The sequence below is a fragment of the Sinohyriopsis cumingii genome, chromosome 8 (assembly GCF_028554795.1).
Source record: "Sinohyriopsis cumingii isolate HCF-2022 chromosome 8, ASM2855479v2, whole genome shotgun sequence".
Taxonomy (NCBI): domain Eukaryota; kingdom Metazoa; phylum Mollusca; class Bivalvia; order Unionida; family Unionidae; genus Sinohyriopsis; species Sinohyriopsis cumingii.
The window spans coordinates 107,571,263-107,643,351 of NC_142968.1; the positions used below are offsets into that span (position 1 = coordinate 107,571,263).

At 36.0% G+C, this 72,089-nt stretch overlaps 3 protein-coding genes across 4 annotated transcripts in view; 1 reads left to right on the forward strand and 2 right to left on the reverse strand.

The window, feature by feature from the left end:
- Positions 1–2,453: 2,453 nt before the first annotated feature.
- On the reverse strand, positions 2,454–3,056 carry LOC149794333 (uncharacterized). The gene has a single exon (XM_089969102.1). It carries the CDS (start codon positions 3,054–3,056, stop codon positions 2,454–2,456), a length of 603 nt encoding a protein of 200 aa, XP_089825228.1.
- A 21,337-nt stretch (positions 3,057–24,393) lies between these two features.
- LOC149794334 (uncharacterized) lies at positions 24,394–36,157 on the forward strand. Of its 2 annotated transcripts, XM_089966560.1 has the most exons (5): positions 24,396–24,623; positions 26,024–26,110; positions 30,389–30,505; positions 32,123–32,184; positions 35,807–36,157. In XM_089966560.1, the coding sequence occupies exons 1-5, from the start codon at positions 24,431–24,433 to the stop codon at positions 35,888–35,890; spliced, it is 543 nt and encodes a 180-aa protein (XP_089822686.1). In that variant the 5' UTR covers positions 24,396–24,430; the 3' UTR covers positions 35,891–36,157. The 2 variants fall into 2 exon arrangements, with proteins under 2 accessions (XP_089822687.1, XP_089822686.1); XM_089966561.1 differs by lacking the exon at positions 30,389–30,505 and having other exon boundaries at positions 24,394–24,623.
- Positions 36,158–63,428: 27,271 nt separating this feature from the next.
- LOC149794335 (uncharacterized) overlaps positions 63,429–72,089 on the reverse strand; it is an 11,618-nt gene continuing 2,957 nt past the window's right edge. Inside the window, exons 3-7 of the mRNA XM_089968487.1 lie at positions 72,075–72,089; positions 69,427–69,465; positions 68,281–68,370; positions 66,268–66,770; positions 63,429–65,443 (exon numbers count right to left, since the gene is read on the reverse strand). The exon at positions 72,075–72,089 is cut by the window's right edge and continues 255 nt beyond it. Coding sequence (XP_089824613.1) covers positions 65,405–65,443; positions 66,268–66,770; positions 68,281–68,370; positions 69,427–69,465; positions 72,075–72,089 — 686 coding nt within the window. The 3' untranslated portion in view covers positions 63,429–65,404. The remainder of the gene's footprint in view (positions 65,444–66,267; positions 66,771–68,280; positions 68,371–69,426; positions 69,466–72,074) is intronic.

Here is a 72,089-nt window from a genome sequence, read left to right on the forward strand (position 1 = left end):
CTGACATGGCTGAGCGCCTCGACACAACCTCCACAGCATACAGTATGGAGATTAGCACCGAAAAAAGGAAACTGATGCCAAACAACACCATTGACATCAGTTCAAAAATAAAGGTCAGTGCAAAGGAGCTGGAAAGAGTCACAATCTTCAAGTATATGGGATCAATTATCACAGATGAGGGCTCCAAACCAGAACTACGTTGCAGTATGGTCCGGAAAACAGCAATAACAAGGTTGAGACCAATATGGAAAGATATCAACATTGCTTTTGTTTCCAAAATAAGGCTCAAGCGCTCGATTGTCATCTCCATCTTTCTGCATGCTTGTGAAACATGGACACGCAGATAAGATCTACAAAGGATTCAAACCATCCAAATGCAATGTTACGGCAAGACCATGGGCATCTCATACATCGACCATGTAACCAATGAAAAAGTCCACAACAGGATCCAATGAGCCATCGGATGCTATGAAGACCGCTTCATCACTGTAAAAAAAGTGAAAACTGAAGTGCTACAGTTAGGTCTCAAAATCATCTGGACTGGCGAAATCAATCTCGCAATGCACAGTGAGCGGGCAGAAAAAGAGGCAGACAGAAAAAGGCTGGAAGACAACATTAAGAAGCGCAGGGAAAGATGGAAATAATTGTTTGTAAAGTCAACTGTAGTGCTGCAAAGACCTCTTGAGTTAAGGGAATGATGACGATGATAATGTTTCTGCGGATGCTCCTTTTCACGTCCATCCTGACTAAACATTTGATCTGAAACTTCACATTCCAATGGTTTCTCTCCATTAGGTATCTTCAGACGCTCTTTTATATGTCAATTTTGACTAAACATTTCGCTATTCTGTACCTAGCAGAAATTGGGTAATTTCATATTCAAGGTGCTTGTCATTTCGTACCCAAGGTAATGGTAAATTTGTATCCATTATTGCACACGGTCAAATATACCATATGGTCACATTTACCACTCCCTCTCTAATTACCACCGTCTCATTTTTGTTATAATAAACTATCCCTACCTTTACAATTGTGTGATTAATGCATATCCTGGCCACAAAAATATCCTCAAACATTGAGAATCAATTATAGTGTGGTCACCGAGTAATAGCATCTATGTATAACAAATTAACGAAAATTCACATTGCCTGTAAAAAGAAAAGGAAAACGGCTAAGTTGAAATAACTGAATAAGGTCTTATGTTTTTCGCAGTCACTCAAATAAGCGAACATTGCCATTCTTCTTGGTTTCATTCAGTAATGACTAGCGTGGCTGAAACAATTTCAAATGTTGACTGCTTTTAATGGTATAGACCCTTGGTACTCAAACTGCTGACTGTGGCATACTAGCAGGACTGCCAAGCCATTGTTCTGTAGACTGTTAGCTGCATTATACCCTACATATGCAGAAGTATTCGACAATTTTACCAATCACAAGAAGATAACAACCTTGCGATATAATTGAAATTCTCTATATTTTTTACTAAATTTATTTATACATTTTCAGGAAAATTATGAAATTTGAACAGTTGGTATTATTTGAGATTGCAGTTGCAAGAATCTAACTCTCTGATGGCAAATTTTATAGTGGCTTAACTGGTGTGTATTGGAAAAACAAACGCTGAGGATGTATGATCTCTATCTTAATATTGTGTAATTGGGGCCTACGTTCTATGACAAGGTCATGAATAATTCATATAGCAGTATCCCTTAGCTATTTTCCTATTATTATCATAATTGTTTTTTCCATTTATATACTGCCTTTACTTCATTAACGTGTAGTTTCTGTATGACACTGATCGCTCGTGTAATCTTCTTGTTAATTTTGTTTGCCTTAATCTATACACGTATCTTTCCATCCATCCATCTACACAACATGCAAATTTACCATTACCTTGGGTACGAAATGACAAGCACCTTGAATATGAAATTACCCAATTTCTGCTAGGTACAGAATAGCGAAATGTTTAGTCAAAATTGACATATAAAAGAGCGTCTGAAGATACCTAATGGAGAGAAACCATTGGAATGTGAAGTTTCAGATCAAATGTTTAGTCAGGATGGACGTGAAAAGGAGCATCCGCAGAAACATTATCATCGTCATCATTCCCTTAACTCAAGAGGTCTTTGCAGCACTACAGTTGACTTTACAAACAATTATTTCCATCTTTCCCTGCGCTTCTTAATGTTGTCTTCCAGCCTTTTTCTGTCTGCCTCTTTTTCTGCCCGCTCACTGTGCATTGCGAGATTGATTTCGCCAGTCCAGATGATTTTGAGACCTAACTGTAGCACTTCAGTTTTCACTTTTTTTACAGTGATGAAGCGGTCTTCATAGCATCCGATGGCTCATTGGATCCTGTTGTGGACTTTTTCATTGGTTACATGGTCGATGTATGAGATGCCCATGGTCTTGCCGTAACATTGCATTTGGATGGTTTGAATCCTTTGTAGATCTTATCTGCGTGTCCATGTTTCACAAGCATGCAGAAAGATGGAGATGACAATCGAGCGCTTGAGCCTTATTTTGGAAACAAAAGCAATGTTGATATCTTTCCATATTGGTCTCAACCTTGTTATTGCTGTTTTCCGGACCATACTGCAACGTAGTTCTGGTTTGGAGCCCTCATCTGTGATAATTGATCCCATATACTTGAAGATTGTGACTCTTTCCAGCTCCTTTGCACTGACCTTTATTTTTGAACTGATGTCAATGGTGTTGTTTGGCATCAGTTTCCTTTTTTCGGTGCTAATCTCCATACTGTATGCTGTGGAGGTTGTGTCGAGGCGCTCAGCCATGTCAGCCAGTTCTTTTTCATTTCCTGCTAAACCATCGATACCATCTGCAGAGTTGGTGATTGTTCTTACTATGTTGACAGTGCCTTTGTGATCATCCAAGGCATCCGTCATGATTCTTTCCAGGAAAATATTGAATAGTGTAGGTGACAGTACACATCCCTGTTTGACTCCAACTGTTGTTCGAAACCAATCTCCTCTCCTGTCATTGACGAGGACAGTGCTGGTGGCGTTGTCATAGAGGTGCTCAGCAACTTGCACCATGTTTGAGCTGATGTTGTACTTCCTGATATGTGCCCATAAGGCTGCATGCCATACCCTATCAAAGGTCTTTTTTTAAAATCTATAAAGACGTGGTATATATTCTACTGATGCTGAAGGTATTTCTTGCAAAGGAGTCTGCGATTGAAGATTTGTTCTGTGGCGCTCCTTCCTGCTCAGAAGCATGCATGCTATTCAGCAATAATGTTCTCTGCTTGAGGCTTTAGTCTGTTCAGAGTTATCTTTAGCATGACTTTGCTCGGGTGACTGATCAAACTGATGATTCTGTAGTTTTGCCATAGCTGTAGGTTTCCTTTCTTGGGGATCACGATGACCACGCATTGAGTCCGTGTGGTGGTCCATTATCCTGTCTGCCATATCGTGTTGCAGATTGTTGTTGCTTTTTGAATGAGCTCTGCTGGTATGTTGTTAATGCTATCTATAGTGACCTAAATGCAGTTTTTACTTCTTCACGAAGAATGGGGTTGTCATCAATATCTTCTGCCTGAGGGCAATTTAGTACCGCTGGATCTCCTTGGGTCTTATGATTGTACAATTCTGAGTAGTATTCTGTCCTATCCTTCGGGATCTCTTAATCGTCTGTGAGGCGTTTTCCTGATTTGTCTTGGATGCTGATAGTTTTCCCTTGTTTATGGGCTGTGAGATCTTTCACCAGTTGATATGCCATTTTGCTCTTATTTCTACTCAGACTGTCTTCGATTTTGCAAAATTGTCTTTCTATCGAGGATTCGTTTGCCTTTTTCTGTTCATATTGTTTATCGCTCTGCATTTTCTAGCGCCTTTATGATATCTTTTTCTCTTTTTCAGTTCTCTTCTTTTGTCTCATAGTTCAAGGACATCTGTTGTGACCCAATGTTTCTTTGTTCAACGTTACTTGTCAATGATCTCGCTAGCTGTTCTAGTCAAGCTGTGTTGAATGTGGTTGTTAAGGACTCTAGGTCGGTGTCTTGGCTGTTCAGGGTTATCAAATGTGCAAATTTACCTATCACTGATTGGAAGGCTTCTGCGACCTTTGGATCTTTCAGTTTTTTCAATTTTTCAAAGTCAAATCTGATTCTTGATTGATTAGGTTTTTTATATGTCATTTTCAGGTGGTAGTAAAACGTTGTCATTAATAAATCATAGTCGCTTCCAATATCTGTCCCTGCAAAACTTCGTGTTATGGTTATATTCAGTCCTCTGCAGAATCGTTGTTTCTTCTTCACCAAGATTTAGTTAATCTGGTTGTGATGTTGTCCATCTGGACTGTGCCAGGTCCATCTTCTAGATGCTTTGTGAGAACCGAATGTGTTGGCTAGCAAAGGTTTGTTTTAGGCAGCAAACACCAAGAGCACGAGTCATCTGTCATTTGTTTCTGCATTGCAGAAGGGTCGACCTATGCTTTTCCAGTTTGTCTGTGAATCAACTCGAACCTTTGAATTCCAGTCTCTTTGTACAAACATAATATCCTTCTTGGGTGAGTTGTCAATGACATCTTGCAGTTGGTTATAAAATTTCTACAGTTCGTTGTCATCATATGTAGATGTGGGTGCATATGCCTGTATGGTTGTGATGTTGAAGGGATTGTCCCTCAGGCGGATGGTAATGATCCTGCTTGAGACTGGGTAGCAACCCATAATGCTGTTCACTGCCCCTGTGGACAAGAAATCCAACGCCATGGTTGTGTTTGTCCCCTCTTCCGCTGATGTAGAGCTTATGTCCTTAATCTGTTGTTATATCGGCAAAGTTTTTTTTCAGCGGACTTCGCAGAGACCAATAATGTTCCAGTTGTATCTCTCCAACTCGTGGGTAAGTTCTTTTAACCTTCCCACATCCCTCAGTGTCCTAACGTTCCATGTATCGATGATGATGTTGTCTGAGCCACGGATCTTGGTAGCGGATACATGCTGGAGATAAACTGTTCAAGTGATTCATTTGTGAGAGAGCATTTGTATTGGGCTCTGCTTTGAAGAGTTACATGGGGACACATACTGGAAAAAGCCATTTAATTGTGAAGTTTGTGATACAATGTTTCAAAATGAAAATAAAGGTGAATGTGAGCAATCATACTGGAGAGAAAATGTTCAAGTATGACGTTTGTGATAAAATGCTTAATCAGAATGGACATATATCCAAGAGTATTTTTTTGTTGGGACTAGCAGATAATTTAAATATATTGGACAATGATTGTTTAAAATTGTGAAAATTTCAAATGGCATGGACTTAACGCTTCCACTGTGGATATCTGTTACATTTTCCAAATGTAACTATTTTGTGAAAGTTCTTTAAAAATTTCTTTTAAGACAAAATCTCTGGGTTCTTTCATGGAATTTATTTTTGAAAAGTATATTAGTATAACCACTGATACGCTAGGTTAGGATTTTCCCATGATATTATAGGATACAGTATCAGTTGTCCAATCGATTGTGTTTTGAATTTATTGAACCCATTAAATTGTTATATGTATATTGTTATATCTTTCATGGCAAATCTCATAATTGTTATATATTTCATGGCAAATCTCATAATTGTTATATGCTTCTTGGCAAATGTTATTTATTTGCTTTTTAAAGTTCAGCATGAAGTCAAATGTAACTCCCATGAGTTTTACATAATCTTCACAAGACATATTAATCTCATATAAATCTCATATTAATCTCATATTAATCTCATATAAATCTCATAATAATCTCATAATAATCTCATATTAATCCTGACGGTGGAGAAAGTCTCATGATGCTCGTTAGTTTTATTTCCAAGTACAGTAGTTTGGAACTTACTAGCATGTATTTTCATTTCAATTTCCATACTCTTTGTGAAGTCAGTTTCCAATGTAGACTTAATAATATTAACTTTGTGGTCAGCATGGGAATGTGGGTTCATCACCATGTTATATGTGTTAGTGTAATTATAAAAAAGATGTCATTTATGCAAGTTTGCATGGATCAGAGAATTGAACCCTGAGTTATTCCGTTATACATCCTTCTCAATGAACTAGTTTTGTTTCCGATTTTTATACAGTGAGGACGTCAAATCAGAATGTTAATTTATTTGCATAGAAGGAATGCATGCGGTAACAAGTCACGTATGTTTGATAAAGACATTAAAATAAATAGCTCGGTTTAGAGCTAGATTTAAGTAATCTAGTAGATCATCTTGGGTAGTTTGACAGCTGAAACCCTTTCTGAAAGCAGAAAAATATCGATATACGGTATTTTTCTGTGGTTGTTCCAGTTTTTGGACGTTATTTTTCTCTGGTTTGATAAGCTTTGAGAATTCCTCTATACAGAGCTTACTAGTGTGACATTCTTTATTTCTTTCTTTAGAAGGAACATATTCCTCAGTACTATAGCAATAAATAATATCCCTAATGTCTGGTACGCAACATACCGATCATCAAATATCTAAAATACAAGAAACAGTGTATACAGTAGGTCAGGATTACAATTTATGAATAAAATCCCTAAAAGTAAAATGAAATATTATTTACCAGAATCCATATTTATTAATCTGTAATAATGCTTACCAAACAATACACATTGTCAATGCTCAGCACCATTTTCTGACTAGCGCATATATGTATTGAATCTCATCTACACTTACTGACCTGCATCACTTGCTTACCATTCAGTAGCCTTAATGACCATCATACGTACTAACAAGCATATACACCCGAAGAGCAACGCTCACATCTAATTACGCAGACCAATGTCCATTGCCTCAAAAACGAACGTTGTACCTACTTGAGTAAGACATAATGTTAAGCGTTAACTTTATGATGATTAACACTTAATTTGAGACCGACAATCATTCACTCTCACAATCCAAAAAACATTTGTGTACCCAAACAGAGGAAGAGAATTCTCTGGGATAGAATGCAGCCTGGTGCCTAGTGGCTGCATTGGTATATCAGATATTTATTTAGAATATAGCACTGTAGCATCATACCGCAGACATGTCGCATGATGTCCCACCCAGTCACCTTATCCTGACACCAGGCCGACTTCTCCTAACACTAACCTCTTAATGCTGAGTGCCAAGCGAGGCAGCTGTTAGTATCATTGTTATGTCTTTGATATGATTCGGCCGGAGTTCGAACCTACGACCTCCCGCACCCGAGTTGTACCCTCGGAGCAGTATATTATTATTGAAAGTACTTATGATTGTTGGAGCCAGAATGAAATACAGTTTGATACCTTCAAACATTCGCCCAATACCTCGACCTTGAATATGAAGGACAATCTCATTTGGGTTAACATTTTCCTCTCTTGTTCAGGCAGATGTTTGAGCCGGACCGCTCCGGTGGCCTAGTTGTTAGAACGTCAGGCTCGGATGCGAGAGGTCGTGGGTTCGATCACCGGCCGAGTCATACCAAAGACTTACAAAAATGGTACTAGCAGTTGCCTTGGTTGGCGCTCAGCATTAAGAGGCTAGTGTTAGGACTGGTCGGCCTGGTGTCAGGATAATGTGACTGGGTGGGACATAGTGCCACGTTCTCGGCATGATGCCCCAGTGCTAGACATCACTATAAACTGCCACACTACAGACATCGTAGCGACATGAATGAAAAATTGTTAAAAGCTACGTTAAAATTCCAAATCACCCCCCCCACACACACACACACACACATGTTTGAGCCATGCAATGGGTGTATAAACTTATCAAGAAATGCCTCACAATACAGATGTAGTGCTAAATGCACATGAAACGGGAAATTCACAAAAGTTTCTATCTTGTTAAATTCTTAAAATTCAATTGTTCTGACAAAAAAGGTTGTGTCAGAGACTAGTTTCAGTACGTCCATTTAGATGTATCGACAGTATATTTTGCATTATATTGTTTATTAAAATAATTTCCGGTTTCTGTGTGTGGGAAATATTCATGACAAGGAAGCGGTTGCCGATTGTGTCTTAATTGTAATGTTTATAGTACAACATGTTATGCTACTAATTGGGCGTATTCCTAATTTGATAAATGCTAATATTTGAAAAGTCCACAGTGTTAGCGATTATCAATATGATAAGTATGTCTGTTTGGCATTTATTCAATTGATTTACCTATATACATATAAGCACTTCATAATATAGCCTTTAATTATCAAATAAATCCTTCATAATTAATGGTTTACATATGGAAATATAGAAGCAGAAAGAGATCACACCTACTTATCAAAAGTGTTTTTAAAGTAATGATGGGCTTGTTAACACACACACACACACACACACACACACACACTAATTTGATGGCATCTCTTGCGTTGTTAAATCCTACAAAGGATAGCATTAAACTTGTTTCTGATACCACACCCTACAACAATAATCGAAGTAAAATAAGGAAACTTTTACCCATTGTAGCTTTCTGACTAATTGTTATTTCGTCAGTCGTTAATTTAATTAATTTTTATCATGCCAATGATAGTAAATTTATTCTCTTTATTTCAAGGCTGTATATAAGGGAAGATCCCAGTTGGATAACAGCGGTGAAAATGCAACTATTTTGTGGAAATTTTGCATACGCTATCAGAGGAACAAAGAAGTCGACTAAGATAATGATGATGATCATATAAAATAAATTAAATTTTGTAATATATAATTTATTTGTAATTTTAATTCTTTCATTTTACAAGAGAAGAATCAAATTATATTTGCTTTCATTGCAAACATGTCTGCGAGATAAAAGTATATCTTAATATTTTCAAAACTTAAAATGCGTTTTTTTAATTAGAAATCATCAAATCTATTTTACTCTACATTCTTATCTCTGTTTGCTATTTTTGATCATCCGCTTAATACAACAGGAAATTCATTTTCTCGATGTCATACTCGTATCTTTTTCTCAATTATATTGACTGAAAACAAGTTTACATATATTATATAATTAAGCACGACTTATCGAAACCTTTTTCATGTGTTTCACACCAATCATACTCAGGCATAGCCTAATTAATACGATGGATTACAACATCAGTCACAGTAATGACAAACATATACAAGTTCATAATATAGGCTGAACACTATCGATAAACACAACTTCATCATCCACGGTAGACCTAAGCTGCTTCCGGTTCAGACAGTCTCATATAAAATACAGTGCTTCAGATTTAGCGCACAATCAGTGGCGTCACTAGGGTTGGTGCCACCCACTGCAGTAACTCATGGCATCATCCCATGGACCTCCTTCCTGCACAAAAATTCAAACAATTTATAGACTGTCATTTTGGTGTCGCCCCCTCGTATGGTGTCACCTGGTGCGGTCCGCACCTACCCCCCCCCCCCCAACCCCCACCCCCAACTGACGCCACTGCGTACAATCAGAATTGGGCTTCATTGAATGAGTGACATCAAGGTGCCGATTTAGCCTCAACCTCCATTAGGATTAAATAGAAACGTGTCTCGAAAGGGCTTTTGCAAGAAGTGTTGGCGTGCCGAAACATCTAAGAAGATGAGTAGAAACAGGTCCTGCCCTAGAGCAAGGCGAAAGAAGCAACCGCCATGGGCCCTGCGCTTTCAGAAAATGCATTTATTTTTCTTAGGGTCCCGCTAATTGCTTTTGCTGCGTTGGGTCCAGCACATCCTAGGGCCGGGCCTGAGTAGACACATTTCTACAAGTGAATTTCGATATCTAACTGTGCCATTCCATATGCGATCATGACGAAATTTAGTTAAGGATTATTTTTGTTAATGCCCAGGTTGAGGTCACACACAGGCTCTTGTTTTCTATGTCACAATGGCAGGAATAGCAGTCAAAAAGATATACTTAATTGGCAATACCGACAGTTCTTATTTAATATCAGTTATGGTATAACGTGTCAGGGGGGAATGCTAAAAGACTGAGTGTAACTGCCTGAGGATAAATCGCAATATGCTTTACGTACAGCTTCGTCGTATCGATGGTACTTCCCCCCTCTCAAATTATATCACTGCAATAGCACAATTAGCATATGTCTGGGACACACACACACACACACACACACACACAAATATATATATTGTCACGTTATAAGTAAGGAACATAAGCCAGATTGCAACATGTATATGCTAGACCCTGAGGCTAATTGGTCGCTTCATAAATGTTGCGAGTGTACGCCGACATCAAAAGACTGGAGGAAGCCAGTTGTGTATAACATGGCCATATGAACCTGTTACTGGCGCCTTTTTCGGCAGCGTGCGATTCACAGGTAAGTGGCAGAAATTGCCGGTGTTGGCTCAAAGGAAATTAAGTGAGGGTCGCAAATCTACCCTTGATAGACTGCCGGTGGGGGGGGGGCAATGTCTGCTAATTATATAGACCACGGGTGAATTGACATCCAGTCGGAATTGAGCAAGGCGTGACCACCATTGGAGTCGCAAGTTTAAATCTAGTATCTTGAAACTAAATGTCAGTAATCGCTAACCTATCTTGCGGGAATTACATAAGGGAGTTCTAAGCTGCTCCGACGTCATTCGAAATTTTCGGGAAACATTGTTATGGTGGCGCTATACAGTTTCGCAGTTTGCATAGGGTTAGGAATTTAAAGAAAAAGAATGTCCCCGGCTTTCCTCACTGGTTATACTGGCTATTTAAAAAAGACCTTGTATATCTTAGGTATAATGCAAAGAACCTTTAATTCCCTTTCTTTTGGTGTATGATTGATGGGTGTACTATGGGTTATAGAGTATACAGCTTGGCCTTACTTCAAATGTGCACCTTTCAAAAAAGTGCTAGCTCTACTTGGTCATTTTCACTTCCTGAACTTCAGAGGTCATTTGTATAAAAAAGAGCCGATAACTTTTTTTACATTTTATATATTTGGTAATTCATTCATTGCACTTTCAGAAGCTGGTATTGTCTAGTCTGGCAAAATTCATTTTCCCTATTTTAATAGCTGCTATGTATAGTGTACTTTAGACTAATTCAGACTGATTTTTTAACACAAGGGAGCAGTCATTTTAGTTAGCAGTGTGCTTAAATCATGTAAAATTTCCAAAAGTACAATATCCAAAAGAAATATCATCCACATTACATTAATGTAGCATAGAGGTATGCAAACATTCTCTCCACTGTGCATGTTTTAAATGCGAACTACTTCACCTTACATACGTCACTCTCTCAAAAGTACTTATTATCTGGTGAGCGCCACCATAAAGAAGATGTAGGTATTATTTTTTATGATTTAATTATGTTTATATGGCTGAAACATTTAAGTCGCAAGCATCAAAACAATCCTTATGAATAATTCTCCTGCTTTTTTCCCCACAGAACAGTATTTATGAGTGTCAGAGTATCTAACAAGTCCAGCCTCCCCCCCCCCATGATAAAAGTGAGCTATTTTAAGAATGCACATTACATTTTGTAAACATAGCAACCAATGTTATGCTGAATGATAGGAACATGAAACTAGCCAGAATTATTTCTGAGATATCAACAATGAATTTTACAATTAGAAAAGGGAGGTAACTCATCAGCTTCATAAAGGTCAAAGGTCAAAGTGTAAAATATTTGCCTATTGTTTAATATGGAAGAAGCGAATTCACTTTCTCATCATTTATTTTTTTATTTCATTGCAAATAAATGAAAAGAAACATTTCCACCATATATTTCTGTCACTTATTGCAACAGTTTTAAATTTAAGTTGACTCTACTCCTACATTCTAAGTCTTCTAATTTCCCCATAATTAAGGTCACTACTCACACAAACATACCTCATGGCAAATTATGTAAGCAAGAGAAAAATGATCATAATTAGCTTATTTTCATGCTGAAATGCAATATGAATGTACCATTTTATTCAGGACATCATACATAATTATATGAAAATAAAAAACAATAATTGCAAACATTTTTTTATTTTCTTTAAGGTGGCGCTATACAGTTTCGCATTTTGCATAGGGTTAGGAATTTAAAGAAAAAGAATGTCCCCGGCTTTCCTCACTGGTTATACTGGCTATTTAAAAAAAGACCTTGTATATCTTAGGTATAATGCAAAGAACCTTTAATTCCCTTTATTTTGGTGTATGATTGATGGGTGTACTATGGGTTATAGAGTATACAGCTTGGCCTTACTTCAAATGTGCACCTTTCAAAAAAGTGCTAGCTCTACTTGGTCATTTTCACTTCCTGAACTTCAGAGGTCATTTGTATAAAAAAGAGCCGATAACTTTTTTACATTTTATATATTTGGTAATTCATTCATTGCACTTTCAGAAGCTGGTATTGTCTAGTCTGGCAAAATTCATTTTCCCTATTTTAATAGCTGCTATGTATAGTGTACTTTAGACTAATTCAGACTGATTTTTTAACACAAGGGAGCAGTCATTTTAGTTAGCAGTGTGCTTAAATCATGTAAAATTTCCAAAAGTACAATATCCAAAAGAAATATCATCCACATTACATTAATGTAGCATAGAGGTATGCAAACATTCTCTCCACTGTGCATGTTTTAAATGCGAACTACTTCACCTTACATACGTCACTCTCTCAAAAGTACTTATTATCTGGTGAGCGCCACCTATTCTGGGAATTACAATGGAGCTTCGGAAAACTCAGTGACTTATTTGCTCGATTGTCGCAATCTATTACGGCAAGGTAATTGTACTTTAATTATGTGCAGTATGTATACTTCATTACTAGAATCGTTAGTACTGAGAATGACCATTTGTAGGGTTTGATTCATTTGTATTGTTTTAATTGCATATTTTGAGATATGAGCAATGTTTATGTAAAGAATTAATATTGTAATTCGCTATTTGGTTAATTTGTAGTCACCTCGTGCATTTATTTATTCATGTGATATTCTAGATCTGCAAATGTTGAATTGAATTATAACTTTATATAATAGGTGCAGTGTGCAGTATTAGTTAATATAAGTATTTGACTATTTCTGTATACTTTGTAGGAGTATAATGTGTAAGGATATATCAGCGCATGGATATGTGGATATCTGTGTACACTTTGTAGAAGTGTAATGTACAGAAATGCGTCTGATTATGTGATATTGTTCTGCATAATAAGATTGAGAATCTATATATAGCGATGTGATGAAATCTATCGATATCTGTATGATAAGCAGTTGATACCGTGTATACCATACCAAAAAGTATGGGTATTTCGATGTGCACGAATGCGTGACCAAAGAAGGTAATGGCTTATCTGATGATAGATTGTTGTTTAGTGTGAGACTAGATAGAGGAATATACTAATGTCCTTGTGTGTGTTCGGACAGGAAGCTTTTAGGGACCGGAGGAACAGTAGGAGACAGAGAAGGGAAATACCCTGGCACAGTTGGTCCCGAGTCTCTGGGAGACAAGAAAAGGAGAGAACGGAAGTGGAGGAAGTGAAGGGTGAAGGACGTGGTTGTTGGACTGAAGGTGTACTGGGTACAAGTCAAGAAATACGACAGAATATGAGATGAGTAGAAACACAGGACAGGAGGAAAATCTATCACACTAAGTCAGATGATGAAATAGGCCGTCCCTTGGTCGGGTGAAAGACGAGTGATAGGGTTTTGAATATTGATTTCATTTGAGGAAGGATTATATGTAATTGAATGGCATTAAATTGTTGTTTATTTGAATTTCACCTTGATGTATTCAGTAATTTAACTGTCGGTATCGCTGACTGGGGGCTCGGAGCTTTGTATCTCTATCACTACTTCAATTTCTAGCAAAAACGAGCCAGGGTGGGTCTTCTGTAATAATTAAATATAATACTGGGAGCACCCCACCCCATCCTAAGGTAGTCAGCGATGAGTCCCCTATATGTATATATATATATATATATATATATATATATATATATATATATATATATATATATATATATGAATCGTAAAATAAAATTGCTTCTACGTATTGAATGCCCACTTGTTACACACACACACACACACACACACACACACACACACACAGAGCATAATATAGAGCTATTCCAACTCTCCTACAAGAAAACGGAAAATAAATATTACTGAAATTGGCTGACAGGAAGAAAATGTAGGATTGCTAGGTTTAAACGTACCCGCTTATATCACATTTTGTTAGATGACACAATTCAAGAATGTAATAAGCCAAATATTTTAGATCGGTATACAACCTTGAAAAAATTGCCCCTATCATTATGTCTACATCATCGAAATGCCTGTCGTTATACATATCAAAGATAGTTTGCCTATTACATTCTGAACTCATATCAGATGTTAAAAAAGAAATGTGGCATATTCCGACAGATTAGACCCTGTGGCCTATTGACTTACCTGCTAACCGGTTCCCATAATTTGTTTAATTGTTTTAGTTTCATACTTGTCAGAATAACAGGTTTGTTTCAAATTGTCACACGAGTAAAATAGAGCTTCTTATATTTAGAAGGAGTCAATCTTCTTCCCTCCGCCAACACCAATTTTGAAAGGTATTCCGAGTCGCCGCTGTGAACTGTCGGGACGAAGACAGAAAATAGATGTTGCTAAAGGTAGTCAAGAAGAAGAAAATGCAGCTTTGGCTAATTCAAGTCTATCTGAATAAATCACGTTTTGTTACATCTGATAAGATTCAAGAATATGCTAAACGAAATATCGTAGATGGGTATGACAATAAAAAAGAAACCCTGGCCATTTTTCCCCACGTCATTAAAATGCATTTAAATTGCTCTGTCGATATACCGATTTAAGATGTTTTTGCTAATATATCCTCAGATCGTATCAGATGTTCTTTGTACGGAATTTGTTTTGAGTAGACAGTACATTGGTTACTTCTGGTTTCGTATAATCGGAAGGAAAATGACAAAAGCTTGCTAGTACTACTGGTAGCGCACGATATGATAGACAATGCCTGACAAAAGGCGGAGCAAATGGATCAGTTGCACATGAGACACCGTCAAGTGGGCGCCCCGCAAAGTAGTACAGAGTTATTTATTTATTTTACTTTTTAAATTATTTTTTATTATGTCTTTTCGGGAAATGAGGATTTAAAATATTCTTTAGGGCTAACAAAATCGTTAATCTGACTTCAACGATTGTGTTACATATGCATAAAAATGACCTCAACGATGCTAGTACCTACCCATTAAAATGGCCTCTACGATGGTAGTACCTGCCCATTAAAATGGCCTCTACGATGGTAGTACCTGCCCATTAAAATGGCCTCTACGATGGTAGTACCTACGCATTTAAATGACCTTTCGATTGCATGAAATTGTCTCAACGACTGTATTACCTACGCATGAAAACGACAGCAATGAACTCATCGGTTGTATTACCGATGCATGGAAGTGACCTCAGTGATTGTATTAACTATGTATGAAAATGACCTCAACGACTGTACTTGCTATGTATGAAAATGTCCTCAACGACTGTACTTACTATGTATGAAAATGACCTCAACGACTGTACTTACTATGTATGAAAATGACCTCAACGACTGTACTTACTATGTATGAAAATGACCTCAACGACTGTACTTACTATGTATGAAAATGTCCTCAACGAGTGTACTTACTATGTATGAAAATGTCCTCAACGAGTGTACTTACTATGTATGAAAATGTCCTCAACGAGTGTACTTACCATGTATGAAAATGTCCTCAACGACTGTACTTACTATGTATGAAAATGTCCTCAACGACTGTACTTACTATGTATGAAAATGACCTCAACGACTGTACTTACTATGTATGAAAATGTCCTCAACGAGTGTACTTACTATGTATGAAAATGTCCTCAACGAGTGTACTTACCATGTATGAAAATGTCCTCAACGACTGTACTTACTATGTATGAAAATGTCCTCAACGAATGTACTTACTATGTATGAAAATGTCCTCAACGAATGTGTTTACTATGTATGAAAATGTTCTCAACGACTGTACTTACTATGTATGAAAATGACCTCAATGACTGTTTTACCTATGCATCAAAATGACCGTAACGACTGCATTGCCTATTCATGAAAATGACCTCAAGGATTGTTTTACCTTTGTATGAAAATGACCTCAACGATTGTATTATCTATGCATGAAAAAGACCTCGGCGATTGTATTACCAACGCATGAAAATGGTCTCAACGACTGTATTACCTACGTATGAAAATGACCTCATTGATTGTATTACTTATGCATGAAATGATATAAACGACTGTATTACCTATGCATGAACATAAGATGCTATTTAGTTAACAGTTGGCTATTCTTGATACAGAATATATGTTAGGTTGGACATTAGCGGTGTATAAATCACTTTACAACAATCGAAGTCATGACATGAAGTGAACATATGTCACAAAGTTCCTGTATGCCATTGTTTACATGATAAAGAAACATACAGACTCAGCAAATCTCACCTCAATATTTGAAACTAATTACGCCGTTTATGATAGGCAATGCGATTGTGAACATGATATATTTAAAAATAATGTGAGGAAATGGAGTGTCCTGAAATTAGTGATTTTTTTTCTTCTTCAATCGACACTGTAGTACCTGATGTTATTTATTAGTTTTAATACTTAATTAAATAGGCTATATTACTTAGCGATGTAAAATACATTCCACGACTCTAGTGCAGTCTATGTATGATTATCCAGCACATGTTCTTGTAACAAGTTGCAGTTTTCCATAATAAGTTTCTTTGGAGCAATTCAGTTTTCACATAACATTTATTAAACTATATTCTTCAAGTACCTTTTTTTTCTAGAGTCAGCCATCTTTATATGCTCGAAGTCATATAAGCCCATTACTCATACATTTTTGTAATTACCTTTTCAAACTGAACGCTGAGGAGTAAAACATGTAAAAACAATATGTATGACCCTGTGTATACGCATTTATCAGGACACATAAGTGGTGACTAAAACTAAACTGGAGGTCACTATAAATATTGTTTATAGCCATCTGTACAATGAAATTATTACATGCTACGATCTCTACTTAGCGGTATAATTATTTACAACAAAATATACGTAAATGGTGATTATTACGGTCATATCAGTATGGAAAATGTAGTTATTACGGGTTAATATCTGTATTAATTGGAAAGAAGTAAAGGAGAAAACACATATTCTTCCGACTTGGAATCGAACCAAGTACGTTTATGTTTGTAAGTCGTCATTTGGACCACGAAACAGTTTACGCTAAATGCACCAGTATATGGTCTATACAAAGTTTGTTGTACTATTTATCGGCCACTATAATTTTCTTCTGTTAAATAATTTTGATGATCAGCATGCTATATCTGATATGGTTTTCTACTTGTTTGCAAATTAATTTAAATAATCTTTTCAAGTTTGTTTCTTGACTAATCAATCACATTTCAAATTATAATGATTTTTAAACCAGCACCTAGAGAATTAAAGCCACAGTTACCGAACTAAACGTTACTTCTCTTACTGTATTTTTGTTTCTCGCAGAGAAACAAAATGTGCTTAATCCTGAATGTTGTTGTGCATTCAGCCATTCAAATTGTACTGCATATAGTCTTGACAAAGATATATTAGTTAACATTCTTTTAAGAGCTGTAAATAATCTTCTATGTTGTTTTCTTTATGTACACGCACGAAAATAATAATAATGGAAAACAGGACACAAATGACTACACCACAAAGGTAAAAATTTGCACTGTAATAAATATTTACTTGAAAAATCAAAAGCATGCCTGTTAAAACAATCACAATATTCGTCTGATGACAAATGAAGAACTTATTGTGTGACAGTTTCTTTATAATTCATTCCAGTTGAGGAAATTCGATGTAATAGGTCTTGAAGAAATAAAAATATATTGAATGTATCAGGTCACATTTCATCTTATAAGGAACGTGTATTGGGGACACTTGAACCCAAATTCAAAATGAGGAAGATTGAGTGTTGACACTTCAATTCAAGTTCAAATAAGGAAGGTGCAGTTTTGACCCTTCATCTTATAAGGAACGTGTATTGGGGATACTTCAACCCAAATTCAAAATGAGGAAGATTGAGTGTTGACACTTCGATTGAAGTTCAAATAAGGAAGGTGTAGTGTTCACACTTCATCTTATAAGGAACGTGTATTGGGGACACTTCAACCCAAATTCAAAATGAGGAAGATTGAGTGTTGACACCTCAATTCAAGTTCAAAAAAGGAAGGTGTAGTGCTGACACTTTATCTTATAACAAACGTGTACTGAGGACACTTCATCTTATAAGGAGCGTGTATTGGGGACACTTCATCTTATAAGGAACGTGTATTGGGGACACTTCAACCCGAATTCAAATTGAGGAAGATGGAGTGTTGACACATTAATCCAAGTTCAAATAAGGAAGGTGTAGTATTGACACTTCAATCCAAGTCCAAATAAGGAACGTGTAGTGTTGTAATTGTTGAATGTTCTCTTTATCTTATATTTTTCATGTAGACTTCAAACTCGAGGTCAAGTAAAATAAAAATCATCACACATTGACATCAACACTAAACGTTATTTTTTTTACACCGTATCTTTTTAGGATAAGATCTGGATCTCCGTGTTCAAAATGAGCAGATTAAATGAAAACAAATAATATTTTTCAACTATTTTACTGTAATTTATTCTCAGTTAATTGCCAGGTATGAATTATAAGGCATTACAGATAACGTTTCATCTTTACACAGCTGTTCAAGATTACTCTGTACCTAATTTTATGTATAAATTATTGCCGGTCACATGCCTATTCTGTCAATTGTTGTCATAATACATAGAAAAACTCCAAACTAAAAAACGCACATTTTCCTTGACTATAAGAAATAAATCCAAAATGACAAGAAAACTAGTTATCGTTTAAGTTTAGATGGGAGTGGGGGGTACACAAGAAAAATTTTTTTAAGGTAATTTTCCTCATTGAAAGAATTTTTGCCTTAAATATCATACAAAATACGGTATTAGGTTTTGTTAACAAGATCTACAAACATGTATGGGATGTGGTTGCAAATATATATTAGGAAACTCTTCAATTAAATCGGGCATCGGAAAAAAATGTCAATGATTTTAAAGACACTGCTTCGACAAATGTTCACACCTGCAGAGCTGGTGTGCCATTCAATATTGATACCTCTGGCAAAACGAAAGTTTGGGAGACTGGAGTTAGGCCAGCTATTTATTTTGTACCTGAAATTGAAAAAAAAAAAACCACAACAAAAACAACCACCCAGCGCCCAAAAATACCCCCCCAACAACAACAACAACTAACAGTGTGAATCATTACGTGAGTGATAATTTGAAAAAATGAAGAAAAAAGTATTGAAAAATTGAAAGTAGATTTTATTCGATATACTTCTGCTAAAAAACACATTTCTGAAAACATTTCCTGTTCTGTAAAGGGGTAGCTTCCCAGGACATAATATAGAGGGCATTGGTGAATTGGCAGGGTGCATTATATATAATTATATAATGACTTGCCGACATTTTTGTCAGTTTTGAATGGACCAGTGTGATTTAAAATACTCCAGTGAAAGGTTTAAGTTGTACACATTAGAAAAACATTGCAAATTTACATTTTCTTTTACTGACTTGATAGTCGTCTTAGATTAGTGTTACTTTCATATATCTGACATCATCGACACGTTCTTTTAAGCACGGAGAAATGACTAGTCTAGAAAATCGTCAAGCAAACTAATACAATAATCTTAGTAATGATAATAAGTCATTCGCTAAATGACTATAATACCAGAAATAAATATATAAAAGATATTTGTTTTAAATGTTTACTGTGGTCTCCATATTTTGCCTGTAGGTTATAGAAAACCCACGTGATCTACGGGTGCCATGCAGTTTATCAGCGTGTTCGCCATGTTTCCTACATGTACACATAAAATGTGTTCAAATGCTCCAAGTTTTTTCAGACCATGGTGGAATCATAAAAAAATGCAGTTTCTCTGTGATCTCCGAGATCTATTTATGGTCCGCATTATATGTAAGTAATCTCCATGATCACGTAGAAAGTATCCAATTACACTAATGAATTTTTTTTTTTACCCGTGCCATGGAGAAATGATAGAAAAATGCAATTTCTTCGCAATCTCCATGATCTGTGTGCATGTCATGCTGTCTCTAGGTTTTCTCCACGAATACGAAAAAAATGTCCCAATACTGATTTTGCGTGGCGCCCTATTATGGGGAAATTATGGAAGTCACTGGAAACTGAGAAACGGGTAGTCAGAGCTAAAATCAGTCTGATTTTACCTTCCACCATAATGAAGAAACATGAAAGATCCATTCCAGACGTTTTCTCCATGTACAATTTAAGTATATTACTGATAATATAATGCATATATTTATGACGTTCTTCAATGTGGAAGGATATACTCTTCCGCTATGTTATGCAGAGAATATATTGCAATAACGTCTGTATAGTGGTTATTGTTTACCCTTGACTGGAAACATATTAATATTGTAGCAAGGATAGGGTATGTGCTATCTGTATTTACATCTGCGTGCATAGATGTATTAGATCTTAGTGATTACTTGTTTTTTTTTTAATACGAAGAATGGGTGTCAAAACTTAGTAATCAAACAAGTATTAGTCACAGATATAATGAACGGTATTCATTAAATTTTGTCATAGCACGGATTTGTTTCGTAAAATTACCCCTGTTTCTTAATATAACGAATTCATACAGACATAAATAATTCTGTATTGGATATGTCAGACGCCAATATAGTTCCACTCATTTTATTTTTTTACAGCCTACTAACAAATTAGTAAATCATTTGGAAGTAAAATTTAGACGTTACACCAGTCCCTTGCTGTATTTAGTTTTGTGGGACGTACATCAGACTAAAAGTCCACACACTACTAATTACAGTACAAGAGATTCAGAGGTAAGGTAAACTTATTCAGACCTGATCATGCTGCAGAAATAACTATGAAAATAAATGTGTTACCTACCAGCTTTAAAATAATGAAACATTCTGAAAATTGCACAATATAACAAAGAATTACAGCCATAAACGTTATCAATATTCTTTGGAGAGTACTCTTAGAATTCCCATGATTTTCCTGTATACTCTTTCCACAGTCGCAGTATTGTTCAATTATTCCGAAATTGTATGTCACCGTCATTTACCTATGTTACGCCACATGCATAAACCTGCAGATATCTGGCATGCTGCATGAACTGCTGCAGATATTTTGATTGAACGTTATTGGTCTATTGATCGACATTTAATTTATTGGCAGATTCGAAGAAACAAAACATTTATAATACAATATTCAGAAGGGTTCAAAGACCTCTTCTGTACTAATTGTTCTTGCTGTGTTATAGCTTCCCGTCAACCGGGATGACATCACACCGCAACGTCAGTGGATGGCAGAATGTATGGAAACTTACAGATGAATTAAGCCCTAGAATTCAAATACTGAAAAAACAGTGTATCAATTCTTACAACAACAACAACGATATACTCGTAGACTGCTTATTAAAACTGGTCTTTGAGATTCAGTCCTTGTTCACTCGACCTATGATGGCTCACTTTATGTGACAAATATTGTTTGTTAAAACCATGCTTAACTAGTGTATGTTTGTGTTATCGCAGGCAAGTCATCTTTTATATTATGTGTACGGAAATTGTCACTGTAGCTACCTATTTTGTTCACCACAAAGGTTGTTTACCAATACAATCGAAACACCAGGCTCTTTATTTTCCTCAAGCTTTTGTTTGCTTCGAAAAGAAGGGAAATAAATCCTGATGACCTATTTATGACATGAATAGACAAAACTACAGATATGTTTTGTTCCGAGGGGGCTGAGAGGATGAGTTTAATACGGCGTAGGAATATCTGGGTGTGGTATCAAACGATTTCTTTATCCGTCGCAGAAAATCCCCCACTTATTTTGTATTTATTATATATCACCTTTATGTGCACATATTCCTTTCAATTGTTAAAATTTATAAGTTTTGGACCAGTAAGTGACCCTTTTTCTTACACCCTACTTAATGAATACACACACTCAACGTCTTTCAAATTTCAGGAGAATTGTCACAGAATAACAGTAATTAAGTATTGTATTATTTTTATTTGTTTTGCACTTGACCAGTTGCAAGAATTTAAAATTAAAACAGACATACAATTCACTGCTCGTGCTTCGGTGATGAAAAAGTCTCGATAACACTGTTGTTGTTGTGGGGTTTGACGCCATTTTTCAGCACACGATAGGCTATGCATGGCGGCAACTATTAATGGTGGAGGAAGAACTCGAGAAAACCCCGGGAAGAACCACCGACCCACGAGAAGCTACTGGCAAGCTTTCTCACATACCCACATTGGCCGAATGCTAGAATCGAACCCACGCAGTCAGGTGAGATGGCAGTGATCCGTAACGGAGAGCGCTTTAGACCACTAGGCCACTCGGGGCCCCCAATATCACTGTAGCAAAATGTAATTATTCTAAATTTATGTCATAGTCAAATCAGCTGCTTCTATCTTTGATATGTTGTAAATGTTTGTCAGTTTCATCCTAAGGTTTGCCAAATGAATATGGTTCCTCAGTAATATTGATAGATAATTGAAAATGCTTAGACTGAAACTCACTCCTTACAAATTTAAAAGGTATGCCAATGACCATATGTTTGAAACTCGGACGCTGAAACTGTTTCTGAATGAGTTTGGTATGTAAGATGATTTAGATTGTATAATGTCTCTTCTCTGTGTCATTATTGCTGCTGCTTTGAACGAGACCAACAGGTGCATGGCTCAGAAATTTGTTCTATTTCTTGGACCGCTTTTAAAGGTCGCTGTTGCCAGAATCCAGTACTGTGTTGTGGCAATTAGTAAACACATTTGACGATTAAATGCTATAGTCATAGTTATTGTCACTTAACCATCTGTCTATAGCTGTGTTTTAACTATTAAATGCTGTAGTCGTAGTTATTGTCACTTAACCATCTGTCTATAGCTGTGTTTTAACTATTAAATGCTGTAGTCGTAGTTATTGTCACTTAACCATCTGTCTATAGCTGTGTTTTAACTATTAAATGCTGTAGTCGTAGTTATTGTCACTTAACCATCTGTCTATAGCTGTGTTTTAACTATTAAATGCTGTAGTCGTAGTTATTGTCACTTAACCATCTGTCTATAGCTGTGTTTTAACTATTAAATGCTGTAGTCGTAGTTATTGTCACTTAACCATCTGTCTATAGCTGTGTTTTAACTATTAAATACTATTGTCGTAGTTATTGTAACTTAACCATCTGTCTATAGCTGTGTTTTAACTATTAAATGCTGTAGTCGTAGTTATTGTCACTTAACCATCTGTCTATAGCTGTGTTTTAACTATTAAATACTATTGTCGTAGTTATTGTAACTTAACCATCTGTCTACAGCTGTGTTTTAACTATTAAATGCTATAGTCGTATGTAATGTCACTTAACCATCTGTAGATAGTTGTGTTTTGATTATTAAATGCTATAATAGTAGTTATTGTAACTTAACTGTCTATAGCTGTGTTTTAACTATTAAATGCCATAGTCGTATTTACTGTCATTTAACTGTCTGTGCTGTCGTTTAACTATAAAATGCCATAGTCGTAGTTACTGTCACTTAACCATCTGTCTATAGCTGTGTTTTAACTATTAACACTATCTGGTTCTGGATACAAACCACCCGGTATCATTAAAATAACTAGGTAGGTAACAATGTAAGTGTCTAATTAAACAGAGATAATGTTTTCTCAAATTGTGGGGGTTATTTGTAACGTTACGACTGTATGTCATAAACCAAGTAGTAGAAGAGTAAACCCAAGTTTTATAAAATGTAACAAATAATTTATTTATAAAATTCATACATGAAAATGTGAGAGGAAGGTAACGTATTATGAATTGAATCAAAAATAATCCTGAAAAAGTTTTGTCAAAGCCAAAAGAACGAAAACAGAAATAGAATTCACTGACTAACCATGCCTTTTGATCCTAATTCCTTGAGTAGTGTTTCACTGACTAACCATGCCTTTTGATCCTAATTCCTTGAGTAGTGTTTACTTAGTCTAGATTTGTAATACTTTCAATACAAGATTTCATAGGCAAAATACTTGACGTCTCCCGCTATGTCGTGTTTGATGTCACTTTACACACCACCTTCTGCTGAAAACTCATTGTCAAATATTCTGTACAAACTACTGTTGCCAGCTTCAAATAACTCTAATTTCTCGGCGGTAGACCGTGAAATGCCCATACATTGTTTGTCGCTGACACATCGATTATCCCCAGCGCCAAAATCAGCAATTTTCACCAAAAAAGAAAGTTATTTCTTAAAAATACAGAGTTGTGTTTGCACTTTGGAATAGTTTAAGAAGGTATAGTGATAAATCATTCCCAATATGTTTAATGCCCAGTTATTGAATATTTCAAAAAAGAAGACATTCACTTATTATTATTATTATTATTATTATTATTGCAGATCTGTAAACTCGAAATATGAATCATGTTGTACTTTTCCTGGTCATCCAGGCACTCTACGCATCATTATCTACAGTTGAATCGCTTTTTGGTTTGTTTGAGCTACCCTGGTTGCAGCTGGATATAGAGAGTACAGGATCTCCCAGTGTGTTGTTGGGTTCAGAGAGTCCAGGATCGCCAAGTCACGCGAGGGGTTATATGGAAAATTGCGGTAAGGAAACCATCTCTCTGTCTCTGTCTGTCTGTCTGTGTTTGTCTGTCTGTCTCTCTCTCTCTCTCTCTCTCTCTCTCTCTCTCTCTCTCGTAGAACGGTATCAGATTGTACAACTCCAGGTAGACGCAACTTTTAAGTGTAGGAAACATTGTATTCATTTAATCCACAACATAACTAGCTGAGATTGGTGCATTATGCAAGAGTTTTAGTTTCGTTCAGGTTTAAAAAAAATGTTGAGTCTTTTGGCGACATGTGAGATTATATTAATTAATATCTAGATCATATTTGGTATTTTGTTTGATTTGAAAACAAAATGTCATACAATGAAAATGCATCTAACGTAACTCCTAATCCTTTTCAATTCCAGCAGAGTTATCGCTCTTAAATTCACTGAAATACCTGGTTATGTCCTTGTCAAACTGACAATCTAGTATTGTTCTCGATGACAGTGTGATACACGCATGCTGAGGTAGGATAGAAAGTATATTTATTTCACAAAACATTCGCGTTGAAGTCTATGAATAAAAAGAAAACCAGCTGGCACCGTGCAGTGCCGGATTAAACCCTGTGGAGGCCCTTAGGCAGTCGAAATATTGGGGCCCATCTCGCAAATGATCTCCTAATACGTTTTATAAATATTATTTTTTTCCGTTCTATTCGGTTCCCCTAAGAGGCGTGGGGCCCATAGGCATGTGCCTACTCTGCCTATTTGGTAAGCAGGCACTGGTACCGTGATACCCCCCTTTCTCTCTCTCTCTGCCTCTCTCTCTTAATATACCGGTACATATTGATATATGCGTTTTGTTATTAAAGCAATATTAGCATACATAGGTTGGATAGCATGTGTCTCGGTAGTTATGCATCTAAAGGTAGTTAGGTTTGCTCGTGAGGTTATAGTTTAACTGGTCGGATGTATGCAACATAAAAAATGAGTGTGAGCTTGACACATACTCAACAGTCTAAGTCGTGTGAAAATTATTTTTTTTATGGCTGCTTCCTATATGGATTTAGATCGGTATATTGAATCTCGGCACGTCATCGCTGTGTTCTCTATAGTAACAAGGATATAAGAACAGGCTAAAATAAATATATAGTTCTGATTACGTCTTTAGATTCGAACTAGTCATGAAACCTAAGAGGTCACGTAAAACGGGATGGGGTATATATCAGAGTCCGAGGGGTTGATTTTGTTTTGTGGAGTATATATCTAAAGATTCTTTTAATGTGTTTGAAATAAAAAGGTGCCTTATTAATAATCTCTTTCTCTCTGTCTGTCTATCTGTCTCTCTCGTCTGTATATGTCTGTCGTCTATCTCTTCTAAGAGATTTTCTTGTAGCAGTCGAATGAAATTAGCAGACCGAAATACGTCAAATTAGTACAAATGTTCTACTTCCAGATCCCAAGTCGAGCTACAATATTTCCTGGGAGCCGAAAGATATGGATCCACATGGTTCATTGAAACTTTACGTAAACTACACAGTACGTAAGTGTTTTTCCAATTATTTATAATTTTTGTTATAGTTCTTATTAACATTGCTTGGTGATTTCATTGCAGGATGTTGTCCTTGTTTTTCTTGTCTATCCTCTTGTATGTGTGTATGTATGTATGTACGTACGCACGCACGCACGCACGCATGCAGGTTTGTATGTATGTATGTATGTATGTATGTGTGTATGTGTGTGGGTGTGTGTGTGTGCGTACGTGCGTGCGTGCATGTGTGCGTTTAAGGGGTACTCATGGAGGGGTAGTACCTTTGGTGACGGTAGCAGTCGTACTCCCTAGGGGGTAGCTAGTCCACCTTTGGTCTCCACTTGGCCCTCAACTTTCACCTGTGGCTCAAAGAAGCTCTAGCATGCTCAGCGGCCACACCACGGGCAACGGCTTCGACTGGCCGGCCAAACCAGATTGAGGATAATCGATGGGTTTCAGACCCTCGGTGAGTCAGGGATTGTCACCCATTGCATGTGAAGACTGGAACCGGCGGACTGCGCGGAGGAACCAATAGCTCGTCAACGGGCAGAAAGGCGGAACCAGCAAAGCAATGTGGAGCGCTAAGAGCAAGGCAAGACACGTAGGACGCCATGGTCATCCACTGCATCCAGTCTACATTCCAGCCGTCTTGACTACGTCTTGCAACTGGACAAAGTGGAGCCTGGACGAGAGAGTAAGGCTGACACTGCGCAACTGTTCCTAACTTTAATCCAACTCACGCGCAAGTCATTTATGTCATCAGACGTTCCCAAGTCCTGCGGCGATGGACGAGCTGCGACGCGGCAGGTGTGCATGCACTGGCAGCCGTAGTGGCGGACTTGCACGCAGGCGACTCAGGCCATATGGTCGTCTTCCATTGACCTGAAGCAGAAAAGGATGTCGGCACCCGTCTGAGCGACTAAGCAGAGCTCTTCAGGTTAGCGCTGCTTACCTCCATAGCCTGAGGAAGGGGTTAGAAAAGATGCTCTAAAGAAGCCTGCTTCATATACTCCGGCCAGCTTACCGCGTCTAGAGGGAATCCCATTCTTGCGGTCGAAACACGAAGAAAACCCAAAAAGATTCACTCACTCGTGGTGCGTGGAATAGACGCACTCTATTGGATCGTGCAGATGCTGCCAGACCAGGGAGAAGAACTGCCCTGATTGCATGAAAACTTGCTCGCTACAAGATAGAGATAGCATCCCTAAGTGAAGGTCGCTTGGCCGACGAGGGCCAACTGACTGAAGTTGGAGCTGTTTACACCCTTTTCTGGAGTGGATGTGGTACCGATGAACGTCGGGAGTTTGGAGTTGGATTCTCTGTCAAGTCGAGTTTGGTCAATAAGCTCTCCATTTTACCAAAGGGAATTAATGAACGGCTTATAATGCTGAAGCTACCCGTACATGGAATAAAGCAAGCCACACTCATTAGTGCTTATGCACCAACCATGACCTACTCGGAGGAAGCCAAAGACAAGTTCTACCAGGATCTGGAAACTCTGATTGCTGCGGTACCAAAGTCAGACAAGATGATCATTCTTGGTGATTTTAACGCCAGAGTTGGCGCGGACCACATCTCGTGGAAGGGCGTTATTGGTAGACATGGAATCGGCAACTGCTACAGTAATGGACGTCTACTCTTGAGAATGTGCGCAACATTTGATCTCCTGGTCACAAACACCATCTTCCGTCTGCCTAACCGCAATAAAACAACTTGGATGCACCCACGGTCTAAGCATTGGTATATGATCGACTACATCTTAAATCGTAGGAATGACAGGCAGGATGTTCGTGTGACCAAGGCCATGTGTGGTGCTGACTGCTGGACAGACCACAGGCTATTGATTTCCAAGATGGATCTAACAATTCAACCTCCCAGACGTCCACAGGGAATTAAAGTCCCAAAACGACTTAACGTCTGCAGGCTGAAAGTCTGCAATAATGAGCAAGCTCTGTCTGAAGCTCTGACAAGCCATCTAGAAACCACATACTCTGATACCAACGACGTAGAGAAATGCTGGATGGCCTTCAAACATCTGTTGTACTCCACTGCATCTGAAGCCCTTAGCGTCACTGCGTGAAAGCACCAAGACTGGTGTGACGAGAACTGTGAAGAAATACATTCCCTGCTGGAGGAGAAGCATCATCTCCATCGTGCATACAACGTCGACCCCAAATCCGCTGCAAAGAAGAATGACTTCAGCAGTGTCCGCCAAACTGTGCAGAAGAAACTACGCGATATGCAGGACACATGGCTGAGTCGAAATGCTGATGATACCCAGTCCTTTGCCGACAGACACGACATGAAGCATTTCTATAGTGCTCTTCGTGGTGTTTATGGCCCAGTAACATCAGGCATAGCCCCACTCTTAAGCTTCGATGGCAGCACCCTCATAACCGAGAAGGAGAAGATACTGGATCGCTGGGCAGAACATTTTGACGGTATCCTCAACAGACCCTATTCCATCAACGATGAAGTGATCAACCGTCTGCCACAGGTGGAGATCAACGACATGTTTGCTGACCCTCCAACAGTGCTGGAAACTCATAAGGCCATTGAGCTCATGTCTAGTGGAAAAGCTCCAGGAGCAGATTCCATTCCAGCTGAGATCTACAAGTCTGGTGGGCCTACTTTAGTGAGAAGACTAACAGAGATGTTATGTAGCATGTGGAAGACGAAACTCATAGCCCAGGATTTGAAAGATGCATCCATCGTCCACCTTTACAAACGCAAAGGCAATCGCCAGTCCTGCGACAATCATAGAGGAATCTCTCTACTCTGCATCGCTGGGAAAGTCCTCGCCAGGCTACTGCTGAACAGACTCACAGAACACATTGATCATGGTCTACTGCCAGAAAGCCATTGTGGCTTCAGAAAAGAGAGGCACCATCGACATGATCTTTACTGCCAGGCAGTTGCAAGAAAAATGTCTTGAACAAAATGTCCAGCTATATACCACCTTCGTTGACCTGACTAAGGCATTCGACACTGTCAGCCGGGAAGGCCTTTGGAAGATCATGGCCAAATGTGGATGTCCAGAGGTCTTCATTGAAATGGTGAGACAGTTTCATGATGGCATGCTCGCCAGAGTCTAGCACCAGGGTAACTATTTCAAACCCTTTGCAGTTACGAATGGTGTGAACAAGGATTGGTCTTAGCCCCCACTCTCTTCAGCCTCATGTTTTCCGCAATGTTGATGAATGCTTTCAAGGACAGCGATGTTGGAGTAGGTCTCAGATACCGTCTGGATGGGACGTTGTTCAACCTGAGGAGGCTCCAAGCCAAAACCAAAGTCCAAGTTGAGAACATTTGCGACTTGCTGTTTGCAGATGACTGTGCCTTCAAATCCAGCACGGAGACAGGCATGCAACAGAGCATGAACCTTGTTTCCACAGCGTGCTCCAACTTCGGACTCAGCATTTCTACCAGCAAGACCGAGGTTCTGCATCAGCCAGCTCCTAGAGAAGATTACCTGGAACCATCCATCACTGTCCATGGCCATAGCTCAAAAATGTAAACAGATTCACATACCTCGGCAGCACCATCTCACAAGCAGTCCACATAGAGAACAACACTAGGATTGCCAAAGCCAGCACAGCATTTGGTAGACTCCAATCAAATGTCTGGGATATGAGAGACATCAAGCTTGCCACCAAACTCAAAGTCTACGCAGCGGTTGGTCTGTCCATCCTCCTCTATGCACTGCAAGACATTGGCTGTGTATAGCCACCATTTTTAAAAAACTGAACCATTTCCATATGAGATCCTTAAGGAAACTACTGAAAATCAGATGGCAGGACAAGGTACCAAACAGAGAGGTGCTCACTAAGGTCGGCATGACAAGCATCCAAACCATGCTGTGCAAGGCACAATTCCGATGGTCTGGCCATGTTTCCTTTGAGCATATAAGACTGGTTGACGCAGCTGAAAAACGTGATCTGCGCAAACTAGGAAAATCAGTTCCTCAACTCCCGGCCAGCAACCTGCACATCCATGTCCACACTGCAGCAGACTCTTTCAGGCCTAGATCGGACTCAACAGCCATCTCCGGACCCACCCCCAGTGAATCGATGGCATTAAATGGTCCTCATCGACACCGATGGACGAACATCATCATCATCATGTATGTATATATGTGTGTGTGCATGTGTGTGTGTGTGTGTGTGTTTCTGTCTGTCTGTCTGTCTGTCTGTATGTATGTATGTATGTATGTGGAGTTTAGTTTATGTCTCTAGAAAAGTTGTAGACGAAATTTAGTTTTGTTTAGTACTGATTTCATTATTTTGTCAGCTGCAGACATCGATGAGGGAGATTGGTCTTTAAATATAAAGTACAGGTTTATCCATGTCATCGTGCCGAAAAAAATCCCATGTAACAAGATACAATCGTTGTGCTCCATCAAGAAAGGTAAGATTATAAGTTTGTGCTTGTGTGAATCAAGCTATATTTCTAAGATCGTGAAGGTCATCCATCAGAGTTTCTAGATACAACATTTGATTTTTGGGGGATAATATTCATAATGGTATGTATAATACGAACCTAATAGCAAACTGCACATACCATTATCTTCCTTCGCGTAATATACTGGTTTTAATCATTATCTACCATGTTTGCATTGATTCATAAGTAAGATGGATCGTTAGATCCCGATCTGTCGTATAACAATAAGCGTGTCAGTTAGTATCTACGCTGTTTTCGAAGATTAATATGCAAAACAGAAAACGTTGTCTCTAACTTGACAGTGTTCTATGTAATTCCAGACCCAAGCTTACAGTAGTTTTAGTCAGTTGCGTAATATACACGGACATATGGTTATTAAGTGTACAATTTATATAGAAATGAGAACAAAATTGTTAAAGTACGAACGCAAAGGTTTTAACAATGAATGAATGAAGTCTATACGTTTGGACATGTTACTTTAGAAAATCACGTGTTCATGTGGCATATTGTAAGTGCGGATGCTATTTCTGTGTTGATATGGCAGATTTTACGCGCGGATGTCCAGTCCTTTGTAGATAATAAAGAATTTTATTTGTGAATGCCCACTTCTATGGTACGATTTGAAAGAAACCTTTTTAGAAGGTATTGAAAAATAGTATTGTATATTTCTTCCGGTTTTCTAAGTAAACACTATGAATCATACTTCAAGGTTTAAAATTAATGGTTTTCGCAATATCATTTAAAGGAAGTAGCGGGTAGACTAAGGATAAACCGTGCAAAGCAATCTGCCTTTAAGCGGCTTAAAACTTAGATTAGCTCTCCATGATTTTGGCATTTGATTATTGCATTAGCTTCAGATTCGTCTGCATAAGGTTAACATATGAACATTATAGTCCATTCTTCAATCTCATTAAAATCGATATCTCCGACGTTATGGATGATCTGACGGATACCATTAAAACATCATGTTCTGTTGACCCTTCGACTTGCCGGTCAAGTTAACAACTTCGATATTTATGAAGGAGATAAACATAATGCGGAACATATCGTTTCAGAAAATAACTGTTCTTAACATGGGATGCAGGGGTTTACCTGATAGGTTATTAAAAGTAAGTGGACGGGAAAATTCCAATGGACAGAAGAATATGAACTTAATTCCGTTATTGTCACCTCTACTTAATAGAAGATATCCACTTTAGCTAGGTCGATTTTTACAATAGCTAACAAATATGAAATTTAAAAAAGATATATTTCTTTATCAATTTGACACTGATTTGTATTTTGTAATACAGTAGAGGTAGTAGTTGTAGTAGTAACAGTACAACAAGAACGAATGCTAAGGCAGCAAACTCAGAATATTGTTTGAACTGGTACAGGAAGAGAAGGAGCTTTTCCAGAAGATTAAAAGATAAAGCAAAACAATATTAGGTACCAATCTTCTAACAGGAAGATAGAATAAATAGCGTATGAACGTTTACAAAATTGTGAATGAATCGTTACTATTAGCAATCGTATTAAACTAATTACGTTTTTATTCTGTTTCATCAGCAATAATATTTCATATGATATATTTTATTCTCGCAGGTGAATCTCTTCTTAATTACAATTTTCCAGTCAAGGATGTCATCCGTTTAAAGAATTTCAAGGTGAGTTAAGATCAAAATATGAACATGGACATAGATAAAGGCGGGAATTTACTACATGGCTTACAAGAATACCGTAGATTTGAGAGAGTTTATGTTCAGCACAGTAGGGGTCATACTGAGAATTAAAAAATTATTGAAAGCTGTGACACAAGGACATAAACGTTTGTTTAGAATTTTTAACATGGCTTTAACAATTTGTCAGTCATATCGATACGATGTATGCTGTTTGCCAGTATATAGTGATGTCTAGCACCGGGGCATCATGCCGCAGACATGTAGCATATGTCCCACCCAGTCACATTATCCTGACACCAGGCCGACCAGCCCTAACACAAACTCTTAATGCTGAGTGCCAAGCGAGGCAGCTGTTAGTACCATTTTGATAAGTCCTTGGTATGACTCGGCCGGTGATCGAACCCACGACCTCCCTCATTCGCGGCGGACGCTTAAACCACTGGGACACCTGAGCGTTTACCTTTCCCTTGGTAAATTAAAATTAGGCACTAACCATTTTAGGGAAACCAATTAGTTCTCCTCTCAATGATATACCTTTTAATCATATAAATTGGGACTATGTATAGACAGCAGAAGCACAGATATTTGTTCCAGGAGCAGAAGGCATATTTTGAATCTGTATCATCTTACCTCTATCCTTGGAGACAATGTATGATGCCCAAACCGTTTACAATGACAACGCTTTGCATAACTGTATCAAAGACAATGCTTAATGACTAAACATATAAAAAATATAATGTTTGGTTAAAACTGTATCAGAGACAATGCTCAGTACCTAAGCATATAACAAAGACAATGCTTAATGCTTAAACAAATAACAAAAACAATGTTTAATTGTGATGTGATGTGATTTGGATTTTTAACGTAGCTTTAACAATTTTTCAGTCATATCGCTACGATGTCTGCAATGTGGCAGTTTATAGTGATGTCTAGCACTGGGGCATCATGCCGCAGACATGTAGCATGATGTCCCACCCAGTCACATTATCCTGACACCGGGCCGACCAGTCCTAACACTAACCTCTTAATGCTGAGTGCCAAGCTAGGCAGCTGTTAGTACCGTTTTTGTAAGTCTTTGGTATGACTCAGCCGGGGATCGAACCCACGACCTCCCGCATCCGAGGCGGACGCTATAACCACTAGGCCACCGGAGCGGTCAATGTTTAATTAAAACTGTATCAAAGAAAATGCATAATAACTAAACATATAACAAAGAAATGTTTGTTTAAAACTGTACCAAATACAATGCTTAATGCCACAAATATAACAAAGACACTACTTAATGCTTAAACATATAACAAAGAAATGCTTAACGCTTAAACATATAACAAAGACGATGCTCAATGTGTAAACATATAACAAAATGCTTAATGCTTAAACATATAACAAAGAAATGCTTAATGCTTAAACATATAACAAAGACAATGCTTAATGCCTAAACATATAACAAGGACAATGCTTAATGCCTAAACATATAACAAAGACAATGCTTAATGCCTAAACATATAACAAAGAAATGCTTGATGTGTAAACAAATAACAAAAACAATGTTTAATTAAAACTGTATCAAAGAAAATGCATAATAACTAAACATATAACAAAGAAATGCTTAATGTGTAAACACATAACAAAGACAATGCTTAATGCCTAAACATATTACAAATACAATATTTGATTAAAACTGTCAAAGAGAATTATTGAGGCCTAAATGTATAACAAATACAATGTGTGATCAAAACTGTATCAAAGACAATGCTTAATGTATAAACATATAACAAAGACACTGTTTGATTAAAACTGTAACAAAGACAATGCATAATGTATAAACATATAACAAAGACAATGTTTGATTAAAACTGTATCAAAGACAATGCTTAATGTATAAACATATAACAAAGACACTGTTTGATTAAAACTGTATCAAAGACAATGCTTAATGTATAAACATATAACAAAGACACTGTTTGATTAAAACTGTAACAAAGACAATGCATAATGTATAAACATATAACAAAGACAATGTTTGATCAAACTTGTATCAAAGACAATGCTCAATGCCTAAGCATATAACAAAGACAATGCTTTATGCGTACACAAATAACAAAGACAATGCTTAATTAAAACTGTATCAAAGAATATACATAATGACTAAACATATAGCAAAGAAATGTTTGTTCAAAGCTGTACCAAATACAATGCTTAATGACACAAAATATAACAAAGACACTACATAATGCCTAAACATATAACAATGAAATGCTTAATGTGTAAACATATAACAAAGACAATGCTTAATGCCTACACATATTACAAATAAAATGTTTGATTAAAACTGTGTCAAAGAAAATGCTTAATGCTGAAACATATAACAAATACAGTGTTTGGTTAAATCTGCATTAAAGACAATGCATAATGCCTAAACGTACAATAAAGGCAAAGCTTGATTAAAACTGTATCAAAGACAATGCTCAGTGCCTAGACATATAACAAATACAATGCTTGATTAAAACTGTATCAACGACAATGCTTAATGCTAAACACATACCAAAAACAATGTTTGATTAAAACTGTATCAAAGACACTGCTTAATGCCTAAACATGTAACAAAGACAATGCTTGATGTCTTAACATATAATAAAGATTGCAGCTGAAGAGAATATATATCAAGTATTTAAATTGTGCAAACGAAAATTTGAACCTACAGACATTTGCTATAGAGTGGTCACCAGGTGATCTTTATGAAAAGAAATAATATACCTATATTGCGCTAGAGCTTTTGACAAGTGTTGAGTGTTCCAGAAAGGAATCTACATGGTCGTTCGTCATTCTTGGTGTTAATTACATCAATTTGCATTACAGGAAATATATATCAGGATGTGAGTTTCATATGCAAGGTCTTTTCAAGAGGCCTCAACAATTAAAGGAGAAAAAAAATGAAAAGCAAAAATACTTTAAAGAGTAGCATATCAACACCAGCGTATCTTCCTTTTGCTCCTCGTATCTTGTTTAAAAGTTTTTATGTCTTGGCATAGTTTACACAGTTGTCATTCCCACTTCCATGTTAGCTTGCACCACTGAGGTATATGGAACGAATGATATGCCCAATGTACCCTCGTGAACGTTGTAACACCACACTAGCGGAGATAGATTTGACTCCTCATTTAGCAGGCTGAACTCGAGACGATATTGGTGTGGGTTCGAATATTGCCGTCATGTTAGCCTGTAGTGTGTCCTTTAGGGAAGGCAATTTATTGCAGTGGGCACATCAGTAAATAAACCTTGTGTGTTACTGTGCTGTGCTGTAAAACACTAGACCAAACCCTCCAAAACTGAGGATAAGCTATACAATACAAATTATTGCGTGGTACCCAATAAATTATGTACTGATGTCTCATCCACTGACGTTATGAAATAAAACCAATTGTAAAAGTGAAGAATATGTCTATCATTCATATAGCAATCAAAATGAACTTCTTTCTACTGATTTGTTTAGTTTTAATTTAAATAAAAATAGTAATGTATACTATAGATTACACTCATTATGACTGTATGATTGAAATTGTGTAGATATTGTTATATGTTTTACTGCATATTTTCTCTATTGCAGGGCACTTTCAAAATGAGGGTTACAGCTGAAAACAAAAAGCATGAAAATCTGCTATGTGTCACATTTAAAGCAAATGTACTCTAGCAACAAAAATGACCCATAACAATGCTGCTGTGAGCTTCATTAATGCACTAACTTCCTATCTCTTCCAATATCATTGAACCACAACAATTTGAAAAGGAAATGTACAGTTTCTACCCATTGGATGAATCCTAGCCTTGCTACGGACTAAGAATTATTTTCGACCGTCAGCATACGCTAGATGCTATAATGGTCTGAATTTAGATAGGATGTCAGTGAAACTTAATAAAATAATAGTCTATGTTTTGTAATAAATACATTTTCTATTGATGACCTGAGTCTACTATTTTTTCAGAAAAAGATTTGACAGGTTTATTCTCAACGTGAAATAGAAATACTCGGCAAGAAAATCGTGTATTATAATAAAACTGGTGGCTATTATATCACATTCTCAAAAGAAAGTTCAATCCTCATCAAAAGGTGTCAATATTAAAGAGATGATACGCATACATCATTAAGCGGACATATTTTGATGTTTGTAGTTTAACTAATACGCCCTATTGTCAGGTACTCATAAACTGCAACCACCACCCACACTTTTGCATACATGGCAATGATGCACAAGTAAGGAATAAGAAATTGTCAAGATATCCTGTTTTGCTGTAATGGCTTTAGCGAGGTGGGAAATATGTGGTATCGGGCCTGCCGAATATGGTTTACATTTATACTCGCTAAATCTGCTTTTTGAATTAAAAGTTTCTCTATTTTATGTTCAATATAGAGATGATTATTTTTAGGAAATAAAACAAACCTTTTCTCTATGAACATTTCACAGAGTTTCTTCAGTGTTATAGGAAATAGATTTTGGGGACCCATTGTCCTCATTTTGCCCTAAAACCGCCGCTGACTTTAGATTACCTTGTATTGACGGTTTGCCACAGTTCAATAATATTGGTCTCCATCCCTCCATAAATGAGGTACAAGTGTAACAAGTAGGTATTAGATCATTCTGGTATTAATATACTAATTTGCCATGTGAAATTTCTCTGTGTTATAACCACACACGTACTTTCCATTTGCTCTGCTTTGTAAGTTGTTTAAATATGCATAGTTGCCTTTAGAAATGGCCGAAGGCAAGGATTTATTCAACCAGCAAATAATATTATTACAAGGTATATATATATATATATATATATATATATATATATATATATATATATATATATATATATATATATATATATATATATATATATATACTGTCTTTACTCAAATATTACTCTTTTTGGGACTGATTGCTCATCAACGCAGGCTTCACATTAATAATTTATGTGTTTGTATATTACCTGTATTCAAGTAACGTGATATAGATAAGATTTATGAGAAGCTTCAGTATGCACATACTAGGTCGCTTTGCCCTGATTCAAGTCCAGACATTAGCGCTAAGTCTCCTTTTGGTTTGGTTGCCTGTAGTAATGCAACGTCGTATGAAAATAAGTTATATATAGTAGTTCGACGTGCTCAAGCTAGGCTAGTGTTAACTAAATCACGTACCAATAGCTGACATTAACTTTTTGTCTCAGGTTCCTTTCAATTGCAGTCATGCAACCTGATAAAAAGATCAGTCATGTTTCTTGACTTGCAGATGAATCATAAGAAGGACTACACACATACGACAAAACTAAGTCACTGTGGCATGAAATATATTTCCATTAGTACGTTTTTAAGTTCTGCTTTTAATTTAATTATTTTTTATATGTCATTATGGAATGCTGCATTATTTAATTACAACTATTACAACTATGGATTGGGGTTCTATGTATTGAATACTATCCGAAAACCTGTGTAAATAATGTCCTCTAGAGAAATATTATTTGGTGAGAAACAAAATATCTTCCATGGATTCAAGATAATAAAAAATGAAAACTACTTTCCACTTTAAATCCCCCATATAATTCGAACTTAACTGGCATATATATATATATATATATATATATATATATATATATATATATATATATATATATATATATATATATATATATATACAACGTAAACGTATCAAATCCACTATACATAAGCAAGTAATAAGTCAAATTTCTAAACATACCAAATAACTGACTTGGCTGAAAAGTAATCTTTATAATCTGGTCCTTTAACTTTCGGAAAGCCTTGCATATGACGGGCCAGGCCATCATTAATTACCCTATACATTCCATAATACCATTTATCCATGTCGAAATTAGTCCAACATATCAATTATACTAGGATGAAATGGGGTGACAGTACAATTATTGACCATTACACCCACTAAGAGTTATCAGTTTTCTCCAGCATAATTAAATGAAGCAGCTGATTAAAACCTACCGATGTGATAGTTACATGACTGGGATAATCAAAATAAAGTTTCTGACCATTTGTCACACTGACTCTACATGATCACCACACCGCTTTCATATTCACAATAAGACGCACCTCAATTTAAGGAAATACTCTTTCCCAAGGATTCCATGGTAAACATCAGTTTCTGTCACGAATATCTAACAATTAAAGGCACAACTAAACAAAACATCAAACTTTATAGATGTAAAACGTAGATGGATATTGACTGGAATGCATTTTATCATGGTCTGACCCCTGTCAGGGGGAGTACGTGCATCCACTTACACTGAGACCATACCAGAAAACTGCATAATAGGGTAACCTTTCAATAAAGTCATTTAATTCATTATATAGACACAGACAAAACGTTATTATTACCAAATGCTGAAAAATGTTCTTTTCAATATCGGCCATATTTATTAGAGCACACTGCAACTGAAAGAACATTTTAAATTTAAATGTATATTATGAAAGCCTTTAATGTATCAATAGCTATGCAGTAAAAAACTAGCTGACTTCACACACAATAATGCTAGCATACAGACCAAACATATTGCAATGATGTTGTACTAGATGTACACAGATGCAATCAATGTGATGCAAATTGGGAATTGGAATCCTGTCTCCCTCCACTGCTAATTAGGACTCCCCATAATTACTCGTAATTGATCTCATTTATCTATATCATAGATAACGGAATTGACAAACGTTAAAAGCTTCCCAAAATATAATACAAAAGTGTGACTAACACATGCAAATTTATCCCTAGGCGTATAAAAGTGAGACACGAAACCATTCATCAGCACATACATTTTGACCCGTTCAGCTGTAATGTAAAGAAATACGTCTGGACTATGGAAATTCGATAGGTGGCAACCTGATTATTCTTGGAGATTTCAATTTTCACTTTGACTGTCCCGGAAACCCAAATACATCAAAACTCATAGATTCCATTAATGTTTTCAACCTCAAACAGTCAGTTAACCGACCCACCCATAAACATGGTCACATTTTAGACTGGATTCTTCATAGACATGATGATAACATTCTACGGTCCTCCCTGGTATCCCATGACCTTGCAGCAGATCACCTCTGCATTAAATGCCATCTGGACGTATCAGTCCCTAACCCGCCTCCTTTATGTGCTACTAAGAGAAACCTCCGTATGATAAATAGAAACAAATGAATGCACGACATCCAAGCTAACCTACCAACTTGCTTACCTCCTCGATAAATGTCTGCGTTCATTACTTGACAAACATGCCCCAGCTACCAAGTGCAGAGTATCAATTAAAAAGTGTTCTCCATGGTATAGCAGTGTTAGGAACCAGCTTCGCACTGCTAAAAGAGACCGCCGTAAAAGTGAGAGGCTCTGGCTTTCCACCAGACTCACTATTCATAAGCAAATCTATAAAGTTGCTAAGAAGAATGTCACAAATATAGTCCATGCAGCGAAATCGGCCCAATACACTACTAAGATCATGAAAAGTTCCAGCTGCAAAGAGCTCTTCGAGATTACTAACAAGCTAATGTCAAGGAACAAATCAACACCACTTCCAACTACCTTCTCTCCAGTCGACCTTCCGGACATGTTTGCAGATGTTTTCCGTGACAAAGTACAAACCATTAGAGATAAGCTTGACACCACAATTTAAATTGACTCGTCGTCACCATACATTTGGGATACAGAATTTGAGCGGCAACAATTAGTAGCATTTGAACCTGTCTCTATGGATTTCGTACGTACAATCGTGATAAATAGCGCACCAAAGTCATGTGAACTTGATCCAATTGCATCATCACTGCTGCTTGAGTGCTTAGATCCAGTATTGCCTTCACTAACTGATGTTATTAATACCTCTCTCTCATCTGGGGAATTCCCATCATTTTTCAAAACTGCCATTGTAAAGCCTCTGCTGAAGAAACCAACACTAGACCATAATGATTTAAAGAACTACCGTCCAGTTTCTAATCTCCCATTCATTTCAAAAATCTTAGAAAAGGTTGTTCTATCCCAGCTTGTATCTCATCTAAATTCAAAAAGTCTTTTTAACAATGTACAATCTGCATATCGCCCTTGCCACAGTACTGAAACTACTTTTCTAAAAGTAGTTAATGACATTATCTCTGCATTGGATAGCAGAAAGATTACAGTCCTCACCCTCCTTGATTTGTCTACAGCATTTGACACAATAGACCATGATATATTTCTTCACCGTCTCCAGCATGTATTTGGCATTCATGATACAGCCTTACTGTGGTTCAAGTCCTACTTCGTCAACAGGACACAAATTGTATCTGCAAATGGAATACACCCCAGCCAAGTTGACCTATGTTGTAGTGTTCCACATGTGTTCTGTTCTTGGACCTGTTCTTTTCATTCTGTACACTCATTCGCTCTCAAGTGTCATAGATCATCATCCAGTGTCTAAATAATTGTACGCTGATAACACCCAAATATACAAATCTAGCCACCCAACTGAAGTTGATGCTACCATCCAACATGTTGAGAGGTGCATGTCTGATGTGAAATCAGGAATGACATGAAACAAGCTGCAGATGAATGTTGATAAAACTGAGGCCATTCTGATCACAACACATAAACTTTCTCATTCACATCCTTTACCTCACACATTAAATATCAGAAACGCCAACATTAAATTCACACAATCAGTACGAAACCTAGCTGTCACTCTAGACAATGCTCTCACATTGCACCAACATGTCATGAACATATGCAAGGCTGCATATCTTGAGCTGAGACGCATCAGCTTAATTCGCAAATATCTTTCAGTTGATGCCACTAAAACACTTGTGTGTTCATTAGTACTTTCAAGACTGGACTATTGTAACTCAATTCTGTCTGGTTCATCTCAATACCTACTCCAGAAACTTCAAAAGGTTCAAAACACAGCTGCTCGGATCATACGTAGGGTGCCACGATCAGAGCACACCTCCCCGCTGCTCTGTACTCTACACTGGCTATCCATTCGATCCAGAATCAAACACAAAATTTGTTCTCTGTGCTACGTTTCACTGTCAGACTCTAGCCAAACATACCTATCTGACTTCACCCATGTGTACACACCAGCAAGATGTTTACGCTCCTCATCTGACAATCGTATACTCATTATTCCCACTATGAAAACAAAGTCATATGGACAGCGTTCTTTTGCATAATAGGACAAAGCAACGTGGAATGAATTGCCCACTGAACTTAGACACAAAGACACAGTAATCACATTGAAGAGGGCTCTCAAAACTCACTTATTTCAACTGCAAGAACAAACTTAAAGACCTAATAATGTTTCCTACCTGAAATATTCTCAGCATGTTTTTTATTTTTTAATGTTTTTCTAATTTCATGGTGTTTATTTTTGTAATAATATTATTATATGTTTTTTATTTTATAGGTGTTGTCTAATGTTGTAAAGCGCTTAGAGCTTCTAAAGATTAGGCGCTATACATAATTTTCATTGTTATTATTATTATTATTATTATTATTATTGTTATTATTTTAATATGGTATGTATAATTGTTTTTTGCACCTGACTTTGTCAAAAATAAATTTCATTGTGTACCTGGCCAGTAATTGTAATTTTACAAGTAAATAATAAATAGTTAATATTTCTCTATGAGTGTGGATTAAAAACTGGGATCATTATCATTGGAAGCAAACATGTTTATTATAGTCTGAGTCTGGGACATTGAAATTCCCTTATGATGAACCTGGTCTACCTGACGTTTCCAATGTTCGTTATTAGAGTTTTAGTAATGCGCCTTATGTTATTAACAACATAGAATATGCTCGAAATGAACTATTGACTATCGGTTTGGTGTTACGTTTGTGCCTTAGCTTTATATACAATACAGTTTACCTGAGAATTTACTCATTTCAGTATTTACGTCTGAGACAGAATCAGTCGTATTGCTGTGTTTATTATTGTATTGGGTGGAATTATTTATTCAAATTATTATTCACTGGAAATACGAAGTTCTCATTTGCAATATGCTTGGACTGGAACATTAATTTGGAATTACGGTGATTTCAGAAAAGATCAATTTTGCATCATATTATTATGATTCGTTAAAAGGCTATTAACACATCACCACACTACAGGACACTGACACATTCGCATATCGGAGACTAAATACAATATTGAATTTTAATTTTAATATCACTGGAATTCATTTGACGGTTACACATCTAGAGATGTGGTAAACATTGTATGACTTTTTTGGATTAATTCACTCTCCTGTAACATCATTTTTAATTTTCACTTCGTATTCTAGTGAAATACGTTATTATTTCTAATTTTACAAGACGTGTTGATTTTCTTTTTTCTGTTACTTAGTTTAAGACGATAGACTTGTAATAACGTCCATGATATATGTGAATCAAGCGCAGCAATTGTATCCAACTGAAATACGTTCAAACTCATAACTCTAGTGAAAATCATCTCAGATGCATAATATCCTTTGAGAACAGTATTGCCAGATAGTAGATTTGTCTTCAGCAGACGGATGCAAAATGTTGTGAAAAGGTGGTATTAAACTAGTTTGAACATGTCCATACATAGAAAGTAGATATAACATATATATACAAACAATTTAAACTGTGCACTGGACAGCTTCCAAAATATTAAAAAACGGCATAAAAGTTGTTTTTCAAGTTGTTTCATATTAAGTGCATGCAATATAAGTACAAATTGTACGTTAGATTAACTAGGTTCCGGGTAATATTAATCACAGAAAGATTGTGTGTTTAACTTTTGACAGACCCTGGCTTTAAACAATGCACGCCTATGTGACCAACTGTATATGCCATGCAGACAATAACAGATACAATACAAAACTTGCTCCAAATTCTTGGTTTCAAAGTTTCTAAATACGGTAACGTTTGATACATGTTGTATGTGAAAAGACATTGGCGTCAGCTGGTCCCTAAATTCGGGATTTTATCCACGTTTCTTATATTAGCAAACTGTCATAGTCAACTTTAAAACAAAAGCAATATGACTAGACATTCTAGTGTACTAACCTATCAACCGGCAGTCAGCACATCAGATTAAGGAGTAAAATGGTACGTGGGCAATCTTTGTTTCAGTAATTATCAGTTTATAAAATTCAGTTCGTCAACATCCAGCTCGAATGTTTTACACAAGAAGTGGCGATATATAAATTAAAATTTTAGAAAGTTAAGTTTATATTTGTATTCTAAGTTTGTATTTCAATGGCTACTGAAGCTATTCCAATTGTCTGCAACCCCATCTACTAGGTCAGGACCTCGGACTGTGAAGTCATGTCGCCAGTGTTGATGAGGATTATAACATAGTGTCTTACTATAATAAAATGTATACAACTTTGGATATATAAACTGAAGTTATCAACAGGAAATCTATAGATATCGGCAGCGTAAAGACTATCACATTAGTTCTAAGTTCTGGGCTTGGTTTTACAGTTCGTTCAATCAATATAGGCCTTTGAAGTAGACTGTAAAAATGAAATACAAGTCAGCCAAATACACATTATGTTTCGGTATTATTTAAAATTCTAGCACAGTTTTCATCAAGCATTATCATTGAGTTCATCCGTTATTGAACACGTGGTCTAAATGTCAATTACTACTTATTTATTCGATAGCTAAATACTCAGTGTATACCTTTTATTTTTCTATGTTTAAAATATGTTCTATCGTGCTCAGTTTCAAACGTTTTAGTAGTAATTTCCAAAATAGTGTGCAAACATGCAGACTCAGAATAATTGCTTGCATGTCTAATTATGTTTTTTGCATTGGTTGTATTGATAATTAATTGTTTGAAATTACGAAACGTATCCTCACTAGTATAAATTATGTCAAGCGCAAGTAAATTATGATCGAAATATTTTGTTACCGAGATATTAATTACTTTTCATTTTTTATTTTTATGGTTGTATACGTAAGAATGACATATTTTTGCATCATCATTCGTTTTAAAATCCGTGATTCTAAAATCTAGTTCTCTTTAAATATGGTACGTTTGTCATGTCTTAAAGATGCTGTATGTAAGAAAATGCATTATTGGCAAGAGATTATATGTACCTTTTGCAACACTGTCATGTTCTTAACACTGTAACTGTAAGGAAAAGTAAACTCTATTTGAGTGGGAATTATGGTAACATCAAACCAGGTCCTCTGCTCATGTTATTGATCCAATGTGTGACTAATATCACAATAAGGAGGAAGAACAAAACAATGATTGGTCCCATCAAATATTTTCTAAGTCGGAAACCTGAAAGAGGAAAGGACAGATACATTTTGTACTTGTGCTTACCAATAAAAATACGTAGACATATTGATACATTGTGAAATAAGAAATTACTTGATATAACAACAACAACAATGATATAAATAATAATAAGAAGAAGAAGAAGAAGAAGAATGAGGACTTTATATAGCGCCTAATCTTTAGAAGCTCTAAGCGCTTTACAACATTAGACAACACCTATAAGATATATAAAAAAACATGTGATAATATTATTACAAAAAACAAACACCATAAAATTAGAAACATATTAAAAAATAAAAAAACATGCTGAGAATATTTCAGGTAGGAAACATTATTAGGTCTTTAAGTTTGTTCTTGCAGTCGAAATAAGTGAGTTTTGAGAGCCCTTTTCAATGTGATTACTGTGTCTTTGTGTTTAAGTTCAGTGGGAAATTCATTCCACGTTGCTTTGCCCTATTATGCAAAAGAACGCTGTCCATATGACTTTGTTTTCATAGTGGGAATAATGAGTATACAATTGTTATAAGAGGAGCGTAAGTATCTTAATGGTGTGTACACAAGTGTGAAGTCAGATAGGTATGTTGGACTAGAGTCCGACAGTGAAACGTAGCACAGAGAACAAATTTTGTGTTTGATTCTGGATCGAATGGATAGCCAGTGTAGAGTACAAAGCAGGGGGAGGTGTGCTCTGATCGTGGTACTCTAAGTATGATCCGAGCAGCTGTGTTTTGAACTTTTTGAAGTTTCTGGAGTAGATATTGAGATGAGCCAGACAGAACTGAGTTACAATAGTCCAGTCTTGAAAGTACTAATGAACACACAAGTGTTTTAGTGGCATCAACTGAAAGATATTTGCGAACTGAGCTGATGCGTCTCAGCTCAAGATATGCAGCCTTGCATATGTTCGTGACATGTTGGTGCAATGTGAGAGTACTGTCCAGAGTAACAGCTAGGTTTCGTACTGATTGTGTGAATTTAATGTTGGCGTTGCTAATATTTTTTGTTTGAGGTAAAGGATGTGAATGAGAAAGTCCTTTTTGTTGTGATCAATGCACCTCTCTACACGTTGGATGGTAGCATCAACTTCAGTTGGGTGGCTAGATTTGTATATTTGGGTGTCATCAGCGTACAATTGGTTAGACACTGGATGATGATCTATGACACTTGAGAGCGACTGAGTGTACAGAATGAAAAGAACAGGTCCAAGAACAGAACACATGTGGAACACTACAACATACATCAACTGGGCCGGGGTGTATTCCATTTGCAGATACAATTTGTGTCCTGTTGACCAAGTAGGACTTGAACCACAGTAAGGCTGTATCATGAATGCCAAATACATGCTGGAGATGGTGAAGTAATATATCATGGTCTATTGTGTCAAATGCTGCAGACAAATCAAGGAGGGTGAGAACTGTAATGTTTTCGCTATCCAACGCCAAGAGAATGTCATTAACTACTTTTAGAAGAGTAGTGTCAGTATTGTGGCAAGGGCGATATGCAGATTGTACATTGCTAAAAAGACTGTTTGAATTTAGATGAGATACAAGCTGGGATAGAACAACCTTTTCTAAGATCTTTGGTCGTTATGGTCTAGTGTTGGTTTCTTCAGCAGAGGCTTTACAATGGCAGTTTTGAAAAATGATGGGAATTCCCCAGATGAGAGAGAGGTATTAATAACATCAGTTAGTGAAGGCAATACTGGATCTAAACACTCAAGCAGCAGTGATGTTGGAATAGGATCAAGATCACAAGACTTTGGTACACTCTTCATCACGATTGTACGTACGAAATCCATAGAGATAGGTTCAAATGCTGCTAATGGTTGCCGCTCAAATTATGTATCCCAACTGTATGTGACGACGAGTCAGTTGAAATTGTGGTGTCAAGCTTATCTCTAATGGTTTGTACTTTGTCATTGAAGAAATTTGCAAACATGTCCGGAAGGTCGACTGGAGAGAAGGTAGTTGGAAGTGGTGTTGATTTGTTCCTTGACATTAGCTTGTTAGTAGTCTCGATATGTGTTGACACACAGACAATATGACATTTTTTATTGAATAGAGACAATTCATTTGAACTTTCAAGGTAAATACGCGCTTTTGGGTTGTTCATTTTGGTAAATGGACGTTTATTTTGGTTGCATACATATGTTCCCACATTATATATTTCCAGCATAATGCTTCATTTCATATGTTGGTCTCTACATGATACCCACATTATGTCCCCAAGGCATCTTCCTATGGATGGAACAATATGTTCGTCCTCTAAAGAATAGTTATCATGGTTTGATTGATTGTCACTAGTAGGAAAGAAAGGGGACATTTTGACTCAGTATGTAAGTATGTAAGCATGTAAGCATGTAATTATGTAAGTATCTAAGTATTTACGTATGCAAGTATGTATGTTAGTATGTAAGTATGTAAGTAAGTATGTAAGTATGTAAGTATATAAGTAGGTAAGTAAGTAGATAAGTAAGTAGGTAAGTATGTAAGTATGTAAGTAAATATGTAAGTAAGTATGTAAGTAAGTAAGTCCAAAACATGTATTTAAGCATAGACGGTTGGCGTTGGAGGTGAGGCCTACCTATCAAGATCTACAACTCATGACAAAGCTGAACTAACGCAGAAAACTTGAATTTAGAAATCTCTTATGTCAATATGAGGGTGTATAATCCGTACAGATACCTGTGAATATACAATATTAACCCTGTAATACGCAAAATGTGACAATTAAGAGGCCCTAGTGTTTCATGCGATATAAGATTGATCGAAGTAGCAAATATATCTTAGTCAAGACAGGTTCACACTAATCTTTCGTGTACTTTTCACAATGTTTGGAAAACCAATCGTGGATCAATTTTAGTTAGTAGAATTCATGTTTGTTCAACATCTCTTGAATACACAAGTTGGCATATAATGCGATTCGTAGCATTCTAATTTGAACGTGAACTTTATTGTTGATAGCATTTATTGTATATATCGTATTTATTATTTTAGACAATTATGTGCACCTTTTGCGCACTTTCTTAGTAGGCTTGCAAAGATGAATCATCATGTGGTTTGTGTGAACAAGGTAAATACACTAAATATGATAATATAGAGATGCTTGAAGCACAGACTAATTTACTCTTTTTCCACCGCCACCTATTTTTCTTTCTTCTCATCGTCCTTCTTCTACCACAACTATTGTAATATTACTACAATATTCAGAGCCTGCCTAACAAGCACGCATAAGCTATTTTATCGCTATTATTGTTTTCTATGAAATCATCGTCATCACTATCATATTATATTATGTTATATTATACGTTGCTGCATTTGTATGGGAAAACATGAATACTTCATGCCCTTGGGAGTCCGGCATTAGTTCTTTTTATTATATACTCTATTTGTTTTTCTACATAAGGCTTAATCATCAGAAAAAACAAAAAGAAGAAGAAAAAATGTAATTGATTTTAAAAACAATACAAAACTGTAGATTCATCAATACACAGTATTATTGCGCATATAGCACGGCCCAGTGACCTTTGAACTTCGTCGGGTACACAATATTTTTTTTTTAAATCTTGTTTTGGTCTATCTGAAACTTAAAGTCATACTGTGAATAAATGCGTACTGAAAAAAAACTTGTCCAGGTGGTCCTGGAATAGATGGAGTTTGTTTTCATGTTGATCTTACTAAATTATGCTTGTGATGGACTAGATTTATTTACTCAATTTCATACGACCTACGTGTAATTTGAGCACTTGAATCAACCCCACCTGTATTTCTGTTGTACTTGATTTTTTGGAATAATAAGATGGGAAAAATGTAAATTATTATAAATGAGATTATCAAGAAAGTACATTCTGAATAAATTCAAGGTACACAAATATAAGTATATTTAGTGCTATTCTTATTACCATGTAAAGATGACGTATGTTTATGACCTTGCACTTGCATGTTATTTGCTTGAGGGACCTCAGCTATGACCTGTATTGCTTATATCGCTTACCTAACACTGTATCAAGATAGTTAAAGCGGGAAAATTGCATAAATTTAGTAGTATATGGGGACGAAATAGGTTCTAGTGGACTTCCATGAAAAAAAGTGAGAAAGGAATATAATGTATATGGGAATTTAAAATGGCGGGGCAGTACAGAGTCATGGGGAATTTACCATGAGTGACGTAACAGTACTGGGCACTAGGGGAAAATGGCAACAGTGTTGCAAGTGGCTGAACTCAATAAGGCGGGAAGTTTGTAATAACGTTCAAGTTGATCTCAGTACGTTCTAGTCTAGGTAGGTATGGGAAATTCTATGTTAAACGGACCATACGGTTAATATGTGGTGGACTCTATGGGCTAAAAAAGGGTTAATAGGGTCAGAAGGGTTGCTGAGAAAATTAAAAACACTCCAACCCAAAACTTTCAGCGAACGTGTAGATCTAGATGTTGTTAGTGGCATCATCGGCACCAAACATAAGGTGGGCATAAGCGTTACAACCGGAAATAAAAGTTCTGGTAGAAGAATTGCATAAACCAGCACGTAAACATTTTTCTCGACGGAGAGATTATAGCGCGAACAACGATCATTTCTACCATCTCATCGATGTGTTCAGCAAATACGCATGGATATACGCAAAAACAAAACAGGAAAGCCCATAGTGAAAGTGTTGGATAGCATTGTCGGTTCACGAAAACAATAAATTATGGGGATATCAACGCAGCGAATTTTATAACAAAACCTTCTCAGATTGGCTTCAAAGAAATAGTATTATCTTACACAGCACGCATAGTCCAATCATAGCGGTCGTAGTCGAGAGGTCTAACAGAAGTCTCAGAACTCGCATATGGAAAAGATTCACCAGCGAAAACACCAACGATACTTATATTTCTTGCCAGACATCGTCCACCAGTGCAATCACACATAGTACCGCTGCATTAAAATAACTCGAACGGAAGCCTCTTTACCTGACCCAAAACAGCATGTCACAGGACCCTTATTAATTAAATCCAAATTCAAAGTAGGAGACCACGTCACAATAAGCAAACACAAATCCACGTTCGAGAAAGTATACACACCCAACTGGACCGAAGAAGTCTTCGTCGTCAATAGACTTCAGAAAACCATTGCGATCGACACTCCATGGATATCACGTAAGAGGCATCATCACTACTCCAGATGCACATTTTGAAACAACCAAAGTGAGCCAGAACCCCGATCATGGGAAAACGTAGGAAAATGGGTGAGCCAAAAACCTCATCCACCACCACAGTGATCCACAATAGTATACATATATGGGCATCATTCGACCCCAGGCCGAACTGAAGGCGATTTTGCAGCAGCAGTGGGTCCCTTGAGGTGTGGAGTGCCGGCTCGCCGTCTTCTGGCGTCACACCGACCACTGTCCCACAAATGGGTTAAATAGAGGAACCTATCAAATGTTTCAAGCAAAGTCTGATCCGGCTGACAGGACGGATGAGATCATAGTCGACGCAATGTTCATGATGGAGGAATAGCAAGGTGATCTGGACCAACAAGGGCATTGACGAGACACATTAGAAGTAATCAACGGAGTCTCCAGCGATTGATCGTGTAACTGTGAACAGGCTCGCACAGTTTTTTGTATTAGTTTCTGCTCGCACAACCGAAAGATTGCGACCGTCCCTGTTCAACGACCTGTCCACTTTAATAGCTCTCCCACACATATTTTGTTGTGCGGTCGCTGTACATGACTGTACTAGCACTTTTTAAAGGTCCTGCGACGATGGGGTATGGCGAAGCGAAAGGTGGAGGTGAACACTGGTAGGCGTAGTCACAAACCTGCACCTAGGCGGCTAATGGAAAGGTAGTAGTTCTCCTCTGTATCGGGGACAGCAGAGGAGTACAGCAGCATCAGGAGTGACGGAACAACCTTTTTTATGACAACACTGGCCCGCCCTGTATAGGGAGGGGTCTAGAAAAACTGACATAAACATTGTCAGCCCTACATAATATGGCGAATTTAACAAGACTGACATATCATTCTCAAATGCTGTCCAAACACAGAACCAAGTAAAGCGAAGAAACCGGTTTAAAAGAAACTTATCATAGGAGAATGGAATGGCCTAACTATCATGGATATTGACACGTGGGCAACCCAAAAAAACAAATAGCCGTTATCGCCAGAGAACTAGCATTATACAATATCGAAATGTCGGTACTCAGTGAGACCCAACTGCTGAGGAGGGGTCCTTGACGGAGATAGGGGGTGATTACATATTTTTCTGGAACAGAAAAGCAGAATAATAGGATAGAAGCCATGCAATGTGCCTTGCAATTAGTACAAGCCTGCTGAGCCATTTTCTAGACCAACTAACCTGCATCAACAAGAGACTCATGAAACTCCGCCTATCTTTGAGTGGCAAAAGTTTCCTTACAGTTATAAGTGTTTCTGCCCAAACCATGTTAAGCCAATATAAAAGCCATGGAACAGTTCTATACTGACATGTACTCTATCCTCACCAATGAAAAGCTAATCTTGCTGGTTGATTTCAAATCCAGAGTTAGCATAGACTAAGCACAGTGGAGTGGTGTGATAGAAAACACGGAATTCGCAAAATGAACAACAGTGGTCTGCTTCTCCTGAGCAAATGTGCTGAACACAGCCTTGCGAATTCTTACACGATATTGAGACAACCGGACAATTACTCAGGGTTCATGTGCATAGGCACCGTGGACTGCACAACTAGTGTCATCATCTGACTCGACGGACAAACGAATATTATTCTATGAATTCGTACTGAGTATTGTTTTGTATTCATATCTACATTATACTGTGACAAGATGTTTAACATGTTGTCCTTATATCGTTACTTCTTAAAGTAACGAATGTCTTGTGACGTACACACTTGGATGAATATCAACCCTTTAAGGATTTGGCCATTATATATTAATCCAAGAGGAAAACACGCGTTGTATTGTGTGGAATATGATATGGTAATTGTAATAACAAATAGGAATAATAATCATAAAACTGCATGATGTAATATGTGTAATATTCCCGACGTAATACAGTGCGCAGTTATATTTGCTCTTCTGCAACTTAGAACTAACATGGACCACCGATGTGTTTTCCGCTACACGCTATGACGGTTGTAACAGGATATTAGTGTAGAACTATTCTACAGAAGGAAACGATAGGATAGGACAGCTCCAGTGGTACTACAACAATGCTACGTTGATATGCTGTAACTCAGAGTCCGATATATTTCACGTGACGCCTTTATACTAGGCAGAGTTGAACAGTACGGAACATCGAGGATGCTCTTACAAAACCTGTCCTCCAACGCTACAGGAGAATATATTTTGTACCTACAAATTATCCGCAGGGAAATTTCTGAATGTGAAAGTAATGGTCCTAACATTGTCTGGTTTTTATTATATGAAGAATTCCTTCTTCTTCTTCTTCTTTCTTCTTTCTTCTTTCTTCTTCTTCTTTTTCTATGATGTGTATTATATATATCGTAAGATATATATGTTTGTGTGTGTGTTATTATGTGTGTTAGGACTCCATATTTGAACTGTCAAAAAAGGGGACACTCCGAAGAGTGTGTTTATCTGTATCATTTACATATATATATTTAATGACTGAAAAGGTTGACATGTCCTGGAAAAGGAAGACCTATGGCAACCTCTCTCTCTCTCTCTCTCTCTGTGTGTGTGTGTGTGTGTGTTTTGATTGGTACTAAACCTTGTTTCATACAAAATTGACATTATGATACTAGTTGGGTTTTTATGGAGAAAAAAACCCACACAAAATAGGAAAGAAGGCAAGTGTCCTAGTATTTGAATGTTAACTATATTATCATAAAGAGTGAAATTCAATATAAAAACTGAAATACGTTCTTTTTCAGAAAAGGGTATTAGCAGAAATGTATTGTTTGTTTTTTGGTTTTTTTTAAATATATTTTCCTGGTGACATTTACAGAACTACCTATACACATAATCAAGCCGACCATACGTCATTCGGAAAACTTCATTTCTTGTTCGCCGAGCTCATTTGGTGAACTATATTTATCACAGGAATGGAGTCTTGAAGAAATGTAGGACCCTGTGTTATGTTTCATCAGTGGTTGTTTACAAGAATTACTCCACAAGCCATTTTACTAGTATTGTTAATCTGTTCGAAAATTGCTATCTTTCAGCGAGGTTGTATATTTTAGCATTTCTAAATTGAGTTGGTATATAATCCCCAGGATGTGAAAAGGCCATACTCACTCTCAGTTATTTAGCTTTTGACAACGCTTAGGTGAAATCAGAAAGGAGGCATATACGAATTATTCCGGAACAAATCATTGTAAAAATTGTAATTGTTGTTGTCTGAGAAACTCTTACAAATGCTCTCCATGGATCTAGGAAAGCCAGTGCGTACTGAGACTGAAACTATTTGATTAGTCAAAAACAAGATATCTTTATTACGTATTTGGTACATTCCCTTGGGTATTTCTAAATGATCAAGTCACTTTAATCCCGTACATATCAGTACTGTTCATCTCATGTCGACATAAGCAAATACGCAGTTAACAGCAGTATAGAAATAGATAACCCTGGACGATTTAAAAGTGTTAAATTTTGATGTCAAAATCCATTATCCATACACCATAACATTTCCAGACCACTCATATGTATACAAAAGTACCAGCATACCCGCATATGTTCCAGTCGCTGAACACCTTGGTACGATCCAAAAATTAAATTGATGAACCAGGTAATTCATATATAAAGTTTAATCTTTGTTAATTTCATATGGAAAGGTACGTAAACATTTGGATCACTCTTAATTTTTATGACACTAATATTCTTTTCCTGATTGTGAAATGAGTCAGACTAAGCTATAAGGTAACCAGTGCGAGCAGAAACTAATACAAAATACTGTGCATTGTTGGGTGAATGATTGTATAATGCATGTTCTTGACGTAGGTGAGACGTGAATGTACAAATTTGTAAAACAAATACCAAGAGTCATTTATTACGAATTACATTATAGCGTTTAAAACAAAATCTAAAACCACACAATAAATGAAGAAAAGAATTAACACTTAAAAGTTGATTATTATTTTTTTTGCAGGTGGAATATTGAATAATTAGTACTGCGGAAGTGTTGAGTGATAAAGCAGACAATGACATGCTAGAATTTAAAATTCATGTATTCTAAACCTTTTTCATTATGCCACAAACTGTACGGCTTCAGTTCCAGAAGTCGGTGCAATACCAGTCCCTGAACTCAAGTTTCTCATCTTGTTTACTCATCATATCTTTTTTATAAATCAGATTCGTTTTAAACTAAATAGGTACACACAAATCTTTGTGTGTAGTGAAAACTGTGTAGTCATTAACAAAGGAAAGAACGTCGCTTACGTATAATTTGATGACGCGTTTCATAAATACTTTACCTAATTTTTTCCACTTCTTTGCTTCACTCACCTTTCACCTACATACCAAACGATACGAATAAACTAAATAATGAATTCAATATATCTGGAGTTAACTGTGTTGTTGATATGCATGACGTATGTTCGGGCATAATGCTGCCAGGGGAATATGTGATAACCTGAGTTCCTGGAATGAGGATTTTTAACACCTTTTACCACATTTTTGTGCTTGTTATGTCTTATGTATTTACCATATATTGTTATTATATTACTTATCTATCAATTAAAAAAACACGCATACACAGTTGTCGTTCCATTGCAACTATGATATTTGTTGGGTTTTATTTTTGTAATTGTGTTGCCTATTACAAGAAGAATGCTCCTAAGTAACGTACACATTATCACTAGTCACTTGTACAGTGTATATGTATATGTATTTTATTTGATCATCAGAAGGTTGATACATATAAATCATTAGGTGTAGGTTTTCTTGGTTTTCTAGCTGTTTTGATTGTCAGTGTTATATAGATGGTTTACGTACTGTATGCCATCATCTCCATAACGACAAGCACATAGACAAAAACCATCGTCTAAATTGTCGGCACTGAGTCACCTAACTTTATTCCATGAATTTTTCATTCAAGTAGTTCCGTTTCTTAGATCTGTTTCTATTTAACTCTTTTGTTCGCTGGGTTTTCTCTGGTAATAGTTTAATTTTTCCCGTAGCTAATTCTTTTCCAAACGTTAGTTTGGTTTCGTTTGTTGATCTAAGGCAAATTAACATAAGTAGGTTGTTTAGCGCAAAAGGCAATCGGTGCAAAATACTTAATTCAAGTACGCAACACAGTTTCAGATCCAGGATGGTGAGTGGTGTAAACAGATTGCCCCAGTCGTACAGCGCGTTGTAACGGACCCCGTCCCTGTTCAGTGTCGCTTTGTTCTCGATCTGGGAAGACACAGTATGGCCAGAACAAATATTCTGGATGTGCCACAAACAGACGCTGAACAGAGACGGGAGCCGTTACAACCTGTCGTATATCCGACACAATCTATTTGCATCACTCACCATTCCCTCAGGTGATGTTAACAGTGAGTAGGGATAAAATCAGCCTGCTGATGAAGTCCTCAGAACGATGACAAAAGCTTCAGGTCAGCGTTTTCTATTTAATTTGTATATATGATTAAACAGTTTAAAACATTACCACACGTGAATAATACTACTTCCGGGTTACGTTTTCACCAAAGGGAACACTATTTGTTGACTTGTCCACAAAAAGGCAAGTGTCGATAATTAATTTTATTCAGTGGTGATACCCTATATTCACTTTAAACGTAACATATTTGTACTAACTGTTTATATAATAAAATAGTCAAATAGTCCATTTAATTAGTAAATATATATACACTATGTTAACTCTACTAGTCGCTTTATGCCTATTTTGAAAGAATGCTTTGTTAAAGTTAAAGCCATTTTCAATATAACCACGTCAATAGCATTGTACGTAACATGTATTAATTCAGGTATATTTAAATGTATGACCTGTGTTTCTCATATGATGAACAGCATGCTCATAGTGCACTTTGCTAACCAATCCTATTGTTTTTATCTCAAGCTTAAAGGTATTTGAAATGTTTCTTATAAGTATCATTGATATTCATAATGTTTCAAAATCTTTCAAATAAACACGAAGCTAATGCATATCTTTCCTGTATCTTACTTTGATAAAACTGTGCATCCTATGCTTTGTGCATTTTTATTCCAGCAATTACAATACCATTAACCTAGCAATTATCCCTTGTAGAAACAATGCCATTCAAACCAGCAATTATCCCACTTGAAAGAAATACTATTCTAACCAACACTTATGCTATGTGAAAACAATACCATTCAAACCAGCAATTATCCCACGTGGAAAGAATACTATTCTAACAAGCAATCATCCTACGTGAAAACAATGCCATTCAAAAACCAGCAATCATCCTATATGAAAACAACACCATTCAAACCAGAAATCATCCTACGTGAAAACAATACCATTCAAACCACCTACGTGTTTGCTACGAAAAAGATCGAATCAATGTACAAAAGTAGTACATAGATACACATCTAATATTGTTCAAATCATCCAAAATGTTTAATGAAATGAGCATATTGGACGGGTGATACTCTGATTTTTTATTGAAAATATGGGGTGTTATGCAATTACTTGAAGTCTAAAGTTACAGGTCGAGGTCATAAATATTATTGACGTGGCGAATAAAATTATGATAACCATGAAGACATTGGTAATAAATTTTATAAACGATTTCACACAAGAAAGATACATGTGTTTAATATATCAACTTCACAGTGTTCACTTCAAGGTCGAAGGTATTCATTGTTAGTTTTGTTTATGGGCTGTGACGCAAAGTTTACTTAAAGATTGTAAGAAACATTAAACGTTGTACAGCTGACCATAATGGCTTGAGGTTTTCTCGTGGTACTTTTATAGAACTACTTTAAATTCTAATCTCGTGTTACGTTCATATTTTATGTCCATATTATCGCTAAGATAATGTTAAAGTGTTAAATACAATGTAATTAACAGTTTAAGCTGTAACACAGGGCGTTAGGGTATGTGAGGGTGTAAGTGATAGCAAAGTGCCACACTATTTTTGTGTGGTCATCGAAAACCTTACTGTCGCAGATATTATTTGTTTCTGTCGTTAAATGAGATATCTTCCCATGAGACACGAGATGTTCTTATTGACTGTTGTCCTTTGTATCCACCTCTCTCTCTCTCTCTCTCTCTCTCTCTGAGCCACGCTGAAGCAATAAACATTTTTCTTCACTCACTAATATTATGGGAAATTTGAAATCAGTCTAGAAACGAATGAACATAAAATAGAAAGTTTACAGATTTGGCGGACCATGATTTGTTGATAATTAAAAGGTACTTTTTAGGAAAATGAACCTTTTAATAGTTTAACCTCTTTGTAACTGAAAAACATTATGATAATATTCCATTGGTGCAATTTCAGCTCATTTACAGACTTCACTTTGAAACTGTAATTGTTAAATTGACTCCGGATTTTTTAATTGCGGAATGGAATTGAAAACACGTGTTTTAAACATTTATAGCTCAAATAAGCTATAGCTGACATGGTTTTCTTTACCCAACAGCTTGCATCAAAGATGGATCAATACTGAAAGATGTATGTTTAATCACGAACATTTTAAAAATTTAAAGTTCCTGAACTTATGATTGTGTTTCAATTAGTTTACTATGGAGGCTGAATGAGTACCGTGAGTCCTGTAGAAAATATAAACCTTCAGTGGTCTAACATATGCATGAAGAATTAAATTACTACATACAAAATTCAGGTGTTTTTTGTTGATACGAAGCAAAATGAACACGCTTGATTAATCTCTGACAGATTTACAGTGGGAAAATAAGCATACATTTAAGTATGATACCCGTTGCTTTGAACTGTGTGAGGTGGGGAGAGTATGCGAATCTGACTATGCCGTAATGGGTGCTTTGCACATGAATTAGTATTTATGCCACCAAATATATAAATTGTAGGCAGTTTACCATGTATGTAGTAATTATAGTCACGAATTTGATATTTCGTAGTTACGTGGTAAAACATTTTGCTTGAGACATTAATGACTCAAGTTTTACCGCCATGTTTAATTCTTACGACCTATTGTGATTTCATGAAACTTTTGTCTGAGACATTACAATAGCTGATATTGATATAAACAGGATTCCAAAATGATTTAATATATACTAGTTTGATCTTTTGACATGGGGAACTATGCGCAATGTTTACTTATGTATTCTGCTATTATACAAAGGTGTGTATTGTAAATAAAGGGTAGACATAGACTCACAGTCTAGTTATATAGAACAATGGGTACCAGTCTAGAATTGGATGAATATAAAATCGAGTATGTACAAGCTAAGATGGCTGCATTTGTTGATAATGAAAATTAAATTTGTTAAAAAGAATATGTTAAGACTATACTCCATTTGTAACTGCAGCAACTTAGAGATAATATTCTATTGATGCAATTTCAGTCCTTTTACAGATTTGACTTTGGAACACTCGTTCTAAAAATGTGAATTGAATCTTTATGTTAAGAACGAATACACATAGATTCAAAAGATGCCGTCACCACATAGGCACTACTGGATGTAAGCAGTGTACATAATAACTATTGAATGTAACAAAATTCAATAATGTTGAGTATTGTTTTGATAAACACAAAATATTGCAATATTATAAACCGACTTTGTGCTTCTGTAAGAATCACGTATTATCTCCGTTTTTCAGAGTCGTGTTGTAATGTGTTTTGAAATTCATTTTGGCTTAAAATCTGCAATGCATATCCACATGGGAACCAAGCTACTTCTTTTTCGATATATTAAAATATTTCACAAGGATATATTGAATCCTTTGGTGGAAAATGGATCAGTTAATCATTTCAGCAGGCTCCCAAATTGACATCAATTTCTCTAGATCTTGAAAACGGTCATTGCGAAAAATATGTTTTGCATCAGGTGTAAAGGAATAGCGTTGTTGATTATGAAAGTAAAATCTGATTTGGAGTTACAGGCAACTACTTATTTTATTAGCCTCTCAACCTGCGTTTATGTGCTGGCGTATTAAATATCGTATTCAAAAGAATAAAGGTTACTAATTGACATACAAATAACTACATAAAAATAGAACAATTAACATAATTTTTCTGAGTGCATACGGGCAAATTGCACCCATCAGTAGAATTGAACATAAAACCATATTTATCGTACCGTTGCCGCCGCACAGATACTATTGACTACAAATAGGGAAGTCGCACCGAACTAGATTTTTGTAGTGGGCCCCTGCAAATTAATATTTTGTAGTAAAAACGAGGCACTCATTGATAATCGCCTACTGTGGTAGACACGGTCTACGTTTTGATACTGCTTATTTTATTCAAGCCTGTGACATAAGGCAAATAGTATTTTCCCATATGGTCATGCAGCAACAACGGACAATATATAAACTCTTTAATGTCTCATGTACGACATGTTGCAGTATTAGCCTTTTCAAATCCTGATTTCTGTGAAATGCTTTCTATTACATAAATTAGCGAATAGGGTCGTTTGGATTTGTAAATATTACAGTTTGACAAAATAGGTGGATTCTCCACTCACTTTGCATCAGCAGTAATTGCAACGATTTTCCTGAATTGTGTTACAAAGTTTGCACGATCTCAGTGCTGCCAACCAATGAGGTTTGCTGTACAATTAACCATCTTGTACAAATTATACTTGTTTTGGACAAAAGCATGCATTCAAAAGACAGGTGACGTTTATGAAAATTTGAAACACCTTTGTCCTCATTTCTATGAGTTAAACGTCTCTATATATAGCTACCAAGACAATGAGGAAATATTCCATTACTAGAAAAATGAAACATCGTGCATGATTTATCAGTGAAATAAGTGGCCGGATGATTCAAGATACAGCAAACCAATGTATACATAACCACATGAAAATATAGTGTATGTATGAACAGCATAGGTACGCATCGTAGATCAAGATTGAAGATTCTGAACAATATTTCAAGATAACGACTAACAAAAATGGTTTGTTATACGGTTTTTGTTTTGTTGCATTTTCTTCTACGTCTTGAGTATGAGATGCAAAAGGTCGTTCAAGATGTATCGTAAATGTTTTAGAGAAATATTGACCGATTTGTAAGACGCTGGTCAATCAATGTCTACGTTCCTAGATGTCCTTGAAACATTTAAGCATATATAACCTTTATTTATGATCACTGTCATCATACTTATGTAGTTCAGTTTTATAATAGAACTTATAATTTTGATTATTTTGGTAGATAATATAAAATCTCAAAATCTCCTGTACCGCTAAAAATGCTTGATCGAATTAGATGAGAGAATGGAAGTATGTCATGAATCCTCTGAATTGACAAGAGTGGACGTTTTTGGTTCCCGAAAGAGTAAATGTCATCTCTTTCTTTCTCTGTCTCACAATAAACATTAATGAGATGTATTTATATTTCAAAATAATTTCGTCTCCATTCTCAATGACACATTCTCTGTGGTTTTGCTTACACTTTTCTTTCTTATATATAGTTGCTGTAGGGTTTAACGCCATTTTTCAGCATAAGATTGGCTATACAATGCGGCCAGTATTAATGGTGGAGGAAGAACCCGGGAAACCCCCTGGAAAGAACCAACGACCCACGAGGCTTTCTCACATACCCACATTGACCGAATCTGAGACTCGAACACACGCTGATAGAGGTGAGATGGCACTGATCTGTAACCGGAGAGCGCTTTATACCACTCGGCCACTTGGGGCCACTTTTATATATAGCCAAAACAAAACGCTTAGCCAAATTCAACAATTATTTTCTTTCTCTAGAATAAAAAGTGAGAGTATAAAATATTGTGAATTAAATCCCAAATGATCACCACGTTCTATCACAAGTCCAAAGCATAAAGTGTTCCGAATAATTCTAGTATTGTACGTGCTGATGTGCCAACAGTCCAAAATCTCGATTCAAATGGAAAAGTTGTTGCAATGCGCATTCATTCACAGTATGACTCCAAATGTCAATTTTAAATAGACAAAAACGCCATTTTCTTTCGAAAGTTATGTCTGGCGCGCGACTAAATTCACATTTATCTGGGCGGAGTTATGTGCGCATTAACAATATTGTTGTTGTGTAATGATGAATCTGCGCTTGTGTATTTATTTTGGAATACGGCATACATTCAGTTGCTTTGTTTCTTGTAGTGTGATTTGTATATATAATTTAGCCTTAGTAGAATAAGAAAATTAGCTTGTAATAAAAGGTTCCTGCATTTGTATGGAAAAATATGAACTCTTTTTGTCGGATGAATATACTGCACTCCCAATGTCGTGCAGTATTTCCATTAAAAAAATACGTTATATTATATACACAGTTTATATCCAAAGTTGATGTCATGTATTAAATTTGTACTGCAGTAAGCGAGTAATCAGATATAAATTGTATATGTCATGATATTGCATGTAGTCTTGACTTGGTCATAAAAGAAACGGATTACGATTACGTTGATATCTACAAATAATTTCATTTTGCAACAAATTGTATACCTCTTCGCTTATTCTATTTCTATGGTTTTTTAGAATTCTTAGTTCCATTATGTGGCTTGTTTTTGTCAATATATGTGAAATCTACCGACAGATTCTCCTCCCCCATTGTATGGGTGATTTCGCCGAATTTTCAAGTCCCCATGCACTCTCTTGTCTTGACATGTACTCTAACAGTCATAGAAATCACATCTGGTATAATGTAGATACCAACAACTATCTGACACTCAAAGCACATCAAAATGAGAATGTTTGATATGCAAAAGACTTTAAACAAACTATGATGATTACATTTTTTTCATAGGTTCCCTATGAATGATACATTACACTTACCTATGTCATCCTGAAGTGGATATATTTATGCAAAACTACATTTAAAGTTAACACTGATTCAAACACGAGACTGTAAAGCAATTTATTTGTCTCAACAAATGACAATATAATGTGACTGTGATTTATGGATCACGATGTAAAGTTTACACTGATTGCTTATGAAATATTAAAGCATTTAACTATGTGAAAGAAAATAATAGTTTTACATATCTACGGATCAAAATGATCTAAATTAACTGCAATTAAACGTACAGATTAACCTGCTTTTCTTGCCATTCCCTTAGATGATTATCTGTCTCCGGGTAAAGGTCCTTATTCTGCAGTCAGTGCATCGTCCACCTTTCCGGTGCATTAGTCGTGGTGTGTCGCTGATAATTTAATTAATGAATCGATCTTATCACGTCATGAAGTACTACGACACTGTGTAAATAAAAATTAACATTTTTAAATAAAGACCCAAAACCTACAATATATTTCTTTGCTTGGATGTATTTAATATACTGAATATATTTAATTGACTACATATTCAGTCCATTAAGTCAAGCAAATCGTAAGAATTTCGTGCTTTGGGATTCGTGTTTGTCCTCAAAATGAGGACATGAATCCTCCTTGTGTATCCGAGGTTCTTAACAGAAAACTTAAAGATCGTTATGATTTTATAATTACATAAAAAAAAGAAAAAAAGGACCCTGCAATTAGTTACCCATAAAATGGTAAGGGAACATCTGTTTGGAAGTTTAGAAATTAGTCAAATTTGAAACGATGGTAGACTTTAGATTTATCTTATCATAAAATAAAGAAAATTGTATGTCAGTGAATGAATGTTTTGTTTCTTTATTTTTTTATTTTATTTTTTTTTTCTTGGTATTGCACAACTACTCAGCCAAAGTAGGTTTTGAAAGGTCTAAGCAGCCTAAATCCCAACTTGATTTCCCAATTTTATTTTGCACATGCTATTTCTCTAACCTTAGTAGTGAATGGGGCCACCCTAGCCTCATTCACTACTAACCTTATATTTTTTCCACAGGGCTGATATTGCGATTATTCAGATTGTATAAGAATTTATCCAATCTATGTTGCAGTTGTAACAATCTCTGTTAACGTCAGACAATCGTAAAATGTACAGTGCTTTAACAAATGTAGAGAGAGAGAGAGAGAGAGATTCTCTTACTGATATATCAGTATCATGCCTGATAATTTATTGTGCTTTCAGATCTTATTTAAACTACCTGAGACATCAGGAGGGATTAGTGACATGAGACGGGATATTAGTCATTGGATCTGTACAGACTATGATTACTCATCACTGAATCTATTAATTGGTGCACTTTGATGTTGTTTTTATGCGTTTAACGGGATATAAACTCTCAATTACCGAGTCACGCTGCAAATAACGCCAAAATTCTACATTCACAGTAGCATTTGAAGATATCCTAATTTACTATTTTCAGTTAACTTTGCTTAAGCAAATGAAGGCAGTTCGAATTAAAACAACAGTATATGACCTAGTATATGAGATAACAATTTCGAATTAACCACAGGAATGAAAATAGCGTAGGAACATTGCAAATGGCTCAAAGTGAAACTACATATTGTTCATGGATGTCTTGTAGACTCGTTAATACAACAAGAAGACAATTTGGAAGGATTTTTTATTTCTTTTATATGATGCACCATCATATACGACCGAACAATATCAGCATTTATTACATCTTCACAAAGCTACTGTATGCCTAATTTCTGACTCAAAAATAACTTACTTAGCAAAGAAACTAAAGGGGACGAAAATAAAACAAGAAGCATTGAGTTGAAATAATGATCAACTAAACAATTTACCTACACATTAGACAAGCAAGCACGAAAGAGATTTCCCTACCAGTGAAGAGTTTATAGTTGATAAGTTAATGGACTAGTGACAGGCGAGTATAAGAAGATATAAAATGGATATAAATACAATTTGACCGATATAAATGTCTTTTCAAAATACCCTTGGACTGAAAAAAAGAAAAGAAAAATGGGAAATGACATACACGATACGTTTAGAAAAAGCTCTAAAGAGAGAGAACCTGGAATGATTCAAGAGTTCTACAGCTGGAACGTTGGAGATTAAATGGAAGAAGATGTTGAATACTTTCAACTTACAGACAAAAAGGAATACCTAGTGGAACGGTTTACTACAACATTAAAGACCATGATCTGAACGTACTTAACTCAAAATTAAACAAGAAAATGATTTGACGTTTAGCCAGATCTAGTCGAAAGATACAAAATAACTCAGCACAGATCAATGGATATAGCTCCGGTTAAGGCAAGCAAGGACAAGAAGTGACGAAAAGTATGGGTCAAAGCATTCCGTTACATAACAATAGATATATTTTAAACGCTATCATCGAAAATAGGTAAACAATTTGGAATTTGAAAATGCATAAATATTTTGACAAGGGTGACTTTTCTAATTTTGCAAATAATATGTTTAAAACTGGGAAGTACTTTTACGTCTACCTCTGTTTGCAAGCTGGAGGACGTGCAGGGAGAGCAATCTGAAAGCAAGTTACACAAACAAGAGTTATATCCCTATGTGTAACAACGTCGCATATGTAAAGTTAAAAAGATGGTGATAACCAAAGAAACAAACTTAAAAAAGTAAGTATTCGTAGAATCGAAAGCTAAAAGGTAAATCTTTAAATAATTGGGAATCAGCTGAAAGATTATGACTTGAAAATTGATAATGGGAGAAAGCACAATGCAGAGATAGAAGTAGTAAAGAGTATACAAACTTTGAGTATTTGAAACCTAATGAGTTTATGTAATGCGAGACATGTAGATAATACAGCGTAATTTAGGCTTTTTACAAAACCAAATGAAAGAAAGGAAACTCTCCCCAGCAAAAAACGAAATGCTACACATAAAAGGTCAAACGACGACTACATTGTACTCATATAAAAGTATTTAATGGAATTAAAGAAGATTTGGAAAGAGACAACATTAAAACAGATTTCGTTTGCAAAATCTACATACAGTATAAAAGACCACAGTGTAGCATGTGAGGTTTTGAAGATACAAAAGGTAATCAAAAATTCACACAAATATTTATTCAGCCTAGCCAATATTGAAACTTCTTTCAAATATCTTTTAAAGAAGGTACATCAGTCAAGGTATGGTGTGCTTTATTTAAAATTTTAGTCCACCCATCCACCGAATCTAAAACAACCAATGACTATTATAAACGTCCGACTGCGAAGAATTCAGCAAGTACATTCAAACTCAGCAAGTGAAATTACTTTGTATTTTGTTATTTCGCTGTCAGTATCAATCAGACTTGTGTCACGTTGTTCTTTCATTTGGTTTTAATTCCGTTCCCTCTCTGGGGTTTTTCTTTTTGTTATTAATTATTGGTTTTATTTTTTTTAATTAAGTTTTGGAAATCGCATTGAATGACGATTTAACTATAAATTTGGCTTTAGCCTAGACATTTTACAAACAACATTATAATTTCCAATTACCTTATATGTACTTGTAAATATTCCTCTGATTGATATATTATGTGTTTATCTTCGGAGGGGTCGGTTAATACACAAGTATATACATTTTAATATTTGGTACAAATAATGGTATTCGAAATAAACACTAAGAATAATTATGTGACATTATTGCCAACAAATTCACAGATTATTAAAAACAGATGCAGAAAAGATAAAGAATATGTCGTATTGTAATAAGTATAGAGAATAATGAGACAAATAATATATGCTGCACTTATCATATAAGAATGTAATGTCTACTAATTTAATTAACTGGAAACAATTAGGAAACACCTTTGCCATTAATTAGTAACATTATACAGTATATTGTTAATTTCTAAATATATGTTGATAGTTATGTTGAAATTATTCGCCATTTGTGATCACGTGATCATTTATTTCTGGTCATAGTTATCATCGGCTGTAAACACACGGGTCTCATTTCAATCACAAATGACATTCCAGGCAAACTAGCATACTCCTGCCCGTAGATTCCAGCCCCACCATTCCTGCAGACCACCTGTAAATGTTCTCCATTTTCAATGTTTGAAAGCGTAATCGTAGACGAACAAAGCAGCCTATGGGAACAAGAGGAATAATGTTTTGTATCATGCATTTACATAAGACAAAACATAAGGTATTAATTTAAACAAAAATCTTAACGTGGTTAATGGTAATATACATGTGTTTATAATCACAAAACTGATCATCAGTTACACGACTTCTTGAATCACACACAAACACCAAACACAAACATATAGGATATGCTATAAGGCAGTTTTGCAAGTACATTTGTAACATAAAAATGCACTGTAGAACTTATATTAACTATGTTATTAAACAATTGAAGCTAACAAATCAATGTACACATTCTGAAAAAAAGCAAGAACCCGCATTAATAATTATAAATAACGAACGAATACTAACGTAAGAAGCATTCATATAGCAAACTATATCCCGATACAAAAGTACTGGTCTCAACAAACAATGATATTGTATGGGCTATACAGGCACGCAGCAGTGATAAATGCATTCAATTTGCACCCCTGAGTCCCCAGGTTCGATCCTAGAGATCACTCAGCTTTATGACGATTTCTATAGACACAAGTGTTACTTTCATTAAATGATTATTCAAAGTCACCATGTACCTTTCAACATAACTAGACCGTATCATTAGGACTAATGAAGAATATGAGAGTAAAACAATTTTGTTTTAAACGTCACTGAAAAGAACCAGATTAAACTTCTAAGGGTACACGTTCCTATTAATTCAGCTGTTTTCTTTGGTAAATGTTGTATTTGGAAAGAGACTCATTTTAAAGCTATGTACCAAGAGAATATTTCCCTTTCAATTATATTGACTAGCATAGAAAGTGAGCGATAGATGTTTGTGACGTGTTACCTCATCAATAGCATTGTATAGGTCCTCCTGGGATTCTTGATCCAAACATCCATGTCGAGAGATGTTTAAGCTTGGAAACTTTGATCTAGTAGATGTCTCAGCACTACTTACTCTCTTGCCTTTTAGATCTTTTAAATGCATTTCCTCCAGTTTCATCCCGTTATCATTCCCTTCCATACTAGACCAACGGTTTTGCTTGGAACTGACCACAGAGTCATCCATACTTTCCCGTCTTCCAACTGTTTGTGTTAATTGAATAACAGTTTCCAAAGATAATGTTTTCCGATCTAGAATCCAAACGTCTTGGTTGTGGCCGAAAAGTTTATGCAAGCTCCTGGATTTTCTGTGTATACTAGGGTAATTCGATCTCTTAGTGCTTCTGTGCGCATTTTCTTGCATTGGTGGGATGGGAAGAGGCCTGTTCTGCTTCTTAATACGTAAGCCGTCTTGACAGGCTTCATTATATACTTGTCCTGCACATGACCGATGCATCTTCAGAGAACCTATAATAATTTAGAATTGAACCCGAACAAGAAAAATCAAGGTTAGCTTCCTGCAGATATTGTTTGTTCTGTAACCAACGTCGGGCCTATGTATCTTCAAACGTTTAAAGCACGAGAGTCTGTCCAAATTCAGATGACTGAATGATTTTATTTCAGTAAACATGTCTCAATAAATGTGGAAGAAAGGGTGCAACATCTCATAATAAAAGAACAAACATTAGTAGTGAAAATATAGAAGATATTCAATTCCAATTCCATTCTTTTAAATCTGCTCTTAATCTTTGATTTGTAAACTTTCTTAACTATACGGTGTTTTATATATTTTATACGAGTACTGATATAAGTTTAAATGGTCATCTGCACAATAATTGGATATAGCTAGTATCATCAATATATTTATATAGTTCTGGCATGGGGATAAATGCAAGCAAATAAAAGCATACAGGCGTTCACAGTGAGATGCTATAACAATTGACCTCGTTTATCTTTTGCATACCATTTTCATTTAGATTGTTATGCGTTATTATGATTTCGTTCTATAAATGTATTCCTTCCAAATATGATGACTGAGTATAACATTTTAGTATATTCTCTGGTTAGACACGTTGAAAACACCAAAACCACCACCTTCGCTAGCGAAGGTTTCAGTATGTTAACCCTATCTACACCTTGTCGTATCGAAGGGATATTTATGTGCTGAGGTTTGTGAATTTCACCGCATCCAATCAAAATTAAGTTGTTCGACTTTCAACATGATCGAAAGAAGGGGAGCACATAACTTGAATGGTCTCATAAATAAGCCATTTTCCACAGCCGGTCCATGTTTGTACAACTACCTTTCACTCAAATAAGCATGTAATGGCTTCCCTCTGGTACGAAGTCATACTTTCGATATTAATATGATGAAGTATCCTTCTGAAGTCATTGCCTCCATCTGTTTCGGCCGCTGTTGCACGCTATTGGTTAGTTGACATTTCATACTAAGGGAGGCAACGCATGAAATCCATTAGATGTCGCTAGGACAAAACACTAAAATATATATTCGATTCGCCAAGGTGTAGAGAGGGTTAACATATCAGAACCTTGGCTATCAAAAATGCAAAAGCAATAAATAAAGAGTTTTAGCAAAATTTTGACTGTTAAAAATATTCTGAAATTTTTACATTCCTAAGAAGGTATGTCATATAAGATCTGTAATAAAAAATGCAGACTGCTGAATGCTATCACATAATAATCAATCTTGCTACCAAAAGGTCGTGACCCATAGCGCCGTCAAGGAACCTTTTGTACAGCCCGGAATTCTTGGAAATGCTAACATTTACTGAACGTTTAGAGGGTTATTGCTGTCGCATAAACTCTCAATGTTTAAAAAACATATTCCGAACTATACATGGCTGCAACACTTCATTTTCTTAAAGACTGTACCTTCTGTAAACATTGTAAACAAGAACACATATGTAATTTAATAGTAGAGCATTACTCACAACACATATTAAAAATGTGTATTTACCCTTAAGTTTGACTAAACTTACAAATCCAACGATGACCAAGAGGATAGCACATAAGACTAATCCTATTCCAAGAGGAACTTGCTGGACACCTGAAAAAGGATATTAACATCGTTCAATGTGGTTGCTCTTAGTAACACTGGAAATCATATCGAAACAATTTGGTGTCTTACGAAAAATAGCAGATGTATGCTGATGGAGGCTCTGTAGATTAACATGTATGTATAAAAACACAATAGCAATACTATGATCTTATCACGTTCAGAAATATATATCAGCGACACTTCTACCAAATAAATGTATATAACTTGATAGGTATAACTAGTTCTCTGCAAATGGACGTCTGAAAGTAAATGTGTTTATATATAAATAGCCATATTTAATGACAATGAGATCATTGAACGTCCAATTCACTTTAAAATAGATACATATGTGAATCTTAAACAAGGTGTCATCACATATTCATGTTTTCATCTGAGAAGTCATCGCATAAAGTCTTTATTAATAAGTTCATGTATACTGTCTGGATATAGGTAGGACGAATTATTTTGCCTGTAGCTAATGAGTATGCGAGTTGGCTAGAACAGAAACAATGAGCCCAATCGAGATATAAAACAGCTTATATAAGATGTTTTAGATACTCTCATTTATAATTTTCATCATCTCCTGACATTACTATGAAGAAAACGTCAGATATTAAATAAATATATGCTCCTTTTGATTATCTTTAAACTTCTTTCATAAATTCATTCCTGACGTACACGAATATCTCCGAAGAGTTAAATCAAGCCATAATAAAGTAAAATGGATGAAGTCATAATTTTATGATGCACTTCTTGTATCGGCAACGGATGCCGTTTGGCGAAACCGTATTCAGTAAAATATTGTTCGTTTAATTCATTTCAAGCAATATGTAACAATATTAGAGTAGTATGAAGACTTGAAAACGTATAGTGTTCATATACTAAGAAATATAAGACAAAATTCGATTTTTGTTATCGATACTTTATTCTCACTAAACAAAGCATTCTTATTGCCATGTATTTCAGATACTTCGAGACGCAGTACACTAGTTATATTCTAAACTCTACCTACTTGCCACAAAATATTTGCTATATCTAGTGTCCGACATTTCTGGAAACATTTACCTTCACTGTATTTTGGGATGCCATCAGACGCAGTGGCAACTGAAAGTAAATCGATGTGCATATTACTATGATACAGAAAGACTCAAAATCAATCAGATAGTTAAAGAGTTTCCTATTCCTGTCAAAACAGGTGCGTCGCATATATATATATATATATATATATATATATATATATATATATATATATATATATATATATATATATATATATATATATATATATATATATATATATATATATACATATATATATATTTATATATATATATTTATATATAGTATATGCATACTGTCTGAATTAGCCCACTCGAGATATAAAACAGTACATGTATTACAATATGTTTTAATACTCTAATTCATAATTAGCATCAGTTACTAACATCTCTTAATATGACTTTGAAGACAAATATTTAGATATTAAAACATTATTATTTTAAAACTTCAATCATAATTCATTCATGACGTACATAAATATCTCAGATGAATTGTATGCCTCCAATATGTACAAACCTTTATCTATGCTGTTATCGCTCTTTCATTGATATTTCTCGTAGCTATGGTTATACCATCTGGGTTGTTCAATGCGATCTGTTAAATACATGCTGTTCAGATATGATATATTCATCTATATTGTATCTATATATGTGTGTGTGTGTGTGTGTGTATGTGTGTGTGTGTTGTCTGGTCTTCAAAGAAATAAAACTTATTTGGAGAATTTGAAAACAAAATCAAGTTTGGTTTAAAAATCGCACTTTAATTGAAATGCATATATAGAACAGCTACATGGTCTAGATCTTCTCATTACTCTCTAAGTGGTATGAATAATTCAAAAGCTCATCCAAATGTGTTATAACGTCTTTCATTTGATATCTCATTTCGAGGAGGCACAAAACTATGTATCTTACGGGGGAAAAGACAGATAGAAAAGCTACTGAAACAGTGAGTTCGTTTTAAGACAAGAGATACTGCAATGTGCACATGCCAAATTAACCAGCTTTAGAAATATTTAAGACAAGGTAGATAATTAGACTATTCTTGAGATTCAATTCGTCATGCAACCTGACCTTTATGACGTATTGGAAACGTTCGATTTATTGCACAATATCTCAACAGATGTTTTACTCTTAGACATACCCTTTTGGTTACAAACCGGTCCCTTGGAGACCAAATGTCTTTTATATTGGTTGTCATCATATGGATAATGTACTAATTTAGCATTTTATTTATTTATTTTTCTTTATTGACAATAAGCCAATCTACTATGCAGGCCTGAGCGTATTTACGTATACAAAACACATTGATGGATATGCACAGTAAACGCGTAATCAGAATACAATAACATAATTACGAATACCTTGTATACATTTCAACAATGCAGACCTAAAAACAGACAGTGTACATTTCTGCAAGCTACTATTTATTGGAAGAAAATTTGAGGTAGATTTGCAGTCCAAGATCCGCGATTGCAGTGAAATCGGCCACTAGGGTGGTACTCGTTCACTGAATATTTGGTGTTAGAATAGACTGCATGCGCCATATTACTACAGTTCAAGCATACTTAGAATCTCACAGTTTCATTTCAGTCAGACAAGTCGATTTGACCAGAAAATACACGGAATGTACCTAATCATATTTTTCGATTTGACCAGAAAATACACGGAATGTACCTAATCATATTTTTTACTCTTTCTTAGCACTGCACGACACAGTAAACTGTTTCATATTGGTTGTTGACTGTAAGTTGTTGTGTGTTTTAATTATCCTCATATCTCTGTTTCGGTATTGACATGTTGTTCTATATTTATTGTCTAGTGTCGTAGTTTGCATGGCTGTCGTGGTTGATTTGCACTCCTATACGTGCAGTATCGATGAATAATGGATGATGAATTTTGTTTGTTGTTTGATGCCATCATCCACTGTGGTAGTGAATTTTTCAGATGTATTAGAATCACTGAGTGTATATTACATACTTTCAGATAGTACGTCTATTGTTGTTCTTGATGGAAGGGATGGGTGCATTAATTGAAATTTTAACCATCCTGATTCCTGTAGTCTACGAACCGTATTTTTCATGACTTTGAAATGTAAAGTGCTGATAATTTATTCTTACTGTAATTCTAAGTTCTTTGTCAGCAGATTTGAAGAAAACAACAGTTGTCTGCAGATTTGAAGAAGAAAAAACATATATTTATATTAAACTTTATTAAATATTTTCGGTTCATAAACAGATGACTTTTGAACAAAGCGTGTCACCTTGCATGGAGGATATAACATATTTACTTGTGGCCAAATCTGCTGCAAGTTGGCAGTTGTAACTTTTATCTTCCAAACATTTAACAAGTGGTTATGTGCTCATATGGTGAAATACAGTGTGATCTGCTGACGGTGGGGTCACATGTCGAGTACATTGCTAATTAGTATGATCATACTTACATAACAAATGATAGGGCGTACTAATACCTAAAATGAGTTAATGTTAACAAGTATATTTCCACAAATGATAATGTGTATCCTACAATATGTCCATTCCGCATTTTAAACGTTTTTAGATGGAAACGAAAACCTTCAGGAAATATATCCAGGTTACATAAATGCTGTGCATGTTTAAGCACCATACGTGGAACATGCAAAGACAGAAAACTACTCACTGTATGGGTCTGGCG

What these genes read in the sequence shown, in the direction of transcription:
- LOC149794333 (XM_089969102.1), bottom strand. Translation starts at nt 3,056, where the DNA reads ATGGTGCAAGTTGCTGAGCACCTCTATGACAACGCCACCAGCACTGTC.
- LOC149794334 (XM_089966560.1), top strand. Translation starts at nt 24,431, where the DNA reads ATGAATCATGTTGTACTTTTCCTGGTCATCCAGGCACTCTACGCATCA. An exon ending in TTACGTAAACTACACAGTAC is followed by an intron (nt 26,111 to 30,388) that starts GTAAGTGTTTTT and finishes TTATTTTGTCAG; the next exon opens with CTGCAGACATCGATGAGGGA. An exon ending in TCCGTTTAAAGAATTTCAAG is followed by an intron (nt 32,185 to 35,806) that starts GTGAGTTAAGAT and finishes TCTCTATTGCAG; the next exon opens with GGCACTTTCAAAATGAGGGT.